Below are 64,806 nucleotides of genomic sequence, written 5' to 3'. Positions count from 1 at the left end.
CAGCCTTGAAATTGGTAGCAGCTGAGAATCTAAAAGCTAGTGTCTGTGTTGATGCAAATTACCTGGCTGGCAGGGAGAAAAAAGACTTGCTAATAGCTATTAGCACAGAGAGCCCACCCAATCAGCCAGTGAATTCTGTTAAGCAAGAAAAATCAGGGTTTGATCCTTCAGGACAAGGAGGAAAAAGAGTACTTGATTTTGCAAAGGAAAGCCACAGGTTAACCCTAAAATGCCAAAAACCCAATGGTTTTGGGCCAAAGGTGTGGCATGACAAAAATGATTGTAAATGGACACTTGCAATGGATTTGTTGTTATTGCTAATGGTAATTTTTGTAACTAATGTCTTGCTATTAGCAAGAACTGAAAAATGTACAATGTGCCTAATCTTTTGGAAAATCCCTTGAACACGTTAAGAGTAATACATAAGAACATACTTTATGTTCAAAGACCTTGTTATCCTAATGTTTCACAGTTAATGCCTGTAAACAGCATTGGAACTTTTCACAGGGGAAAAGACATTCCAGATCTGATGTGCTGTATGAAAAGGGAAACTAAGGCACACTACCATATTGCTTTCACGGCTAAATGCCAAGATTCCTATACTACGAACAACATTAATATCTACATTGGCTTGATGTTAATTGGGTTCCAAACATTTGCCAGAGCTTTTATGAATAAAGTAGCTATGTTCTTTAGCTCTTGGCAAGATCACATGAGACATACAGGAACCATGCTGCAAGAGCAGATTCAATCCACTATTGTTCTAACCAAGTTTTACCTTGAGTTTGTAAAGAGATTCAATCATGTTATTGAACATGACTTTGATAAACCATTTCTGTTATACACTGGTACGGCTTCTAACCCAAGACTAGCTGTAGTGAGACAGAACCCAGGATGGGGAGCTCTTGGGATGCAGTTAGGGATGTTTGTCATCCCTTCCTGCATCAACTTTGCATTTGGGGTGTGACGTTCTTGACATAATCTGTAACTGTATAGATCACTGTTGCAACCACTGTTCTATATCTGCAGCAAATATTGTATAAAGGTTGTCGTGTAAGGGGTCTATGGAGAGGTTATGGTTTGTTGGTTATGATTATGCTGTCTATATGTGTGTTTCATTTTTGTAGTTGAAGTTATGAATATTGGCTTTATATTGTCTGTATTTCAAACTTATGCTATGCTTCTGGGAGACACCCCAGACAAGTTGGTGTCAGCTCTGCCTAGCCTGCTTGATGGCCCATTAAGGACCATCAGCTATACAACTGACCCATTGAGAGAAGGCAGATACACCTTGTGACTCAGCAAAGTATGCAGGGACTTGCCCATGTGACTCCAAACTCCATTTTGCTGTAATTTTCCACAGTAAGGACAAAGAGGTGTCCTTGCACCTGGAAGAGACTATAAAAGGCAGATGCCTCATCTCTATCTTGTCTTCAATCCTGCTTCTTACCCGTGGAGGGACTTTGCTACAAATGGAAGCTCTACACAAAGGACTGATGACCCATCCCAGCTGGGGATGTTCCAGAGACTTGATTTGAACCTGCAGTTTATTCCATCATTGCTACAAGCCTGAACCAAGAACTTTCCCATTACTGTGTGTGTAATTGATTCCATTTAACCAATTCTAGCTCTCATCTATATCTTTTTCCTTTTATGAATAAACCTTTAGATTTTAGATTCTAAAGGATTGGCAACAGCGTGATTTGTGGGTAAGCTCTGATTTGGACGTTGAGCTGGGTCTGGGGCTTGGTCCTTTGGGATTGGGAGAACTTTTTTCTTTTATTGGGGTTGTCAAGGCTGGATCCCCACTTTGAACTTTAGGGTACAAATGTAGGGGCCTGCATGAAAACTTTTAAGCTTAACTACCAGCTTAGCTCTGGTTCCGCTGCCACCATTTTAATTTTTCCCTTTCTGAGAAGCCTTGAAAAACCTTCACCAATTCCCTGGTGAATACAGATCCAAACCCCTTGGATTTTAAAACAAGGAGAAATTAACCATCCCCCCTCCTTCCTCCCACCAACTCCTGGTGAACACAGATCCAATCCCCTTGGATTTAAAACAAGGAGAAATTAACCATTCCCCTCCTTCCTCCCACCAACTCCTGGTGAACACAGATCCAATCCCCTTGGATCTAAAACAAGGAGAAATTAACCATTCCCCTCCTTCCTCCCACCAACTCCTGGTGAATTAAGATCCAAACCCCTTGGATCTTAAAACAAGGAAAAATCAATCAGGTTCTTAAAAAGAAGGTTTTTAATTAAAGAAAAAGGTAAAAATTATCTTTGTAAAATTAGTATGGAAATTAACCTTACAGGGTAATTAAACTTAAAGAGCTTAGAGGATTCCCCTCTAGTCTTAGGTTCAAAGTACAGCAAACAAAGATAAACACTTTAGTAAAAGGTACATTTACAAGTTGAGAAAACAAAGGAAAACTAACACGCCTTGCCTGGCTATTTACTTACAAGTTTGAAATAGGAGAGACTTGTTTAGAAAGATGTGGAGAACCTGGATTGATGTCTGGTCCCTCTCAGTCCCGAGAACGAACACACTCCCAAACAAAGAACACAAACAACAACCTTCCCCGCCCCCCCCCCCCCAAGATTTGAAAGTATCTTGTCCCCTTATTGGTCCTTTAGGTCAGATGCCAGCCAGGTTACCTGAGCTTCTTAACCCTTTACAGGGAAAAGGATTTTGGAGTCTTTGGCCAGGAGGGATTTTATAGTACTGTACACAGGACAGCTGTTACCCTTCCCTTTATAGTTATGACACGCCCCCCAAATCACAGATAGTGTTGGACATTTGGTTTCACACTGGCTGTGATTTTTTTCTGGAGTTTTAGGAGAAAACAGAGTTAATAAGACACATGTACCTTTAGACATACTACTGATTATATAAAAACTAACAATATGTTTTATTTTAAGAACAATTGTTAATCAGTTAACTCTGGGAAACTTTTCCGGGAGAGTGCATTAGCCACTTTGTTAGAAGCTCCTGAAATGTGTTGTATTTTAAAATTAAAATTTTGGAGAGCTAAACTTCACCGAAGAAGTTTTTTGTTATTTCCCTTGGCGGTATGAAGCCACTGTAGCGCAGCATGGTCTGTTTGTAGTTGGAAACGCCGTTCCCAAACATATGGGCGTAGCTTTTCCAGCGCGTACACAATGGCATAGCATTTCTTTTTGCTGATTGACCAATGGCTTTCCCTCTCAGACAGTTTCTTACTGAGAAACACGACAGGATGGAATTTTTGATCCGGTCCTTCCTGCATTAAAACTGCTCCCACGCCTCGCTCGGACGCATTTGTGGTTACTAGGAACAGTTTGTTAAAGTTTGGGGCCCTTAGTACAGGGTCAGACATGAGTGTTGCCTTAAGCTGGTTAAAGGCCTTTTGACACTCATCAGTCCACTGAATTGCATTTGGCTGTTTCTTTTTGGTTAGGTCTGTCAGCGGGGCGGCGATTTGGCTGTAGTGGGGTACAAATTGCCTATAATATCCAGCCAAGCCTAAGAAGGATTGGACCTGTTTTTTAGACTTTGGAACTGGCCACTTTTGGATAGCATCCACTTTGGCCTGTAGGGGATTTATAGTTTCTTGACCCACCTGGTGCCCCAGGTAAGTTACTCTGTTTTGGCCTATTTGACACTTTTTAGCCTTAACAGTTAGTTCTGCCTGCTGGATGCGCTCGAAAACTTTTTTCAGGTGCTCCATGTGCTCTGCCCATGAATCAGAAAAAATGGCCACATTACTGAGGTAGGCAACTGCAGATTCTCCCAATCCCGCTAGGAGACCATCTACAAGTTTTTGGAAGGTGGCGGGTGCATTTCGCAACCCGAAAGGGAGTACATTGAATTCATACACCCCTGCCTGGGTGACGAAGGCTGACCTTTCCTTAGCGGGTTCATCTAGTGGTACTTGCCAGTACCTCTTGGTTAAGTTTAAAGTAGAGATGAATTGGGCATGTCCCAATTTCTTCAATAGCTCATCTGTGCGTGGCATTGGATAGTTGTCAGGACGAGTTACAGCATTTAGCTTACGGTAGTCCACGCAAAAGCGTATTTCCCCATCTGGTTTGGGAACTAGAACCACTGGAGATGCCCATGCACTCTTAGTGGGGCGACTTATACCCATCTGTAGCATGTCCTGGATCTCCTTTGTATAGCAGTTTTGGCATGAGGTGACTCCCGGTAGGGTGGGGTTCTAATAGGGTGAGCATTACCTGTGTCAATGGAGTGGTATGCCCGTTCTGTCCAGCCTGGAGTGGCTGAGAAAATTGGTGCAAAGCTTGTGCACAGCTCCTTGATCTGCTGTCGCTGCAGACGTCCAAGGGTCGTGGAGAGGTTCACCTCTTCTACGCCACCATCCTTTTTTTCTTCGTAGTAGACACCTTCAGGCCACTCCACGTCATCTGTTTCCTGGGCTGTAAACTGGCAAACGTTTAATTCTCTGGAATAAAAGGGCTTAAGGGAATTAACATGGTATACCTTAGGCTTTATGTTGGAGGTGGGGGAGGCTATGAGATTGTTAACAGCTTCTAGGCGCTCCTGGACCGTGAATGGTCCTTCCCACGATGCTTCCATTTTATGGGCCTGGAGCGCCTTTAAGACCATGACTTGGTCTCCTACTTTGAAGGACCGTTCTCTGGAATGTTTATCATACCAGGTCTTTTGCTCTTCCTGAGCATTCTTTAGGTTTTCTTTAGCAAGGGCTAAAGAGTGTCGGAGGGTGCTTTGTAGGTTGCTTACAAAGTCTAGAATGTTAGTTCCTGGAGAAGGCGTAAACCCCTCCCATTGCTGCTTTACCAACTGTAATGGCCCCTTAACCTCGCGGCCATACACAAGTTCAAATGGTGAAAACCCTAAACTGGGATGTGGTACAGCCCTGTAGGCAAAAAGCAACTGCTGCAACACTAGGTCCCAATCATTGGAGTGTTCATTTACGAATTTACGTATCATGTCCCCCAAAGTTCCATTAAACCTCTCCACCAGGCCATTGGTTTCATGGTGGTAAGGGGTGGCAACCAAGTGATTCACCCCATGAGCTTCCCACAGGTTTTCCATGGTCCCTGCCAGGAAATTAGTTCCCGAATCTGTAAGGATGTCGGAGGGCCAACCTACCCTGGCAAAAATGTCTGTTAATGCCTGGCACACACTTTTAGCCCTGGTGTTGCTTAAGGGTACTGCTTCCGGCCATCGGGTAGCAAAATCCATGAAAGTCAGTACGTACTGCTTTCCTCTGGGTGTCTTCTTTGGGAAAGGACCCAGAATATCCACAGCTACGCGCTGAAATGGGACCTCAATTATGCGTAGTGGCTGGAGAGGGGCTTTAACCTGGTCTTGGGGCTTTCCCACTCGTTGGCACACCTCACAAGACCGGACATATTTAGCAACGTCCTTGCCCATTCCCTCCCAGTGGAAGGACTTCCCCAACCGGTCTTTGGTTCTGTTCACCCCAGAATGACCACTGGGATGATCATGGGCTAAGCTCAAGAGCTTTACCCGATACTTAGTGGGAACTACCAACTGTCTTTGAGGATGCCAATCTTCCTGGTGCCCACCAGAAAGAGTCTCCTTGTATAAAAGTCCTTGTTCTACAACAAACCGGGATTGGTTCGAAGAGCTGAGAGGCGTTGGGGTGCTCCGTGCCGCCACCCAAGCTTTCTGAAGGCTGTCATCTGCTTCCTGCTCGGCCTGGAACTGTTCCCTTGATGCTGGAGACATCAGTTCCTCCTTGGACTGTGGACTGGGGCTTGGTCCCTCTGGAAGTGATGCAGGTGCTGGGGCTGTTTCCATTGACTGTGGTCCGCTGGTGCACTATGTGGTATCTCAGGCTCTGGCTGAGCCTCTTGGGTAGGGTTATCTGCTGCTTCCGCCAGGTCAGGCTCGCTGGTGCCCTCTGGCATTGGAGTTGTAGACGGGTTTGCAAGCGCTGGACTCAGTGCTGGCAATGGTCCTGGTGCTGGTTGCGTTGCCAGTTCCGGTTCTGGGACTGGCTTTGGCTGGGTCTCTGGGATTGGATCCACTACGGCTGTTGCAGTCGTTGGCAGGGGATCCTGTTCCACCACCTTTGTCTGGGTCTCTGGTAACCCAGACGGGGCCCTGGTGGACGGCTTAGGAACAGGGATGGGGGTGAAAGCTTGCTTAGCCTTGGCTAGTTCCAGTTCATGTTTCCTTTCTTTTTCTCTCTCCTCCATCTCTTTTTCTTTCAGCTCCATAGCTCTCTTGTGGGCCTCCTCTTTGGCTTTTTCTTCTTTTGTAGTCATTTTCCTGTTTTTTTGTGCTGGGTCACCCCCTCTGCAGTTGACTGAAACTGGGAAGCTCTCAGCTCTGGCTGCTGCTGAGTTAACAGAGACTTTCTAACTAGCTACTCCCGAGGATGTAAAAAGAAAAAAAAACAATTCAGCTTCTAAATTCCCTTTCCCTTTGTTTGCCCATTTGAACACTTCTCTTAACAAAGGACCTGTTAAAAAAACTTAACACCTCTGCCTTCAGGCAAGGAGAGATAAGATATGCATCTATCTACCTCCAGCTCGGCTTTCCAAGCAGCTAGAAGGAAAAAAAAATCTCACTGGCTTTTGGGTTTAAAATGATCCCACCACTCTACCACCATGTCAAGGCTGGATCCCCACTTTGAACTTTAGGGTACAAATGTAGGGGCCTGCATGAAAACTTCTAAGCTTAACTACCAGCTTAGCTCTAGTTCCGCTGCCACCATTTCAATTTTTCCCTTTCTGAGAAGCCTTGAAAAACCTTCACCAATTCCCTGGTGAATACAGATCCAAACCCCTTGGATTTTAAAACAAGGAGAAATTAACCATCCCCCCTCCTTCCTCCCACCAACTCCTGGTGAACACAGATCCAATCCCCTTGGATCTAAAAGAAGGAGAAATTAACCATTCCCCTCCTTCCTCCCACCAACTCCTGGTGAATCAAGATCCAAACCCCTTGGATCTTAAAACAAGGAAAAATCAATCAGGTTCTTAAAAAGAAGGTTTTTAATTAAAGAAAAAGGTAAAAATCATCTCTGTAAAATCAGTATGGAAATTAACCTTACAGGGTAATCAAACTTAAAGAGCTCAGAGGACTCCCCTCTAGTTTTAGGTTCAAAGTACAGCAAACAAAGATAACCACTCTAGTAAAAGGTACATTTACAAGTTGAGAAAACAAAGGAAAACTAACACGCCTTGCCTGGCTATTTACTTACAAGTTTGAAATAGGAGAGACTTGTTTAGAAAGATGTGGAGAACCTGGATTGATGTCTGGTCCCTCTCAGTCCCGAGAACGAACACACTCCCAAACAAAGAACACAAACAACAACCTTCCCCCCCCCCCCCAAGATTTGAAAGTATCTTGTCCCCTTATTGGTCCTTTAGGTCAGATGCCAGCCAGGTTACCTGAGCTTCTTAACCCTTTACAGGGAAAAGGATTTTGGAGTCTCTGGCCAGGAGGGATTTTATAGTACTGTACACAGGACAGCTGTTACCCTTCCCTTTATAGTTATGACAGGGGTATTGGTTTTCATAACCATTCATCCCCATAACGAGTGGCACTGGTAGTGATACTGGGAAACTGGAGTGTCTAAGGGAATTGCTGGTGTGACTTGTGGTTAGCCAGTGGAGAAAAACCAAAGTCCTCTCTGTCTGGCTGGTTTGGTTTGCCTTAGAGGTGGGAAGACCCCAGCCCTGGGCTGTAAGTGCCCTGCTTGAAGCGATTTGTCCTGAACTGGCACTCTCCGTTGGGTCCCGCCAGAATCGCCTCGTCACAGCCTGGCTGAGAATTCCCAGCAGCAACAACTGAAGGGCAACACAGTCAGACTCCCCAATAGGCAGCGTTGGTTCTAGGAGCCCTGGCCAGGGTGTTCTCCTGGGTTCGATGGTAACCCTGCCCCACCGTGCAGGCTGGGGCAAGTCACGGAGCTCTCTGGGCTTCAGTTTCCCCAGGTGTCCAATGGGTAGAATTCCTACCTCCCAGGAGGGCGGTGGAGCTTCATTAATCAGGGGGAGTAAATGATGCCAAGAGCCTCCTACCCAGGGGACGTAGAAATGAATTCTGCCAGAGATCTCCCTAGGCCAATCTAATTCACGGGGGAGGCACTCAGGTCTGTGGGGATGGGCAACAGGATCAGAGCTTGGGAGAGACAGAGAGAAAAGTGCAAAGCCAAATTCCCAGTTTGACTTTTTCTGTACTCTCCTGCAGCTTCACCTCCTCTGACTCCACCTGGGTCTCAGCTGCTTTCTTCTTCAGGGACAAGTGCGTCCACCTTCTTGGTGAGGAAACTGTTCTCTCCTCATCGCTATCTGCCATCGAGGTGTCAGATTGGCTACAGACACAGAGTCTTTTCATGCCTGATAGGATGGTCCATGAGAATTTGCTTCTCTGGGGCTTCTCTGGCAAGGCCTGTTCTTGCTGGCTGAGGACAGAGCATGCCTCAATTGCTGCAGGTTGGACGAACACTTTGTGCACGTAGATCTCTCTCTGCAACCTAGAGGCGAGTCTTTGGAAAAAGGAACGAAGCCTGGAGTAGAAAGAAGGAGGAAATGGGTTTTTCTGTCATTCTCTAAAGGAAGGGAATTAGTTTGCCCAGGATTCACAGATCCAAGAGACTGGTCTTTTGAATCCATCTGCGCCTCTAATAGCCAGCACTGGTTCATACAACCAAGAACATAAGCAACACAAGACCGCCCAGACTGGGTCAAACCAAAGGTCCATCTAGTCCAGTATCCTGTCTTCCGACAGTAGCCAGTGCCCCAGAGGGAATGAATGATTTAGTTGGGAATTGGTCCTGCTTTGAGCAGGGGGTTGGACTAGATGACCTCCTGAGGTCCCTTCCAACCCTGATATTCTATGATTCTATGAATGAACAGGGAATCGTCAAGTGATCCATTCCTGTTGCTCATTTCCGGCTCCTCGCAAACAGAGGTTAGGGACACCATCCCTATCCATCCAGGCTAATAGCCATTAATAGACCTCTCCTGCATAAATTTATCGAGGTCATTTTTGAAAGCTGTTATAGTCTTGGCCTTCACAACGTCCTCCAGCAAAGAGTTCCACTGGTTAACTGTGCGTCGTTTGAAAAAATACTTCCTTTTGTTTGTGTGAAACCTGCTGCTTATTAACAAAGACTTCAAAGGGGGCACTAGGATGTGAACCAAGGACCACTCGATCTGCAGTCAAACACTCTACCCCTGAACTCTACCCCAGCTGAAGGTGAAGACACATGGGACCATGGTGAAACAGGAATTCTTCTGGGGACGTTCTAGGGCCTGAGTTATGCAGGGGGTCAGACTAGATGATCAGGGCTGGCCTTAGAGCCGTTGAAACTATGAATTTATGAAGCTAAAGTTGGCTGTAACTGCTAGTGTGAAGGTTGCTGCTCCTCTCCAAGAGGAGATGCTTTGTCTGAGGTTTCCTTGGGGAGAGGCACCAGGATCCCTGTTCCCTCTTTCTCATAACCTTCCTTGGACAGAGCACATCACAGGTTCTCCCCTTTTGTTCTCTAACAGGAAACCTCCATCCACCAGATCTGTAATTCCTCCCATCCTAGCACAGTCGCTGGCTACATTTCCTAGCCTGACTCTCACCCCATGGATCTCACACCTCCTCTGCCATTGGGCAGACATTGAAACAACAAAGGTCAGTTTCTATTTTCTTTGGTCATTGCCTGAGTCTAGTTGCAAAACTGCTTCATTATTAACCCCACTCCTTTGTGCACAGAATGTTGGGACTCTGGGAACAGATAGGGCCAAGCTGAAAACCAATAAACCTCTGTTCCCAGAGAACCCAGGAAAAGGAACAAAAGATTGTCATCCAGAAGGTTTGAGGGTCTGGAAGGATGGATTAGCAGCTGCAAATATGTTGACTGATTTTAGTAGCGTGGGGAAAATAACCAGTAAACTTTAAATGTAGAACTTCCCATACTATTTATAACATCCAGTCAGAAGTTGGGCCACCAACACAATAACAAAGAAATCACACCGAGACCCATGACAAATGTAGGCTACAGTTTATTTAAACCCCCTTCCTGGAAAGGAATTGCAGGGGGGAATTTACACATCTATTGTATATAGCCCAATGGGGGCATAGTAGAATTTGTAGAGAGTTTTGAAGTCTATCTCCATGAGATTATTTCTGAGAGAACTGCCAAGATGACAGCCAGGGGATGGGAGTGGAGCCGTATCACTTTCAATAGCTTAAGATTTCTTTCTTCTGCATTATTTGATCTCATTTATGTGTGTTTCAGTCATGTAAATTCTGAGATAGATATTGTCTCAATACACATACATTAGCCAATCATTACATGAGACAAAAGGTTTAGATTCACAACTTGAAGGCAAGGAGTGTATTGAGGCAACTCCAAGGAAAATACTATTTATGGAGATATCAATCTAAATTCTACACGAGTTTTGTTATCTTCCCTTTAGGTTCTATCCATGGAAATTCACCCATACTCGTCTGCTGAAAGATCAAATAATGGAAATCTGCCTCCAGAGAACGTGGAAGGCTAACGCAGAAGGGGAACTGAAAGATGCCCACATTCAAATCAAAACGGGATGTTGAGAACTGACTGTTGCAACGCTGGCCCCCACCAGTCCCTAGGACAGGGGTGGCCAACCTGAGCCTGAGAAGGAGCCAGAATTTACCAATGCCAAAGAGCCACAGGAATATGTCAGCAGCCCCCCATCCACTAACCCCCTCCAGCCCCCAGCACCTCCCGCCCACCGCCAGCCCCGCCAATCACCCGCAACAATCAGCTGTTTTGCAGTGCACAGGAGGCTCTGGTGAGGAGGGGGGAGGAGCGAGGGCATGGCAGGCTCGGGGGAAGGGGCTGGGGCCTTGGGGGAAGGGGTGGGGTGGTGGCAGGACCTGGGGCAGAGCAGGGGGTTGAGCAGTGAGCACCCCGCAGCATATTGGAAAGTTAGCAGTTGTAGCTCCAGCCTCGGAGTCAGCGCCTATGCACGGAGCCACAAAGTAACCTCTGAAGAACCGCATGTGGCTCCGGAGGCACAGGTTGGTCACCCCTGCCCTAGGAAAAGGAGACACCAACCTGTCGTGTGCGATCTAATGAGCAGGAAAAGAATCTGGGAGCCTAGAGCACCCAGAAGGAAAAATTAGTGGGTGTTTAGCACCCACTGGCAGCGAAGCTCTGCCCTGCCCGCAGTGCATCTCGCCCGCCAGCGGCCCCACTGAGCAAGTCCTCCCGCCTCCCAGCACTTCCTGCCCACTGCAAAACAGCTCTTTCATGGAATTCAGGATGCTCCGGGAGGGTAGGGGAGGAGCGGGGACATGGCATACTTGGGGGAGGAGATGGGGAAGAGGCGGGGTGGGGGTTGGGGAAAGGGGTGGGATAGAAGCGGGACGGGGGTGGAGCAGGGGCAAGAAGAGAGGGGGCCGGGGGTTAGAGGAAGAGGTTGATTTGGGGGTGCGGCCGGGGCAGAGCAGGGGCGGGAAAAGGTGGGGCGGAGCTTTGGGGAAGGGGTGGAGTGGGGGCGGGGCCTGGGGCAGAGCGGGAGTTGAGCACCCACTGGCCAGAGGGGAAGTCGGTGCCTACTGAGGGGATGGACAAAGGACTGATAGAATCATAGAATATCCGGGTTGGAAGGGACCTCAGGAGGTATCTAGTCTAACCCCCTGCTCATGGCAGGACCAATCCCCAACTAAATCATCCCAGCCAGGGCTTTGTGAAGCCTGACCTTAAAAATCTCTAAGCATGGAGATTGCACCACCTCCCTAGAGAACCCAGTCCAGTGCTTCACCACCCTCCTATTAGGAAATTGTGTTTCCTAATATCCAACCTAGACCTCCCCCACTGCAACTTGAGACCATTGCTCCTTGTTCTGTCATCTGCCACCACTGAGAACAGCCGAGCTCCATCCTCTTTGGAACCCCCCTTTCAGGTAGTTGAAAGCAGCTATCAAATCCCCCCTCACTCTTCTCTTCTGTAGACTAAATAAGCCCAGTTCCCTCAGCCAATCCTCATATGTCATATGCCCCAGCCCCCTAATCATTTTCCTTCCCCTCCGCTGGACTCTCTCCAATTTGTCCACATCCTTTCTGTAGTGAGGGGCCCCAAACTGGACACAATACTCCAGGCGTGGCCTCACCAGTGCCGAATAGAGGGGAATGATCACCTCCCTCGATCTGCTGGCAATGCTCCTACTAATGCAGCCCAATATGCCGTTAGCCTTCTTGGCAACAAGGGCACACTGCTGACTCAAATCCAGCTGCTTGTGCATTGTAATCCTCAGGTCCCTTTCTGCAGAACTGCTGCTTAGCCAGTCAGTCCCCAGCCTGTAGCGGGGCATGGGATTCTTCCGTCCAAAATGCAGGACTCTGCACAACCTCATCAGATTTTTTTTGGCCCAATCCAGTTTGTGTAGGTCACTCTGGACCCTATCCCTACCCTCCAGGGTATCTACCTCTCCCCCAAGCTTAGTGTCATCTGCGAACTTGCTGAGGGTGCAATCCATGCCATCATCCAGATCATTAATGAAGATGTTGACTAAAACCATCCCCAGGACTGACCCATGGGAAAGCAGGGGAGGGAGTGGAGGAGAGGAGGCACAGGGTGAGCGGAAGGGACTCCACAGAGCGGCAGTGTAGTGCAGGAGAGGGGGAACTCAGCCTAGCAGCGATGGGGGCTGGGAGAAGGGGCTAAGCAGATACAGGAAGAGATGGAGCACAGGAGCTGCCCCCCCCCAGCCCTGTGCTCCTCGCCGCACCCCCGTGCCGCCCCAGCCCTGGGCTCTCCCCCCCCACACACCCTGCCACCCCAGCTCTGGGCTCCCCCCTACCCCTCCACCATTGCCCCCCACACACCTCCTGCCGCCCCAGCCCTGGGCTCTCCCCCTGCACCTGCATCTTCCTTCCGCCACAGCCCTGGGTCATTGGTAACTCGCTCCCAGGGCAGGTCATTCAGCAGGAATTTTGGATGTGCACAGAACACAGACAGGATTGGTTCCCATATGGTTACAGAACTGCAGTAAAGTGGAACAATTTTCAGCTTGTGTGATTGGAGGATATCTGGATGCATATTATAAGACTGTCCTACATAAATGAGGAAAAGTTGAGGTGCCTTTATTATTCTTTTGTTCCACTCTTTGATTCTATGGGGAATTTGCCAATGCAATATCACTGTCTTCCTTTTAAACAAACAAACAAACAAACAAAAGGCAATGGCTGTTGAAAATAGCAATTCCAGTCCTAATAACCACTGGGAAGCATTTCTTGCTCAATTTTATCCTACTTTCTCTACAGCAAGTTACAGTGGATCAGTATATTTGATTTGGGAGAAATAAAGTAACAGCTGCCCAAACTGAGCTTGAGCACTCCTGAATTTTGAGGTATTCAAATCTGGAAGGCAGGTGCTGGGGACAGGAGGGCTGTAGCTCCACAGGGGAGCACGGCAGCATGTATGCAGCAGCGTGTCTGGCGCTGCGCTAAGCCAGACATACTGGTCTGAGTGGCACAGTAAGGGGGCTGGGGGGGTTGGAGAAGGGGTAGGGGGCTCTGGGGGGGGGCAGTCAAGGGACAGGGAGCGGGGGGGTTGGATGGGTTGGAGGTTTGGGGGGGCAGTCAGGGGCAGGGAGAAGGGGGGGTTAGATGGGTCAGGGGTTTGGAGGGGCAGTCAGGGGGACAGGCAGCAGTTGGATAGGCATGGGAGTCCCAGGGGTTTGTCAGGGGACAGGTAGGGGGTGGGGTCCTAGAGGGGAAGTTGGGGGGGTCTCAGGAGGGGGCAGTTGGGGACAAGGAGAAGGGAGGCTTAGATAGGGGGTAGGGTCCCGGGAGGGGGCAATCAGGGGACAAGGACCAGTGGGGTTTAGATAGGGGGTGAGGTCCTGGGGGGCAGTTGGGGCAAGGGCCGGATGGGTTGGGGTTTCTGGGGGGGCAGTTGGAGGGAGTGGATGGTGGCAGGGTGGGGCTACCTTCCCTCCCCGTGGAGTGTCCTATTTTTTGAATGTTAAAATATGGTATCCCTACTCCCAGTGCAGCTCTCCATTCATAGCAGGCTGCAGTATGAGGTCTCAGCTTCCTCACTCCCTCCCCCTCTTTCCTGTTGGTAGTGGCCAAGGGAATGCTGGGAAATGTAGTTCTTTCCCTGCTCCTGGGCTGGCTCTATAGGCAGGGAGCTAACCAAGGAACTACAGCTCCCAGGGCCCCCTGCTGGTTCTCAGCTCCCAGGCTGGCTCCCTGCCGCCCCTGCAAATGGGCTGCCCCAAGCACCTGCTTGCTTTGCTGGTGCCTAGAGCCGCCCCGGCCCGGGAGCATGTAACAATGAGTAGATTTGTTTATGATTGGCATAGTCAGGAGGATTGAATTCCCCCTGTGATCCCTGAGGGCTGATGGAAGTCTTGGTTGTTGAAGGAAGGGTCTGTCCACCGAAGTGGGTGTATCGAAGGACCAAGCTGGTCACTGGATTTCCCACTTCAGTTCCAGGGACTGGTTAAGCAGCCAAAGCAGTTCTAGGGGGTTTTCCAGCAGCTCCTAGAAAAAGCAGAAGGAAGTGCATGCACAGCAGCAGCAATACCTGTGAGAGATCCTGCAAAGGGAAATCAACCCAGGGTCTGCTATGCCAATGGACAAAAAGAGCAGAGAAGGAGAGCGCGCCTGGGCTGTGCCGAGAAGGTTAGCCCAGGGAGAAGGGCATGAGAAAGTGTACAAGCATGGCCTAATACCAAGATGGGGACAAGAGTTCTTTGTTTTGGGTGCAGAGAAACAGGCCATATCAAAAGACAGGGCCCGCTTAGGAAATTGCTGAGTGGCAAAATGAGGGGCCAAAGCCCCAAGAAGGTAGAAAGAAAGGAGGTGTCCTCTGACACAAACCCACATGCGGCAGGCAAGGTGGAGGTGGCAGGGATGGCCGTGAACCTTGCAGATCCTCCACCAACACACCCTGTCGAGTGCTGCAAGGGGTGAAGGACGAAATGGTTGGCCCAGAGATGAAGCAGACTGAAGTAGGGACAAACACAAGGATGGAGCAGTCCATGGTGGGTTTTCAGACCCTGTGACAGGGTCTGCTTACCCCGCACTAGCCCAGACAGGGTTAAGCCCATATTATTGACAGCGGAAGTCCCGCCTCCCCGGCGAGACTGGGTGTGCTCCAAGTGCTCTAGCAGTAGAAAGGGAGGAAGCCCAGCTTATTCTGGGCTGGAGGCTGCAGGGGAATGACCTGTCTGGGAAGCTCCTGCGAAGGGCCAGCCACAGCCCCTGACTGCGCCAGGATTCAGAGCCTCCCTGGGCCCACCTGCACCCCGGCGACTGGAGGAGCCACCGGAGGTGACCAGACCCACTGACCACAGAGAACCCAGCATCTCATGGGAGATCCCAATACAGACTCTGGTAGGAAGTGACTCAGGGAGGGTGACGGAGTGGTACCTCCCACCCAGGAAACCTCAGCATGTTTCGGTAGGCTGAGTCAGTGGCAAGTCGCTATGCTACTGTTAGGGCCCTGGGTTGGTGTCTGGTGGAGTTGGGGGCCCAGGCCCCGCTTCCGGGGCCACCACAACCCTTGGTGGGTGCCCCACCATTATAGACTCTGGCCGTTAGGCCCCACTGCCCCGCACCGAAGGGCGGCTTTATAGACTCTGGCCACTAGGCCCCGCTACCCTGCACCGAAGGGTTTCTTTATAATCCCTGTGTGGGAGATTATGTTGCCCCTCTGTGGGGAATCCCTTCCTTGCAGATGGTGTGCTTTGGTTCCTGGACTCTGCCAGGAAGCCCAGCTCCCATCCCTAGCAGCTTGGCTGTTCCCTATCATGCTGTGCACCAGGCCCTCTGCAGAGAGCTGCTCTGGGCAAGGACTGCAGAGCCAGCTATCATCCTGGCCGGTGTAGCTCCAGGTTCCATAACCCTGACCCATGGTCTCCCTCCGCTGACAGGCTCTGAAGAAGGCCTGCCCAGAGACATGGATGACATGCTGAAGAGCTTGCTGACAGCAACCCCCAGCACAGACAAACTCCAGCACATCTTGGAGATGAGCAGAATGGGCAGGGGCAGCAGGACTTTTACCTTAGCCATGGGGAGGCCCGGAAATGAGCGACTGGATGATCCATGTTTCTATTGTGTCCTGCTGCCTGAGAGCCATTGGGCCACCGTGGTCAGGGCAGTCAGTGCAGAGCAGTGTTGGGGCCCTTCCTCCTTCAGGGACAGAGGGAAGGTGCTGGTGCTTGACAACAGGTCTCTGCCTGGTTCTGTTGAGCACTAACTCCAAGGCTCCAGGCAGGCTTGCAGAGTGAGAGCATCAGACCCCTGTGAGGTCCAGGAGAAGGTCCTCAGAGAAGAGCACTGGCTCCTTCCTAGGAAGCTGCTGAGATTCTCAAGGAGGGATTCATCTCTTCTCTCCCATGGACACAGAGGATTGTAAGGAGCAGGGCGTTGTCCTTTGTCCAACAGAGACCTGTCCTCGCTCTAGCCATTGATGGACCTATCCTCTATGAACTTACCTAATTCTTTGTTGAACCCTGTTATAGTCTTGGTCTTCACAACATCCTCTGGCAAGGAGTTCCACAGGTTGACTGTGCGTTGTGTAAACAAACAAATACTTCCTTTTTTTAGTTTTAAACCTGCTGCTTATTAATTTCATTTGGTGACCCCCAGTTCTTGAATGATGAGAAGGAGTAAATAACACTTCCTTATTTACTTTCTCCACACCAGTCATCATTTTATAGACCTCTATCATATCCCCCCTTAGTCGTCTCTTTTCTAAGCTGAAAAGTCCCTGTCTTCTTAATCTTTCCTCATTTGGCCGCTGTTCCATACCCCTAATAATTTTTGTTGCCCTTTTCTGAACCCAATTCCATTATATCTTTCAAAGACGGGGAGACCACATCTGCACACAGTGGGAGTACCATGAATTTATAGAGAGGCAATATGATATTTTCTGTCTTATCTATCCCTTTCTTAATGATTCCCAACATTTTGTTCAAATTTGTTGACTGCCACTGCACACTGAGTGGATGTTTTCAGAGAACTATCCACAATGACTCCAAGATCTCTTTCTTGAGTGATAACAGCTCACAGGAGCAGCCACACTCCAGCACTCCACCTGGCAGCCTGCTGAAAATTGCTTAGCGAGGACCCATGAAGTTCAGCCCCAGTTTAAGGCTCCACTCCTGAGGTCCTATTGGAGGAGTCCCAGAGAAGCTAATTGGCCCCTGGCCCTGCTTAAGGCAGCAGCAGGAACAGGAAGCTGACTGAACACCAGGACTGCTCCCTGTTCTGGACCGTGCGCTGCCCCTTTCTGCTGCCGCTCCCCTGGCTTGATTTCCTGGCATCTGATTTGTGGTTGTGTGTATTATCCACCAGGCAAAGTATTAACAACTTCAACAGAACTTTATTTACAGTGCAAGTCTCTTCTCCAAGCTGTAGCTGCACACTCTGTAACTCTCCCAGCCTCCTCAACTCCTCCCCCCTGTTGCGGATTGTGGGGGAGTTAGGGCCCTGCACCCCCGGCTTCCTGCGATTCACCATGACTCTCAGCCAGCCAGTAAAGCAGAAGGTTTATTTGGATGACAGGAATACAGTCCAAGACAGGTCTTGCAGGCACAGACAACAGGGCCCCCCTCAGTTAGGTCCAGCTTGGGGTCCCAGGGCATGCCGGCCCACCCCCCTTGGGGGGTCAGAGCCATCTCTGCCTCCCAGCCATCTCTCCAGCCTCCTTCCAGCCTGCTTCCAGCACTCTGCCCTCAGCGACCCCTCCCACAGCCTTTGTTCAGTTTCCGGGCCCCGGAGTCATCTGACCTCCAACCCCCTCCTGGGTTCTCATGTTACAAGCTCAGGTATGTTCCCTTGGGCCGGCTCCCATCCCCCGATGCAGACCATCCTAGTCACACTCCCCTGTCAGCATTCCCACACCCCAGCAAGAACAGTCCCAGTTCGTCACACCCCCTCCTTCCTGATTCCTGTCCTTTCAGACTCCCAACAGCCAGTGCTCCCAGTTCTAATAATTACAAGCAGCATCTAAACACCACATTCCCTCCTCTCTTAAGAAACTTTCCAAATTAAAATAAACATTGTTGTTCTAACCAGAGGAACAAATATGAAACAAGACACTATACTGTTGGCAGGAATATTACACTGAAAACACTGTAGATACTACATAACATAGTCTTTAGTCCAGGCAGGTGGTCGTCTGGGTCTGACAGGCCGTCTCTCAAGCCCCGGTTCCAGTGCAATGTCTTGTTGTGTTGGTTCTACAGTGAAGTCATCCAATGCAGACTGGGTATTGGCATAATCTCCTCTTGGTGCATGGGCAGGTGCAAGATAAGAAGCATTCCATACCTGCCCATCAGAAAGTCGATAGGTGTAAGGTCCCTTCTTCTTTATGATTTTAAGAGGAGCTGTGAATTTATGGTTCCCTTTGCGTAAGATTCCAGGTTTTCGTATTCTAACGAAGGAACCACACTCAAACTTTGGTTCCTTAGCACCCCGCCGTTTGTCTGTGAAAGCCTTAGACTTTGCTTGGTTTTGTTCAATTGTCTTTCTCACATCACCCCTGTTTGGGGCATCAGGTCCAGCCTGTGAAATTGTATGCCCCAGAAAGGAGAGTTCAGTTTGTCTAAATTTGCATTTGGACCTATTGAGCTTGAGGCCTGCTTTGCTGATGCAGTTTAGTACAGACTGCAGTTTATTGTCATGCTCCTCAGTAGTATTTCCAAACACAATAATATCATCCAAATAGCACTGAACTCCATGTTGATTCTTCAGAATCAATGACATCATTTTTTGAAAGGCACTTGGGGCTCATGCGAGACCGTATGGAACACGTTTAAAACGAAATAGTCCCTCATGTGTAATAATTGCTGTGAGGTCTCTGCTACCTTCATGCAACATAACCTGGTGGTATGTTCTACTCTGCAAATCAAGAGTAGAAAACATCTTTGCTCCGCGGAGTTCTGCAAATACTTCCTCTATGTGAGGAAGAGGATGACTGTCAATCACAATAGCTTTATTTGGCTCCCTTAAGTCCACACAAAGGCGAATGTCTCCACCCTTCTTCTGCATCATTACTATAGGTGAAACCCATTCCGAGGAGTTAATCTCTTCAATAATGTCCTTTTGAACAAGTTTTCTACGTTCCTCTGAAACAGCTTCCCTGACTGAAAATGGTAAGCGCCGTAATTTCTGTCGTACAGGCAACACATTATTCCGCATTTTAACTTTATGCAGAAACCCATAAGCACAGCTGAGTTTCTCCTCAACCTGGAGTTGGGTCCCAGCTGAAACTGGTGTGTGTACCGCAAGAGTGCTTTGCTGAGGAAGATCAATTCGTCCATTAACTACCCTGAGATTTAAAGCAGCTAATAAATCTCTGCCAAGGATAGCAGTGCCTTTGTGGACAATGTAGAACTCCACAGTTACACAGCGATCACCAAAAGTACCTATTGCTGGCAGGCAGCCATGTACTGGAATATGGTTTTTCAAATAGCATACCAAGTGAAGTTTGGGTTCAGTAAGAGGCACATCTTTAACGTAATGCAAATAGATGGAATCAGGTAGTATAGATACTGCTGAGCCAGTGTCCAACATTAGCTGAATAGAGTGTGATTTGCCTGAAGGTATGGCAGAAACATTTACAGTGCACTTGATCTGTTCTGGAATATGTGCAGTAGTGATTTTGTCTACACTCAGCACAGTAACATCTGGCATTGTAACTGCATGCACCTGTTGATTGAACTGGCTACTGCAACATACTTTAGCAAAATGCCCAATCTTTTTGCAATGATTGCACCGAGCTACTTTTGCTGGACATCCTGTGTAGCTTGCAAGATGTCATGGGGATCCACAGCGAAAGCATGCTTTTACTGTATTTTGCATTCGCTGATTCAGTGGCTTTTCATTAGTTTTCCTTTTGCAATTGTTTGTCTGCAGTGATAGTGAACTTTTCTGCAAAAGAGTCACAGCCTGGACTGGGCCTCTTGTACCCTGACTCATTATTTTGGCTTCAGCTGTAGCTGACTCAATCTGAGTAGCAATGGTTATTGCTTTTTCTAGTGTAAGTTGTGGTTCTAGAAGTAAGCGTTCTCTTACATGAAGCACTGTTGTTTTCTCAATGAGCTGGTCTCTAATCATCTCATCTGCCATATTCCCAAAGTCACAAGTTACAATCAGACTCCTCAGGGAAGCCATATACTGCATTATAGTCTCCCCTGGTTTCTGCTCACGCTGGCGAAATCTATAGCGATTAGCTACTACATTCACTTTTGGCACAAAAAAGTTCTTTAATGCAGTGAGTGCAGTCTCATATTTATCATCTGCAAGGGGAAAAGTGTAAAATATACACTACCCTTCTGCTCCAAGGCAGTGGATTAGCAGAGCACGCTTTCTTACTTCAGAAATCTCTGTAGCACTGATTGTAAGCAGATAAGTCTCAAACATACGGATCCAGGCAGTAAAAGCAGTTGGAGGCTCACCTGGGCTTTGCAGAAAGGGTGCAGGTGGGTTCAGAGGCAGAAGATCCATCCTCATCGCCAAAATGTTGTATCCACCAGGCAAAGTATTAAGAACTTCAACAGAACTTTATTTACAGTGCAAGTCTCTTCTCCAAGCTGAAGCTGCACCCTCTGTAACTCTCCCAGCCTCCTCAACTCCGCCCCCTCCTTCCTGTTTCCTGTCCTTTCAGACCCCCCAACAGCCAGTGCTCCCAGTTCTAATAATTACAAGCAGCATCTAAACACCACATTGTGATCACAAGTTTCTTTTGCTTCTGATCTTCCAGTATCCTGACCGAGCTGACTCTCGACTCCTGTCATGTGAGTGTGGACTCTGGCTCTGACCAGTAGGTCTGGCTGCCCTTGACCCAGATGTGACATTGACTTTTGTACAATTTCTCCAATGCCCTTTTCTGCTCTCCAGCAAGATACACCAGTACCTTGCCTCCCAAAGTCCTAGTTGCTGGCTATTCAAGGGTGAGAGGGGTAGTGCTTGTATTTCCCCCACCCCCAGCCCAGCGGCTTTTCCTATGGGAATCTCCCTAGAGCAGAGGAGAAACGTGCTCTTCTCTTAGGATCAGTCCCAGCAGTAATTCCACCCACCCTGGCCTCAGCTCAGTTACTGTGTTTACCCTGGGATCAGGGACCAATTTTGAAGCCCTTACTGTTAGAGGTGGGAGCAGAGCCTGAAGCTCCAGCAGTTTTCACCAAAGCACACCATCCAGTCTTTCTGTGGTCTGACTAGGGCTCCCCATCCATCTTGGAGCTGAACACCAGATGGGAGCTGATCAGGGCCAGCTCCAGGCACCAGCCGAGCAAGCTCGTGCTTGGGGCAGCAGATTCTAAGGGGCGGCATTCCGTCCGCCTTTTTTTTTTTTCTTTTTCGTTTTGGTTTGCTGCTCCAGCCGCCCTGTAGGGGGCGGCGGCGTGGAGGAGGGGAGTGCCCTGCAGCAAACTCGGCAGGGCAGCCCGCGTCCTTCCCTCCCAGCCGACTGGAGTGGCGCAGAGCCCTCCCGGCAGGTGGCGCGGCAGGAAGGGCCGCGTGGTGAGTGCCCCGCTGAAGCCCTGGCCGCCCCACTTCTGTCTCTCCCCCCCACTCCCTCTCCTTCCCCTCCCCGCTAGACCAAGCGTGCACTCTGCTGCACGTCTGCAGCACAGGGAATCCTCCTGCACCCTGGCTCCGGCTGCCCTGCCGTTTTGGGTTTTTTTTTTTCTGCTTTGCTGCTCCGGCCACCCCACAGGTGGTTTTTGTGTGTGTGTGTGTGCTTTGCCGCTCTGGCCACCCTGCAGGGGTGTGTGTGGGGGCGTGCGCGCTTGGCCGGTCCGCAGGTGTGGTTTTTTTTTTTTTTTTTGCTTCGCTACTCCGCCCACACACCCCCGCAGGTTTTTTTGTTTTTTGCTTGGGGTTGCAAAAAAGCCAGAGCCGGCCCTGGAGCTGATAGATTGTCCTTGGTGGGCCATGTTCTTGTGTGTGATGGTGCTGTGTGCCAGAGAGGGCCAGGAGCAGATGCACCACGCATGGCCAGGACCGGGCTAAACAGCCTGTAATGCTAGGTGAGTCAACCATGGCCACATATAGACACCTTGGGCATCCATGGGGACTGAATCTGGGTGCTTCACTGCTAAGAGCACAACTCACCCCAGTTTGAGTCATTACGGTAGTGACCCCTGCCAGCCCCTCTGAGGGGGGTCCGTATTGTCTCTCTAAGCTGGCGCACTGGGATGGAAAGCAATTGGCTGCAAGGTCACACACAAGGTCATGCCAGAGGCAGGAACGAAGCATGGTACTGATACCAGTCCAGCTCCAACCACTAGATACCACCCACTTCCAAAGCCAGAGAACCCAGGAGCCCTGACTCGGACAGCTAGGCCTTAAATGACAAGACCAACCCCCCTCCCACTCAGGAAGCCATAGAAGGGACCATCTGCTGAGCTCCCCTTTGCAATGCTGCTGTCAGAGACCATTGCTAGTGGATGCCAAGTGACTGAGCAGGGAACTCCTTGAGAGACTCCTAGAGACTTGCAGGTGTTTCACTGTGACCCTCTGGGAGCCATGGAAAGAGCGCTGCATTGAAGAGACTCTCCTGCTCTAACAAAGGGTTTCTGTTCTCCTAACTAGTCAGCCAGTGAGGCCAGTTTGCAGAATGTGGAAGAGCTGTTTGGCGATGGGTTGAAGGATTCACTGTGTAGATGGCAGCAGCTGCAGTGCCTGGGGTGTCCATGGGCCAAGCCTCCACTCCTGACACTCCAAGCTAATTTCCCACTGCTCTCAGTGGGGCTTTGGCTTTAGCTGCTGGGCCTGCGTGCCTAGACAGAAGACTCAGGTATTTCCACAGGTTGCTCAATGGCAAATGCAGCCACCCAAAGAAGTGAAGAAGAATGGAAATGAAAGAGCAAAGCTGGACCATCCGCTGAGCTGCTGCAATCAAGTGAGCAGAGCCGGGGAGAGAAGAGGGAGAACTCGAAGGTAGCTGGCAGCAGTAGGGAGGAAAAGCCAGGAGAGTAGAAATAAAGAGTTAATGATGCGGGCTTTGTCTTGTGTGGTGAAGGGTTGAAAACGGGTCTCTACTATCACACTAAACTTTGAAATAGCCGTGTGTGATGAAAGGGCAGGACTATAAAGGGAAGAGGTAACTCTAGGGGCTTGAATTCCCAGATCCTGTCGCTATTGCGTGCTTCTACCAGCCGATCTCAACCCAACAAATCCCTGAGGTGGTAGCAGTAGTGAGCTCTTGTCCTCTTTTTCTGGACTAGCCACCAGAAAAAGAACACGATACATGTGGCCAAGGAAATAGAGAGGCATGGGGGTCACTTGCAGTGTTGCCTGTTAACATGGCTCTTGTGGGGGAGCACCGCAGGTTATATTAGACTAGGTAGGAGCCACATGTCTCCAAACCTGCACATCCCGAGACTCCAGAGACCTCTCTCCAGATCCCAGAGTTTCCTCAGAGTCCTAAGGAGCCAGATGGAATCTGGCCTCTCCCCTCTCCCCCCCACCCCCCAGCTCAGCAGTCCAGAAAAAGCTATTTGTAGACATGTTGTGTGTCCTCTGCCACACTCACCTGTTGCTGACTAATGCAGTCACAGAGTCCAGGCTCAGTGTCATGCATTCCTCTGGGCTGTGACAAGCAGGAGGACGTGAGCTGCAATGGATCCCCCTGTGCATTGGCTGAGTGGGTAACCTCTCTACTGCCATATCTGGTTTCCAGCCCACACGCACTAAGGAGGAGGGTGAGGGACTTACCCCAAAAGTGGGTGTGGGAAGAAGCAGAGTGAAGAGGTGATCAGAGCACCATCCCATAGCATTCCTCCTAGAGTCACTCCAACAACCCCCTGGCTCCTTCCTGCCGTAGGCCACAGCCCCTAGGTTCCATAGGGAATTTCTGAATTAACCCTCTAGAAAGCTGCCTCTGGCTCTACAAGCTCTCACACAGCCCTGTCACCAGAGGTAAGGAATAAGGTCCTGCCCCCCGCAACTGCTTGGGGGAATCCGCTCAGAGAAATCAGTGCAGGGCTTTATGCATCTCTACAAACAGATCACTTTGTGTGGTGTTGTCAAGAAGCTGCACACTCCTTGGCAGCTCTTTTTAGAGCAACATTAACTCCCACAGGGATTTCTGCTCTAAATGCTCTGGGCCTGAGGGAAAGATTCTGTGGAAAACAGGCCTTTCCCTTGCTCCAATCCAGGCTCTGCTGTTCTGATGCTGCAGAGCCGATAGGGAAGGTGTGAGGGTTCCTGGGCAGCATGGTTCTCTTTCTTTCCCGGTACTTTCCAATGGAGGGAAGAAAGGGAGACATGAGATGGAGTCTCTCCCTGGCTTACAGATAACCCATTCTGCAGTAACACAAGTGTGGACTCAGGGGAATGCTGTGCTGCGGAGCATGTGCCCTGCAAGATATCACTCATGAAGGGAAGCAACACTGCTCTTGGCACTGGAATCTGGGCAATAAGGAAGAGAAGTTGGAAATTCTCCCTGGGGAGGGGAAATGGGGAAACCCAGTGGGATGATGTGTATGACTGGAATGTTAGTGTCGCTGTGACGTTCCCTTCTGGTGTTATCTGGACCAGTGATATACTAGGCCACTCCAATCCTTGACTCTGGGAGCCAGCCTTACCCTGCTCTGCTGTGAAAACCCCACTCCTGGGCTTTTCACCCACAGCCTCTCGCATGTAAGCTGCTCCCAGCTACTCGCAAGCGAATGACACCAGCCAATATCTCCGGTCCCAGACGCAACCCTAGAAACCTCCATCTTGCAGTGTCCAGTTATGCCCACTGGATGCTGCAAGGTTATATAAGTTCGTCAATTTAACAAAGAAATTGATATGCACCAGGCTTGCTATCACAAGGGGAGCCTCCGACACACTTCAAACCAAACACACTGCTTCACGTAGAATAAACAAACAGATTTATTAACTATAAGTGATTATAAGTCAAAGCATAACAAGTCAGATTTGGTCAAATGAAATAAAAGCAAAACGCTGATCTTAACACTTTCAATGTCCTTAAAAATGCTTCTCACCACAGGCTGGCTGATTACTTTTCAGTCAGGCTCTCCCCTTTGATCAACATTTCAGTTGCTTGATGGTAGTGGTGTCTGTAGATGTAGGTGGAAGAGAGAGAGCATGGCCTTTCTTTCCTTCTGACTTTGCTCCCCGTCCCCTTCAGAGTCAGGTGAGCATTACCTCATCGCAGTCCCAACCTGCCTAAAGGAACAGGGTGACTCCCTTGAGGGTCTAATAACAGATTATTTTGTTGCTGCCTGCCTAAGCCAGTTTCCATTGTTCCTGTGAGGCTGGGCTGGAGCTATCTCTAGACCAGATCCTGCATTCCCTGGGCACTCTAATTCCCTTTGGCTTTGGGAGGTGCACAAGGAAAGTAGGTGCAGGTCTGAAAAGCAAATTCATATTCCCCCAGCAACACCAAAACCACAGCAGTACTCAGAAATTCGAAAGCCACTAACAGTGGGGAAACCTCGGGAAAAGTTCCCCAAAGCCCTAGCTACAAAATAAAATATTGATCATTATTAATGCAGTTTGTTAAAGAACAAAGGCCCAGTGAGGAATCAACTGCAGGAGACATAAGCCATTCAAAACTACATAAAGTACAGTGAATATGATCCAGGCGTAAATCAACATCTCTTCATTTCCATGGCATTAGCATGATTTACACCCGCTGAGAATCTGGCCCATTATGTGTTTGCACATGTTTGATGGGAGGTTGGATTGGTAAACAAAAGCACAATGTTGTCAAGGGGGTAATAATTACTAGGAAATTACTAGTTCTAAAATACATGGCTGGCAATGTGCTCCCTTGCCTCTCTTAACAGCTGTATGGAACTAACAAATCTTAAAAAAAGGCAACATATCAGTGAAATCAGTCGGGGGGAGGGTCAAAAGTTATCCAAAAAAACTGTTTTTTGAAGGAAACAGGTTTTCAACTAATAAACATTTTTCACAAAAAGGATCTGCTTTCTGTGGAAAAACTCAAATACTGCAAACTCAAAAGATTTTGGCCCAAAAACAGATGATTTTGGGCGTGGATCAAATTTTGGGAGGGGTTTCAGCTGAAAATTATCAGGTTTTGAATTTTTGCAGGAAAAAATATCAAAATTTTCTGCAAGAAGAAAACCAGCCCATTTTTCTTTCAGACAGGGCTGGCTCTGCCCAAGTGCTGGCAAAGTCCACAGTTCCCACTGACTTCAATACGACAGTGGGCACTCAACTCTGGAAAAATCAAGCCCTTAGAGCTGCTCCTAGAGCGGGGAACTGTATCTAAACCCGCTACGGTTTTCTAGCCATGTATTTTTTTAATGAGAAAATAAAAAAAATTTGCAAGGAAGGGAGCTTGCAGGGACCGCCCCACGAGCCCTGAGCTCAGCGTTACGCGGGGGCTCGCTGTCTGCCAGGGAACTGAGTCTTTGAGTTCACTTGGCTGCTGCCAGGGGGACGGGACAGCTCCTCTGCACTGGGCATCTCTGGAGCTGCAGGCGCCTGGCGTGGCCTTGGGGCTCTGGCTGCCCCTGGCTCCCGGCTCTGCCTGGCCCTGGGGCTCTGGCTGCCCCTGTGTTCTCCACACGTTGGGTGGCCCCCGCTCACCTTGAAGCCTGGCGGCTCCCGCAGGTCCCACCGGCAGGCACAGCAGCAGGATGCCCATGATGCCGGTCACCTTCCTGGCCATGGTGTTCAGTCCCCGCAGGACTGGAACCCGCCGGGCTGGGGCTGGGGCTGGGCCTGGGGCTGCTGCATTAGCAGGCGGGGCTTCCTCCTCCTTCCTGGTGCGCTGCCCGGGGCCTGAGATGGGCCAGGAGCCCGGATGCTGCGGCAGGGGGCACAGGTGATCGGCCCATGGCTCCTCCTCCCGGGACTGCTGCAGCGTCGGTGTTTGACACAGGCCATTGGAAATTGGAAAGGTGCAGGAAAGAGCCACAAATACGATCCAAGGGGCTGGAGAAAATGTCTGATGGGGAGAGATTTACAGAGCTGAATCTATTGAATATCACAAAAAGAAGATCAGAAGTGACTTGATTACAGAGCATAAATACCATCCCAGGGAGAGACTCCCGGGTACTAAAAGGCTCTTTAGCCCAGCAGAGACCACCAGAACAAAAACCAATGGCTGGAAGTTAGAGCCAGACTAATTCAAATGAGAAATAAGCATATACGCTGACTTTTATTTTTCCTGGTGGGTGCTCCATCCTCACTGCACCCCAAGGCCCCCCCACTCCACCTCCTCCCTCGAGGCCCCGCCCTCACTCTGCCTCTTCCTGCCTCTGCTCTGCCCTCTCCTCCGAGGCCCCATGCCAGCTGCCAAACAGCTGAATGGCAGCCCAGCTGTGACTGGTGGGTGTTGACCACCCCTGCTATTTTTTTCCATGGGTGCTTGAGCCCTGGAGCACCAATGGAGTCAGTGCCTATGCCTGATTCTCTTCTCACTTGTAGCCGTGTAAATCAGGAGCAACCCTAAGGAAATCAGTTAATGAACCCCAGCGGTTCACCAGCCTGGGAAGAGCCTAATGAGTGGCTGTGGTTCAATAACAGATATAAACCCAATCTGACAAGCCAGAGAAGGCACGTCAGACTGGCAGTGCCAGCAGGAATCTGAAACACACTTCTTGAGTTGAAGAGGGTACTCAGCAGGGGTAAGGCTGACTGGCATAGCTATACTGGCAAAGACGCTATAGTGTAAACAAGACCTGCATTAACCACGTTTTCAGGCAGTTAATTTCCCTTGTTTCCTGAGGAAGTGGTGTTAGTGAGGGGGCATGATTGGAGGGCACCTGTGGGAGGGGAATGATCTGCCACTTTAGCTACCAGCTCTGAGCAGAGCAGCTTGGCACGCACAGAATTGGGGAAAGGCAGTGGCAGTGAGTCTGCATGCCCCCCACCCCCAAACTGCACCCATGGTGGAACTCCCCATCCCCCCCCAACACTGCAGCATCACCACCCCCGCCAGGCTCCCTCTGCCTGAAACAGGACTCACCTAGTGGTGCCTGCAGTTGGCACTGGCTGGGAGCTGGAGCTTGCCCAGGAGATCTAGGTAGCAGGCGGGGCGACCCAGGGGAGCAGGGTCTCACCACTGCTGATCAGACTGGGTTTTTGCAGAGCAGAGGGAGCCTGGTGCTCCCCCCTTACCCACCTCTAACCCTAGCTGGAGCAGTGGAGCAGCTCCCTGAGGCTGCTGGAGGAGGAGCCCCACCCTCCACCGAAGTCTGACTCAGGCCTGGGTCAGCCTTTGCTGCAGCAAGCCCAGGGGGGCTACAAAAGTTGAACAGCTAATAGGTGATTAATGCAGCCATCTACCAGCTGATCGGTGGGGGTGGGGCTACTTATCCCTGGCTGGGGCTGCAGCTCTATTGCTGGTGGGTGTTAAGCACCCGCTAATTTTTTTCACTGAGTTCTCCAGCTCTGGAGCACCCATGCAGTTGGCACCTATGGAAATAAGGCCCAACATTATGACAGTGGGGGGTGATTAACCACTAGAACAACCGGCCAATGGAAGCATTTGATTACCCAGATTCTGATTCCTCCAGATCCAACCTGGAAGCCCTGCTGGAAGGTGCTTTCGCCAAACATAAGTCATTGGGTCAATATAGGGGTAACTGGGAGAAATTCTCTGACCTGTGCTATACAGGGGGTCAAAGTCAATGTTCTAATGTTCCCCTCTGGCCTTCAAATCTCTGGACCTATGAAGCTGCTGCCAGGCAGCACTAGGTATGACGGCTTGAGTGTGTGCCAGGCGCTGGGAACAGGCCTGCTCAGTGCATGGCACAGGCCCACATTGCAGAGACTGGGGTGTGGAGCTGAGAACAGAGAGAACTGTCATTGTAGGCTGTGTTCAGGATGGGATTGGAAGGGACAACAGGTGTCTGGAGTTGCCCGTGTCTGGGGTCTTGGACAGACAGCAGAGGGGAAGCTGTGTGTGGTGTACATTGCCCTGGTACAGTTTCCAGTAGCAGGGAAGGGAGAGAGATGAGGAGCCAGAGAGGGTTTCTGGAGGCAGGTTGGGTGGGGACTGTGAACCTGGGACAACAGGGGGTGTTTTCATCAGAAGGATGTGAGTTGTGTCAGGTCCTTCCAGAAAGATCCAGACTGCTGACCCCAGCTTTGTGACCTGGGATCTTTCTGTGTGGGACACAATTCCTCATTTCTCAGTCTAGTCATCTAGACATCTGAATTCCCATCACAATTAAAAACAGACTGTGTCTCCTGTTCATAGAATCATAGAAGATTGGGGTTGGAAGAGACCTCAGTAGGTCATCTAGTCCAACCCCCTGCTCAAAGCAGGACCAACACCAACTAAATCATCGGAGCCAGGGCTTTGTCAAGCCGGGCCTTAAAAACTTCTAAGGATGGAGATTCCACCACGTCCCTAGGTAACCCATTCCAGTGCTTCACCAACTTCCTAGTGAAATAGTGTTTCCTAATATCCAACCTAGACAGGCAGGAGTATAAAAAATATTGCTCGAGCATGCAGGGATGTAATCAGAAAGGCCAAAACACAACTGGAGTTGCAGCTATCATGAGATGTGAAGGGTAACAAGAAGGATTTCTACAGGTATATTAGCAACATGAAAAAGGTCAGGGAAAGTGTGGGACCCTTAATGAATGGTGGAGGCAACCTAGTGACAGATGATGTGAAAAAAGCTGAAGAACTCAATGTTTTTTTTGACTTGGTCTTAGCAGACAAGGTCAGCTCCCAGACAGCTATCCTGGGCAAAACAGTATGAGGAGGAGGTGAGCAGCCCTCAGTGGTGAAAGAACAGGTTAAGGACTATTTAGTCGATTTAGTTGGTGTTGGTCCTGCTTTGAGCAGGGGGTTGGACTAGATGACCTCCTGAGGTCTCTTCTAACCCTAATCGTCTCTGATTCTATGATTGTTTTTCTATTTTTTCCAGTCATCCTCCACCCCTTTCTAGTCAATGTCATTTTACTGGTGCCAGGGGCAGTGTCTTCATGTGACCAGACCAGGCTCCACACTGAGATTTCTGGGATTACACTCGGCTGTTTGCAGACTATGAATAGTGTCATGATACAAATCACTCACCTATATTACCATCATAACTGGAACTGGTATCACAGATCCTAGTGAGTGCTCCTTCCTGGCTACCCGCTAAGGCTGCTGTCAGGGCCGGCTCCAGGTTTTTTGCTGCCCCAAGCAAAAAAAAAAAACAAAACAACCGGAGAGCCACCGCCGAAGCAAAAAAAAAAAAAAAAAAAAAAATCTACACAAAACCCCCCGGAATGCCGCCCCTTGAAAAGTGCCGCCCCAAGCACATGCTTGGAATGCTGGTGCCTAGAGCCGGCCCTGGCTCTGTATTCCCAGGGGTGTTTCAAGCTCATGGAGCATGAGCAGAGTCCAATCACACCCCCAGTTTTGGGGTCCTTGGCGCAGTCTCTTGCCACTTAGGACTTGGTCAGATAAAAGAAAGACTTTGAAGCTTCTCCATTCTGATTCTCCTTCCATATGTTTGTGTCCTTCCAGCATCCAGCGAGTCTCCTTTTGAGCCTCCAAGGAGAGGCATGTGTGTAGTAAAGGTTGGCTTTTCAGCCTGGATTATCACACACACATCGCCAGAGGAGCAGAGGGGAGTGAAAAAGTCAACAGACAGATTGGAAACATTGTTTGTTGATGTTTTTTAACTCTCATGGTTTGTGGGGCCAATCTGATGGTTTTTTAGGATCTGACTCATGATTTTTGATCTCTGAGGCTGACAGTCCTGCCCCAGTGTGTCAGAAGTGAGTGAAATCTGCTCTCCAAAGCAGGAGTAAAGGAAGAAAATGGGCAGAGTGGTGAGTGAGTGGGGACAGTGGCGACTCAGGGTGGAGAGCTGTGGGAGCTGCGGCAGGAGGAGGCAGAGTCGTGTCTCAGCGCAGCACTGCAGTCCCTAGTGCAAACGGCTCTGCGACAGAAATGTGATTGTGGCAAATCAGGCAGCTGGCCTTGCTGGAAGAAGAGATTTGAGCAATTCCAGACGACTGCTGGTTTAATAGAGGAAGCCCAAGAATACCAGGTAAATGCCTGGCCATTTGCCATGGGTGATGCTGCTGATGACATCCTGTGTGCCAGACTCCTCACTCTGAGGAGAGGAAAGACTACGCCAAAGGGAAAGAGGTGTTTAAGGCCCATTTCCTGGGCACATAGAATGTTATCTAGGAAAAGGCCAGTTTGAATAGCAGGTGCCAGGAACCAGAGGAAACAGCTGAGATTTTCATTACTGCAGTTCATAGTCTGGCTGAACGTTGGAAATATGGAACATTTAAAGATGAACTAATAGGAGATGGGCTAGTTATAAGAGACACTGACTGATCAACACAGCTTCAGTGAGACCCAGACTGCACACCAGCAAGTGTGATAGCAAAAGTGAGAATGGTGATGTAAGCAGAGTCTGAATGAATGAGCTCTTCTCTGATTTCTAGTGATGAGCTGGAACAGGAGTAGTCAATTATTTTTTGTCAAGGGCCAAATTTCTTGGTCAAGGTATAGTCAAGGTCCAGACTCCGGAGAAAATAATAAAGACATTATAACAACAATGATAATTATAAGATTTTGGGTCTGTTCAAAAACATCTGGTGGTCCGGATTTGGCCCGCCATCATCTGCCCATTGACTGCTCCTGGGGGGAAAAGACTTCAGGAGCAGATTGTATTTGCACAGACACACCTACACTGCCTAGGCATGCAGCAGAGGGAGCTGCTCTGCCAAAATGATCAGTTTTGGCTGGTTTTGGGTTACAAATCACTCTAGTATTTGAGTGGAAGGGCAATGAAATGTTGTTATCCTGAGTGTGTGAGCAAAGGGCATCAGAACTGTGATTTGCAGGCCCCTGACTGAGTGGGTCACGCAGGGATTCTCACTTGCTAAGCAGGGGGTAGAGTTGCCAAATCCCAGTGAAAGAGAGACAAGGGTGGAGGCGGGAATTCTTTTCTGGTGGTGTGGGCTCTGGCTAAGAGTGGTCTCTCCCTTGTTTAAAGACAGAGCTGGTTAGTCTCAGTGGTGAGCCCTTGTTTTGTTCCGTGGTCACTACCCCTGCAATCACTGCTAACCAGCTGTAGGTGCTGAGCCTTAGACCTGGTGTGGGGCCATGTTACAGTGAAAGGGACTGTCCAGCCTGCACCAGCAGGGAGGTTCCCCACTACTGGCTGAAATCCCTGAGAGCTGGGTAAGTGACAGAACCTCCGAATGTGGCAGCGGAGAAAGTGGTGGCAGCAGCGGGCCATGACAAAAATGGGTGGAGCAGCAGAGTGAACAACAGCAGTGGTGGGTGACAGCAGCGAGTGAATGCTAGCAACTGTGAGCCAATTGCAGAGGCAGCAGCTGAAGCATTGCTCAATGCCTCCCCCCACACCCATGGTGGGAGGTTGTAACGGGGTCCCTGAGGTGTAACGTGGACTGTGGGACTGCTGAGCCCTCCAACCCCACCTGCCTGGGCCGTCCCTCACACTGCGGTGCTAATGTCAAGCTACAAGCCTCGGACAGGCCCTGCACTCACACAGCCATCCACAGGCAGGGACACACCTGTTACCCGAAATTGGGTCAGCTAGTGAGCTTAGGGAGGACTAATGACCCACCAGAGTTTGGCAGAAAGCAGTACGTTTATTATATTGATGGCTAAGCTCAAAATAGAGGGTGGTGTCACATTCACACTTGCATACTCATGCTCCCAGGACAGGCATGGCACTGGAGATGTCAGGATCCTTCAACGTAAGTGTCCCACAGCATAGCGATGGATTGTGTGATGAAGGTAAGTCTTCCCGAGGCATGATGGAATGCAATGCGGTGAACCACTGGCCAGGCAGTCCGGGCGAAGGGCCTTCACGGGAGGTACAAGCTTGTGAGTGCACTGCTGAGCACATGGCCCCTTCCCCTTTTAAGGACCTGCTCCTCATGGCCTGTGACTAGAGATGACTTGGCTGCATCTGGTTGGTCACACTCCACCTCAGCCAGTGTCCATGCAGTGTCCATGCATTGGGTGTGTGAACGCTGCCTAATTAGAGTCCCAGACACCTTGTGGAGCTTGGGGGCGGAGGCTCGACTGATTAGGGGGCCTATAAAAGCGGCCGCCAGCCAGGCAGCGGCACAGCTGTGAGCAGCGGCACAGGAGGCAGCAAACAGGGAGTTTGAGTGGGAGTCTCATTGGAGGAGAAGGTATCTGTACTTGTGTCTGTCTTTGTAGTGCTTGTGTGTGTAGAGGCCTGTAGGGGCACTGTGCTGGGAGGGCAGCCGAGCCCTGAGTAGGGGGCGGAGCTTGGCTGATTAGGGGGCCTATAAAAGCAGCCGCCCAGCCAGGCAGCGGCACAGGAGGCAGTGAACAGGGCTGCTAACTGGGGAGTTTGAGTGGGAGTTTGCAGGGGGAGGTGGAAGGGGAGGCAGGAGGGCGCGGTGTCCCGTGTGCTCTGTTTCCCCAGGTGCACTGGGCAGAGACTACAGCGGCCATGAGCCAAGCAGCAGGGGACACAATGCAGATGATTGCATGTGGAAGCTGCGGTATGTACATGGTACTAGAAGGGGAAGCCTAAACAGAGGTATGTCTGTATGAAGTGCCGTCTAATAGAGCTGCTGGAAGAAAAGATCCGAGGGTTGGAGATGCAGGTAGATACCCGGGTAGAGTTTAGAAGGGGGTTCGAGCAGCTGATGGAGGAAAGGCAAGGAGGGGCTGAAGGGGAATGCTCAGGGGTTCAGGTGGAAGCAGGGGCTAAGGTCTGTGAGGGGGGAATATCTGAGGGAGAACAAGGGCAGTGGAAGCATGTGACCATGAGAAGCAGGCCAAGGAAAAGGAGGGCTAGTGAAGGGGAAATAGAACTCAGGAACAGGTTTGGGTGTTTGGATAGCGAGGAGGGGGGGCAGCAGGTGGTAACTGAAGGTGGGAGGGTGAGGAAGAAGAGAAGAGCAGCTAGCCCAATAGAGAGAGGGGAGGAGTTGATGGAGACAGCACCAAATCTGGGCCCCGGGAGGATACAGGATGGCACAAGGGGGAGTATAAAGGAAAATAGGAACGGACACGGGTTACGACTAGAGGGAACAGAGGATAGATTAGTAGATCGCACTGTCGCCAGGCAAAGGCAGGTTTACGTGATTGGGGACTCCTTACTGAGGAGGCTAGACAGGCCTGTGACCAGGGCGGACCCAGAGAACAGAAGGGTGTGCTGTCTACCGGGTGCTAAGATACGGGATGTGGACCTGCGGTTGAAAAGGATCCTAAAAGGAGCAGGTAAGAACCCCTTGATAATCCTTCACGTAGGAACAAATGACACAGCTAGGTTCTCGTTAGAGAGAATCAAGGGAGATTATGCCAGACTGGGAAGACGCTCAAGGAAATCGAGGCTCAGATCATCTTCAGTGGGATTCTGCCTGTTCCTAGAGAAGGGCAGCAAAGGGCTGACAGGATTGTGAGGATAAATAGCTGGCTAAGGGAGTAGTGCTATAAGGAGGGCTTTGGGATGTATGGTCACTGGGAGGCTTTCGGGGACAGACAACTGTTCTCACGGGATGCACTTCACCTGAGTAGGGAAGGAAATAGACTTCTGGGAGGGACGCTGGCTCATCTCATCAAAAGAGCTTTAAACTAGGAATCTGGGGGAGACGGTTGGGAGATGTCCAGTTAATCTCCACGCCAGATTCCAACATTGAAAAGGAGGGTGATGAGATAAGAACAGATATGTCCAAACCCTTCCCCCCGGCTATAAGAAGGAGAGGGGGGATGAACAGCAAGGGGTCCGTACCAAATTGCATAACTGATGGGAGACAGGCTAAACGGCATACATTAAGATGTTTATACACCAATGTGAGAAGCCTAGGTAACAAAATGGAGGAATTGGAGCTCCTGGTCCGAGAAATGAAACCGGATATCGTAGGAATAACCGAAACCTGGTGGAACAGTAGTCATGACTGGAGTACAGATATGGAAGGGTATGTGCTGTTTAGGAACGATAGGAACAAAGGTAAAGGTGTGGGGGGGTAGCATTGTATGAGGTAAACTGTAAAGAAATAATAACTGATGGAATGGATAAGACGGAGTCTGTCTGGGCAATACTCACACTGGGTAAAAGAACTACTAGAGCCTCCCCGGGATAGTGCTTGGGGTGTGCTATAGACCGCCGGGACTACCCTGGATATGGACAGAGAACTATTTAATGTTTTTAGGGAAGTAAATACTAATAGGAACTGTGTAATCATGGGAGACTTTAACTTCCCGGATATAGATTGGGGGACAAATGCTAGCAACAATAATAGGGCTCAGATGTTGCTAGACGTGCTAGCTGATGAATTCCTTCATCAAGTAGTAGCTGAACCGACGAGGGGGGAGGCCATTTTAGATTTGGTTTTGGTGAGTAGTGAGGACCTCGCTGAGGAAATGGTTGTAGGGGACAACCTTGGCTTGAGTGATCATGAGCTAATTCGATTTAAACTAAATGGAAAGATTAACAGAATTATATCAGAGACTAGGGTTTACAATTTCAAAAAGGCTAATTTTAATAAATTAAGGGGACTGGTAAGGGAAGTGGATTGGGCTAACATATTTATGGATCTAAAGGCGGATGGCGCCTGGGATTATTTTAAGTTGAAGTTGCAGGAGCTGTCGGAGGCCTGTATCCCGAGAAAGGGAAAACGGTTAGTAGGAAAGAGATTTAGACCAAACTCGGGGGTGGTACCGTTGGACTGGAGAATAGCTAATGTGGTTCCTATTTTCAAGAAAGGGAAAAAAAGTGACCTGGGTAACTACAGGCCTGTTAGTTTAACATCTGTAGTATGTAAGGTCCTGGAAAAAATTTTGAAGGAGAAAGTAGTTAAGGACCTTGAGGTCAATGGCAATTGCGACAAATTACAACATGGTTTTACGAAAGGCAGATCGTGCCAAACCAGCCTGATCTCCTTCTTTGAGAAAGTAACAGACTTTTTAGATAAGGAAAATGCAGTGGACCTAATATACCTCGATTTCAGTAAAGCGTTTGATACGGTACCGCACGAGGAATTATTGGTTAAATTGGAAAAGATGGAGATCGATATGAAAATCCAGAGGTGGATAAGGAACTGGTTAAAGGGGAGACTGCAGTGGGTCATACTGAAAGGTGAACTGTCAGGTTGGAGGGAGGTCACCAGTGGAGTTCCTCAAGGTTCGGTTTTGGGTCCCATTTTATTTAATCTATTTATTACTGACCTCGGAACCAAATGTAGGAGTGGGCTGATAAAGTTTGCGGATGACACAAAGTTGGGAGGTATTGCCAATTCGGAGAAGGATTGGGATATTCTGCAGGGAGACTTGGATGACCTTGTAAATTGGAGTAATAGAAATAGGATGAAATTTAATAGTGAAAAGTGTAAGGTGATGCATTTAGGGATGACTAACAAGAATTTTAGTTATAAGCTGGGGACGCATCGGTTGGAAGTAACGGAGGAGGAGAAAGACCTCGGAGTCCTGGTTGACCGCAGGATGACTATGAGTCGGCAATGTGACGTGGCCGTGAAAAAAGCTAATGCAGTCTTGAGATGCATTAGGCGAGGTATATCTGGTAGGGATAAGGAGGTGCTGCTTCCGTTATACAAGGCACTGGTGAGACCTCATTTGGAGTACTGTGTGCAAGTTCTTGTCTCCCATGTTTAAAAGGGAACTCAAACTGGAATGGGTACAGAGAAGGGCCACTAGGATGATCAGAGGAATGGAAACCTGTCGTATGAAAGGAGACTCGAGGAGCTCGGTTTGTTTACCCTAACCAAAAGAAGGCTGAGGGGGGATATGATTGCTCTCTTTAAATATATCAGAGGGATAAATTCCAGGGAGGGAGAGGAATTATTTCAGCTCAGTACTAATGTGGACACGAGAAGGAATGGATATAAACTGGTGGTGGGGAAGTTTAGGCTTGAAATTAGACAAAGGTTTCTAACCATCAGAGGGGTGAAATTTTGGAACAGCCTTCCGAGGGAAACAGTGGGGGAGAAAGACCTCTTTGGCTTTAAGATTAAGCTTGATAAGTTTATGGAGGGGATGGTTTGATGGGATAACATGATTTTAGTCAATTAATCAACAGCGTGCCATCACTGGTAAATAGTATCAATGGTCAATGAGGGTCTGGCTAGAGAATCTTGCCTGCATGCTTGGGGTTCTACTGATTGCCATATTTGGGGTCGGGAAGGAATTTTCCTCCAGGGTAGATTGGCAGAGGCCCTGGAGGTTTTTCGCCTTCCTCCGCAGCATGGGGCGGGGGTCGCTAGCTGGAGGATTCTCTGCGACTTGAAGTCCTTAAATCACAGGATTCGGGGACTTCAACAGCTGAGTCAAGGGAAAGGGGGTGGGTCAGCTTTTGTGGCCTGCATCATGCGGGAGGTCAGACTAGATGATCATACTGGTCCCTTCTGACCTTAAAGTCTATGAGTCTACCTGGGAGCTCTCCTGATCTTCCAGCTGTTCAACCAATCCATTCATCCCACAAGCATTCCAGGAGGGAGGGGTGGGGGAAAGTGTAACAGACCTTTTGAGCATACAGGTTATACATAGCATACAGATCACTGCTGCTCCTACAACAACACCCAACTGCATTACATGAATACTCTCCCAGCCACTCATGAGCCATAGTAGGGAGGCTCCAGTCAATTCCCCCCAGCTCCCCAGCCTTGCACCCCAGGATTGTACCATTGTGCACTTGTCAGCAGCCTAGCCAGTGTAAGCTCATTACCTAGTTCACCACACCCTCAGTGTGGAATGGACAAACATCAGCCTTTGTAGTCTGAGCTGCAATTCCCCAAGCACGTCAAACAAAACACACTGTTTGAGGTAACATATCAAACAGGTTTATTAACTACAGAACAGTTGATTTAAGTGATTATAAGTAGCAGATGCAGAGGTCTTAATTCTAACTTAAAGAGGCTAAGCAAGATTTGAATCAAGCAGTGTCTCACCCTAAGAGCTGGTACAAGCAGCTTCCAGTTCTCCAATACACAGACTGAACCCCTTTCCAGCTTGGGACCAAACTCCCTCCTTCAAAGTCTTCGGCTACACTACGGACCTTACAGCGGCACAGCTGTACCGCTACAGATGTGCCGCTGTAAGGTCTCCCATGTAGCCACGCTTTGCCGATAGGAGAGAGTTCTCCTGCTGGCATGATTAAACCACCCCCAATGAGCGGCGTTAGCTATTTCTGCAGGAGAGCCTCTACTGCCAACATAGCGCTGTCCATATCAGCACTTCTGTCTGTGACAGTTGTTTGTCAGGGCTTTATTTTTTCGCACTCCCTGACCGACAGAAATTTTACCAACAGAAGTGGTGTTGACAAAGCCTTTGTCTTTCAGACAATCTTCCAGGTGTTGAGCTGAGCGGGGAGAGAGGCCAAGTAATGATGTCACTCTTCCTCTTTTATACTTTTTTCCGGCTGCTCGAAAGATTCTTGCTGTGACGTGGGTTAGCGTATCCCCATGGCATACGAGCCTTCTCCGAAAAGGTCTCTGGGATAGTGGATTGAGTGTTGATGAGCCCTTAACTCCTGTCTGGCCACTGATGGCTGCTCCTTTGTCCCTACTGAAAGGCTGGCTTTGGGCATCTCCCAACCCCATGACATATTTCAGTAACACAAAAGGCAATACCTCATAACTTCACACACAATGATAGGCAGAGACAATCCAACAGGATATTACGGTTCAACAGATCATAAAGTAATCGTTCTAGATTACTACATTTTTAATTGACTGAAACAAAGACATTATTTTAAATTAATCAGTCACAGAGGTTTAGTATGTTCATAACAATGTTCATTGCTTTTAGAAAAAGGGAACACTAATTTATTTTGTGTTATCTCCATAACCAGACATGTTTATGAAATTTCACCAACTTTATGTTTCCAAAGATTTTAGGCATAACAAAGGATTTTAAATATTACTAAGGTACTGATTGTGCTGGAGGGTTCTCTTAAAACTAGTTCATCAAATAGTTCAGAGGGTAAAGAAAGGGAAACTTGTTTTGTCCAGCTATCTGGAAGGAAAGCGTTGTCCTTTGTGACAATGCGGTTCTGGCGTAACCCAACTGAGAGTGCCAACTCAGGACAAATTGCTCAAATAGGGCAGTTACAGCCCAAGGCTGGGGTTTTTTCCACCTCTAAGGCAAACCAAACCAGCCAGGACTAAGAGGACTTCAGTCTCACCCCACTGGCTAACTGCAAGTCTCACAAGCAATCTCCTTAGACACTCCAGTTTCCCAGTATTACCACCAGTACCACTCGTTATGGGGACAAATGGTTATGAAAACCAATACCCCAGTAAAAGAAAAAGGTTCTCCTGATCCCAAAGGACCAAGCCCCAGACCCAGGTCAATATACAAATCAGATCTTACCCACAAATCACGCTGTTGCCAATCCTTTAGAATCTAAAATCTAAAGGTTTATTCATAAAGGAAAAAGATAGAGATGAGAGTTAGAATTGGTTAAATGGAATCAATTACATACAGTAATGGCAAAGTTCTTGGTTCAGGCTTGCAGCAGCGATGGAATAAACTGCAGGTTCAAATCAAGTCTCTGGAATACATCCCCCGCTGGGATGGGTCCTCAGTCCTTTGTTCAAAGTTTCAGCTTGTAGCAAAGTTCCTCCAGAGGTATGAAGCAGGATTGAAGACAAGATGGAGATGAGGCATCAGCCTTATATAGTCTTTTCCAGGTGTAAGAACACCTCTTTGTTCTTACTGTGGAAAATTACAACAAAATGGAGTCTGGAGTCACATGGGCCAGTCCCTGCATACTTTGCTGAGTTACAAGGCGTATCTGCCTTCTCTCAATGGGTCCATTGTATAGCTGATGGTCCTTAATGGGCCATCAAGCAGGCTAGGCAGAGCTAACACCAGTTTGTCTGGGATGTCACCCAGCAGCATAGCATAAGTTTGAAATACAGACAGTATAGAGCCAATATTCATAACTTCAACTACAAAAGTGATACACACATATAGACAGCATAATCATAACCAGTAAACAGAACCTTGTCTTAGACACCCCATTTGATCCCCTTTATACAAGATTTGCGTGCCACTACAGGACCTTGGTTGCAACAATGATCTATATGGTCCCAGATTATATCAATAACGTCACACCCTTTAAGGGCTAGCCTCTCTTCAACAGGGGGGTGAAGGGAGAAAGGGATGGACAGAAAGGACAGGGAGACTTTGGAAGCAAGTTTTTTGTACTATAGTAACTAAAATTAAAATATGTATTTTAGATAAGAGTGGTCTTTTGAAGGATTTTATTTTAAAAACTATATGTCTGAAGAGCCAAGCATGTGAGGCTAAAGGTGAATACTCAGATCGTGGATCTAAAACTCTATGCAAGGATTTTTTAGAGATGTGATTTCATAATCTTCAGCAATCTTCTAATGAAATAGTTTAAAATTTGCTTTAAAAATAAGGTCCCGTAGACTAACATATTCTGAGTAAATATTACAGTAATGCACAACTGTTTTTGTCAGTAAATTCAGAAACTGAGACCTGGTCCACACTAACCCCCCCCACTTCGGACTAAGGTACGCTAATAACGTAGCTGAATTCGAAGTACCTTAGTCCGAACTTACCACGGGTCCAGACGCGGCAGGCAGGCTCCCCTGTCGATGCCACGTACTCCTCTCGCCGAGCTGGAGTACCGGCGTCCGACGGCAAGCACTTCCGGGATCGATCCCAGAAGATCGATCGCTTACATCCGGACCAGGAAGTAAGTATAGACGTACCCTGACAGTATATACCTAGGGGTTGGCAATGCCTGTTAAATGGCTTCATTACCACTCGAATGGCTCTTTAACAGTTTCAATGTTGTGCTAATAGGATTGGCAGGCTGGAGGCTTTTTCACTTTTAAGTTACTAGCTCCCTTCCGGAGTAAGAGACACCACGCTGCAGCAGCCAGCTGTGGGAGCCTGCAGGAAGGGTCAGAACAGGGATAGGAAGGTGGGGGGGTGGACACTAAGACCCAGGAGGTGCCCCGAATTTTCCGGTGCCCTACACAGCTGTGTATGCTGAGTATGCCTAAGGACGGCCCTGGGTGAATGTCACCCCCGTCCCTCCATCTCAGGGACCCAGTCTGAGCTGGGAGTTCATCTGAAAGAAAGGACGGATTCTCTCCCCAGCGAAGGAGGCCTCAGTGAAAGTGAAGATCGAGGCCTCATTATCAGCACTGAAAAATGCCACCTGCCCCTGTTCATAGTCCAGACAGACCCGAACCTGCCGGTGCCAGCTGCTCTGGGGCAGGGTGCTCTGAGGGGCAGGTTGAACCTTAGACACCCATCCCCACCAATTCATGGCCCAGATCCCCTCCTCAGGGGAAATGCCGATCCAGCCTTTCCTCCACACAGACTCCCTGGCCACCCCGATGGCCCAGAATTCCTCATCCCCCACCTCCACCTCCCAGTACCAACTCCCCGTGGTGAACCCTGGAGAGCCCAGCACACAGTGCCAACGATCAAATCGCTCAGGATTGTTGGGCAGGTCCTGCCGTGTGTCTCCCCATCTCACACCCCGCCGATCCTCAGACAGGATGAGTTCAGGATGAGCTGTGTCTGGATCCAGAGTCACATGCACTGTGGGGAATTCAAGGGAATGGGTTAAAAAACCTCGGGACAGGAAGGGGGACAGCAGCTGAAGGGGGGGGTAGGGAGTGGGGGGAAGGGGAAGGGGAAGGACTGCAGTAGAGGACAGTAGGAGCTGAAATAGGGGGCAGAGAATGGGGAGGGGATAGGTAATTTTAAGTTGAAAAGATCGTAAATGTGTTATAAGACTGAAAACTATTATAACTGTACTTGTCATGAACCCCCCTTTCAGTGACAGGTGGGTCCCCCTTGCCGTCCCTTCATTCCCCATATTCGTCTCCTCACCAAGGGGTGAAGGCAGAAACCCCCCCTCCCTTCAACCCCCGTTGTGATAACTGTCCCTACAGGCTGACCCTGACTGTGAGCGCCGCTGGCAGACGTGAGTGAGAGCTCATCAAAAGTCACAGTAACCCATGGTAATAATTTTGAAAGTAGGGTGACTAGAGAGCAAATGTGAAAAACGGGACCAGGGGTGGGGGGTAATAGGAGCCTATATAAGAAAATGTCCCAAAAATCAGGACTGTCCCTATAAAATCGGGACATCTGGTCACCCTAGTTGAGAGGAAAGAGGTTGAAAGGGGAGTGAAACAGACTGAAATAGCTCAGACAAAGAGACCTCCTGCTATAACTCAAGGATTGAGTTAAGCTCATGCCTGGTGAACAAGCGACGTGTGGGACTGGTACTAAGGAGACCAAAATTGGTGTGTCAGAAACTGGGTGTAATTGGTGGACAATATAATGAGTGAACAGAGCTATTCCACCTCTCCCTTCCCTGTGGGGTTCTTGAAAGAAAAGCCTGTGGCAGGAGAGTCTGAGACTCACTGCTGATGGGGGGAGGGGTGACTGAATGGAGTGAGCTGCATCATCATGGCTGCCACCCCCACTGTCCCCTGGAACCCCGGGATCCCCCATGACACCGTTGGATCTTTGTCATCCTGAGCCTTAAAGGCACCTGACCAGACCAGGCCAGAATGTGGGACCCAGATGACATCACTACCTCCATTGGGTCTGGCTAAAACCCACCACCACCTGGGATGTGAGACTTTGCCCCTCACTTCCTGTGTCCTCTTCCTCCCTCACGTCTTCTCTTTCCTATAGCCAGGGCTGCCTGGGGGGGCAAGTGGGGCAATTTGCCCCAGGCCCCGCAGGGGCCCCCACGAGAACATCATAGGCTCCCCCCCGCCTCTGCCTTTCCCCATCCCCCAGCGCCACGGCGCGCCGCATCCAGGAGCAGCCCTGGACAGCGCTGCAGCGGCATGGCTCGGGCGGGGCCTGAGCTCCTCCCGCTCAGAGCCGCGAGGTAAGGGGCGGGATTGCGAGTTGCGGCCGAGCGGCGGGAGCTCAGGCCCTGCTGGAGCCACGCCGCTGCAGCACTGTCCAGGGCTGGGCTGTGTTTCTCCAGCAAGGGTCACACTCCACTTCTGAGCATCTCTCATTGCCTAGTTTGTGTGAATCACATTCATAGGCCTCACGTCTCCCCACACATGGTATCAGGGGCCTAGGTGCCTGACTGAGGCTTTGTAGATGCCACGGGGGGGGGAGGGGAGGGGCTAGCTGAAAGTTAGGCATAGTGCCCAAGTTCCTTTGTGGATCCGGGCCTGAGTGCAGAAGGCTCTGGGTGTGTTATATTTCACCCAAACCCACAGGGCTGCACTAATGATAATTCTTTAAACTTATCCCAGACCTTTTTCCCACCATCCTGTTTGTTTCCTACAGCAGTCTGAGGTGCACTCAGAGTTTGCTTCTGAGCTTCAAAGTGAACTTAGTGCCAGAGATAAAAGGAGGATTCAAACTCCTTTGAAATCCCTGGGTATAATAATAAATAATCTCAGAACAACAGTTTCTTCCACCAACAAAGCAGATCTCTGGAAGGGCAATGTCTAGAGAAAGGTTTCTCTCCCTAGCTGATTTAGCCAATATTCTGCAAATCAGTCAGATACACCTCTACCTCGATATAATGCTGTCCTCGGGAGCGAAAAAAATCTTACCGCGTTATAGGTGAAACCGCGTTATATCGAACTTGCTTTGATCTGCCGGAGTGTGCAGCCCCCTTTCCCCCCGGAGCACAAGGGGGAATGATGTTAGCTAAGGTGATGGAAGCACTCGTCCACTGGCCTGGAAGACTTTCATACCCCTGACCAATGTAGCTACACTGATAGAATTTTCATGTGTAGACCAAGCCTTAGCTAGACTCTTATTTTAAGCTCTTAAGTGGTGCTATATATATAGCTATACTTTTTCCAGTTCATTGTAGAAAAAGTGGAACTATGCTTTTCATTCATCTCTTCAATCTCTCACACATTTAAAAAACATAACAATGAATACATTTCAAATATTGCTATATTTGAAAACAAGACAGCTTGTGGAGGTGTCAGCAAGAAGAGGTGTCAGCAAACATTTCTAACAAGACCTTTTAACTTATTTATTTCTAGTTTTTTAATCAGATTCTTAAATGTGTAGAAATAAAATGTTAAGGTTCCACATTAAAAACAATTTTCAAAAGATCATACAACTCCCATCCCTTAGTGGGAGGTGTTTCTCTGTACTCCAGGTAGAAGGAAGAGGGAAAATGGAACTTACCAGATTTAGCAAGAATTTCCTCTAAAAGACAAATAAAGAAAAATAAATAATGTATGAAAATGATGATAGTTGTTAAGATGTTTCATAATAGAGGTATTTTTTCTCCCCTGTCCTTTTTTGTATTTTTGCAAAGTCAAATGGTCAAATATGGATCAGTAATAGAAACCTGTGTTCCCAGGAGCCACATCATATGTCAGGGCAATCCAAGGAACCACGCTGATTTTAGAGCAGTTAGGAAAGACCAGCTTCAAACACAGGCCTGATCTAAACCTTAACTCTGGCAGGGCTGTCACCTTTATATGTTTAATACTTCATATACCTTAGAGAATATTTATGAAAATACTTATGTACCTTATTTTAATACTCATTGGCCCAGAAAGCAAGTGTAGGCTCTGTAGGGTAGGGATTAGGATGGTCACTGGGGAGGGGTGAGCTCCTGGGTTTCAGTCTCTGTGCCTAAGACTATTTAATGATTTATACCACCTAGAACAGCTTCGACAGAGAGATTGAGAGAGACCCACTTAGAATAGCCAGCAGCCCTGCAGTTAGGGCACTCGCCTAGGAAAGGGGAGAGCAGGGATTCAAAGCTGGGCCGCCGCAGTTCGTCTGAGTGACTTAATAACTGGGCTATCGGTGATCAGAAGGACATCATCTCTGCAGTGCTGTACATGTAGACAAGCCATGACGCATCATTCGAAAAACTAAGGAGGTGCTCCTTAGTTTTTAGAATGACGCGTCATGGCTTGTCTACATGTACAGCACTGCAGAGATGAAGAAGCTCTCTCGTCAACAAAGCGCTGTCTACACCAGGGTTAGGTCGGTATAATTTTTCACATCCCTGAGTGACGTAGTTATACCGAGATGTTTGTGGTGTAGATCTGGCCTAAGGCACCTTGTGAAACCTAACAACATAGGACTGGAAGGAACCACCTGAATCATTGAGCCAGTCCCCTGCTATCACTGACCACCTCTTTAAATCTAGCCCTTCATTTCCAAACTGACTTAGCTTTTAATTTAAACAATGTTTTCAAAAGCCCCAAATCACAATGAAATATTTTTGAAGTTTTTATAACTACCAGACAAACAAAAAAATCAATTATTTCAACAGCTCTTTCTCTGACTCTGTCATTCACCAACCAGTCTGCCTGCACAGACCAGGGAGCAGAGGCGTTAAGTTGGAGAGGTTGTAGCTGATAGACTTTTTGACCTTTGTTACATCTGAATACCTCAGCTCTTTGACTAAGCAATGGCACTGTTATAAAATAACTGTGCTCTCTGATGCTCAACCATTGCTATTCTCCTGAATTTCAAAAGGTGTGAAGTAAACTTTCTTGTCTGAAATTACAGCACGTTGCTTTGAATATACAGCAGGGAAACAGATTTCCTCCATTCGATGGAAAATTTTATCTCTTCCACTGTCTGACTGAAAACGACAACATGTACTCAGTAAATCCATTGTACCCTGCTTTGCTGCTATTTGAAATGACAGCTGTGTCAGAGATGATGGTGCACACCTTGGGCTGGACTGTACACTGCGCTAACACCTCTGAAATCCAGGAAATACAAAGTTAAGTTACATGCCACCTGTTCAAAGCATCCTTAGTTCTGCCCCTTTTAAGCTGTGTCCCACCATGTCCACAACATACCATTCCCATCAGGCAGAGCAGTTTTCAATCAGTTTTAGCTCAGTGAGAAAAGTTATCTTTTAAACTGCGAGTCTCAATCCTAACTACAGCAGAGTTGCTGCTCCATTATCAGACTTCACTGTTAGCTACATCCATGCAGCCTAGCTTGATATACACCTGGACCTTTTCCCTAGTGAAGCCTGCACTTACTCCAGTCCCCTGCTCTCACAGACAGCTCCTGTGGCACTTTGTACCTCAAAGCAGCCCCCTGAAATCCCTATATTCACCCCATCATATAATTATGAGATGTTTCCTACAAAGTATCCATTGTAAAGTATCATTTTAAAATTCTTGATCTGTTTAACATTAATATCCTGTTGGGTTTGTATGTGCTATGATTGTATGTGAAGTTATGAAGTTTTGCTAGGTGTGTGTTACTGAAATATGTTCTGAGGTTGGAAACATCCACAACCAGCCTTTCAGGTGCAACAATGGAGTAGCCAGATGTGCTGATGGGCCATTAAAGGGAATTCACTTTCCCAGCAGCCATCCCAGAAGATTTCTCAGAGAGGTCACGTAGACAATGGAGATTACTTGACCAATGGAGGCAGACCCCCACCTCGCAAGCATAGATCTTTGCAGCAAACTGGAAGAAACTATAAAAGAAGGGATGTGACATCGTGATTGGCTTCACTCCTGCCACAACTCAACACCTGGAAGAAACATCTAGCGGACAAAGACTTTGAACTGTGGAGGGTGGTCCGGTGCTGGAGGAGAGACCCAGCCACTGTATTGAAGATCTGTGACCTGTTTGTACCATCTGTCAGGGTGAGACACTGCTTGATTCAAATCCTGTTTAGTTTATAGAACTCAGATTGCAAATTTACTTTTCTTTCTTAGGTAACCAACTTTGATCTCTATGTCTGCTACTTATAATAACTTAAAATCTATCTTTCTGTAGTTATTAAATCTGTTTTATATTTTACATAAAATAGTTGAAGTGCTTGGAAAATCTCAGCTCAGGATACAAAGGTTAGTGTGTGTCCTCTCCACATTGAGGGAGGGGCAGACTGGGTAATGAACTTACATTGCTCAGGCTTCTGACCAGCGCAAGACACTTCAGCTCTGGGGTCCTAGGCTGGGGAGCTGTGAGGATTGGCTGGAGCCTCTCTGCTGACGATTCATGAGTGGCTGGGAGAAGCATTCATGTAACTCAGCTAGGTGTGTCCCTTCCTGTGGATATCCGTGTAAATGCAGAACCTGCCAGAGGTCTGTAGCTTGCCAACAACCACCCAGTGGTGGGACAGAGGGCTCAGCAGTCCCCCAGTCCAGGTGACATCCTGGGATCCCCATCACAGCCCCTTCATAAAATCCTATTAAAAAACTTAGCAAGTTCCATTTTAACATTAGTTCTGTTTCATAGATTCATAGATTCTAGGACTGGAAGGGACCTCGAGAGGTCATCGAGTCCAGTCCCCTGCCCGCATGGCAGGACCAAATACTGTCTAGACCATCCCTGATAGACATTTATCTAACCTACTCTTAAATATCTCCAGAGATGGAGATTCCACAACCTCCCTCGGCAATTTATTCCAGTGTTTAACCACCCTGACCGTTAGGAACTTTTTCCTCGTGTCCAACCTAGACCTCCCTTGCTGCAGTTTAAACCCATTGCTTCTTGTTCTATCCTTAGAGTCTAAGGTGAACAAGTTTTCTCCCTCCTCCTTATGACACCCTTTTAAATACCTGAAAATACCTTTAAATACCTGTTGTTTTCTCTCACAACACTTCCTGGCAGTCTGCTCCAGAACCTCACTCCTCTGATGGGTAGAAACCTTTAGTTCCCAGCCTGAATTGAATTCAAGGCCAGATAATCCCCATTTCTTCTTGGTCGATTTGATTGTTAGCTTCAACAGTTCATCTCTCTCCATGTTGTTTACTCCCCTGATGCATTCGCAAAGAGCAATCACATCCCCTCTCAGCCTTCCCTTTGCTACCCAAAACAAGCTCAGTTTTTTTAGTCTCCTCTCTTACGGCAGGCCCTCCATGACCCTGATCATCCTGGGAGCCCATCTCTGAACCTGAAATTCATCCACCTCTGGCTGAGGTTGTGGGACACCCCACAGATGCCAGGACAGGAGAGCAGCCCCTCTTACAAAATATCCAGCTCCTGGGTGCTGATCCTTGGCATTGAGGAGAAGCTACAATTTGCTGCAGAAGTAGAAGAGGAGCCAGGGGAGGGATTTGAGTAGGGAGCGGACGACATGGTTGGAGAACAATTGAGGCAGCTGATTTTGCTGGCACAATGTTCGATCAGGCTCTTCATTTCTCTGGTGGGAGAGAAGAGCTTGAGAAGCAACAAAAGCACCTGGTGCCAGGGCTGAGACCCAACCAGAGTCCCCCTGACCACAGGGGAACCAGCCCCATGTAACCTCCTTGCCCAGCCACATGGCGATGGGGGAAATGACAGCAGGAAAACTTAGAGGTGTTCCAAGCCCCTGCAGCCAGGATTCCTCCAGCAGTAGCCGGCAAAGCAGCAATAGCCTGCTGCCCAGACAGCCTCTGGCCTTTTCAGTTTGCTGGTTTCCTCTTTGCTCTGCTCCGTTCCCTGCCTCCCTCTGCCCTCCATGGTCCTAGGCAGGACCTGAATTGCTAATATATTGAACAATCACATTCTAAAAAACAGTGTTTCAGCCCTTCTTCTTTCATCTTAAAGGAAGAGCAGAAGCTGTGTTTATTTCCCCTTTGCTAGTCTTTTGAATACACCCCACTGGTCCCAGAAATTACCTTTGTCTTTCTTCATTTCAGATCGCAAGGTTGCTAGAAGGAGAAAAAGGCAAATTATGAGCTTTCGTTCTGCCATGGTTATGGTGATATTCCAACGGTTGAACACAATGTGTTGTGCTTGTGAAAGAGAGGGACAGATTTACAGTCAGTGGTTTAAAACACACCTGTCTCAAATGCACCGTGTGATCAAGTGGGGTCAAGTGAAGGCAGGGAGGAGTCGGCTATGTGGGATGAGGATAGAACTTGGGGGCAGAGAGGTGTGATGATCTGGCAGAGTTGGGAGGGGAAAGATGAGGAAAGGAAGGAGATGTAGGACTGTTGTTTTTTGGGGGGATGCACAGGTCAGGAAAGCCTCATCCCTTAGTGGGAGAGGTTTCAGGGGACTCCAGAAACAAGGAATAGGAAAAATTGAACTTACCAAGTTCAGCAAGAATTTCTTCTAAAAGACAAAAAAGAGGAATTAATAATGTGTAATAGCTGTTAAAAATTTTAGTACAGTGGTTCTCTCCCCACCCCTGCTACCTTCATCCATTTTGTTATGTTTGCAAAGTCAAACACAGGCAGTTTTTGTTTGTTTGTTTCCTGTTTTGGGCATGCTCTCTTGTGACGTTTTTTATCACTAGAGTTGGGCAACATTTTTCAGCTGAAATCATCATCATCGGCAGTTCCTTGGTTCGCGGATGATCTCTACCACAGATTTACTTATGGGTCCTGAGATATCTCAGGAGTCCAATCCTGGAACCACAGATCTGCCCGCAGTAGGTACAGACATTTCCTAGCGGGTCAGCTCCCCATTGTGAGAAAGTTCTTTTTCCTTCCTTCAGCTTTGAGGGAAAGGCGCTTCTCCTCGAAGCGGGCCACTACCTGATGGAGGCTGACCACTGAGGTCAGTTGGTGGCTTGCTCCTCCCAGCTTGTGATGTCCACATCAGTTTTCTTGAGATACATTTTCAGTGTCTATTTGTAGCGTTTCCTCTGACCACCACGGGATCTCTGACCATGGGTGATCTGAGAGTAGATGGCTTGTTTTGGGAGGCGAGAGTATGGCATCCGCACACAATGTTCAGCGCAATGAAGCTGGTTCATGAGAATCATTGCTTAGTGCTGGTGACATTGGCTTCAGTGAGGATGCTGGCGTTAGCGTAGCAATCTTCCCATTTGATGCGAAGGATCTTCCAGAAGCATTGTCGGTGGTACCTCTCCAGACAGTTGGGTTTGCATCCCTAAAGGAGTGTAGGAGTCATATTTGTCTTATGGGTTATGTAAAAGGCCTGAGGCAGGCTGATGGAGCACTTTAGTCTTCCGAATATTGAGTCAGAGTCCTAGGCTTCGATGAGCTTGTGCAAAAAAATCCAGTGTGGACTGAAGGTCAGTCTTAGTGTGCACGAGGATGTCATCAGCATCTGGCCCTGCTGCCTTGCTGTTCTTCATTTGCATGATGGATCATGTTACTTCTTCGAGGGCAGGAGGATCAGCAAGAGATTCTCTTTCATGTCACTGAGGTATAGATTCGATGGTGGCATTAAAGACTGTTGACTCACGATTCAGGAGTGACTCAAAATGCTCCTTCCATCTGGCTTTGATGGCTTCATTGTCCTTAAAATATGTCAACCCGTCTTAGGCTTGGAGTGGTGTAGGACCATGGGATCATGGATTGTAGACTTGTTCATTTAAATTGCACAGATTACAGCTAATAGCCTTTTTGACTATTGGTACATCTGAATCAGGGCCGGCTCCAGGCACCAGCTTCTCAAGCAGGTGCTTGGGGCGGCCGTTCCGGACAGGGGCGGCAGTTCCAGGTATTCGGCGGCAATTCGGTGGAGGGTCCGTCACTCCGCCTGGGAGTGAAGGACCTCCCGCCGAATTGCTGCCGCAGATCGCGATTGCGGCTTTTTTCTTTTTTTTTTTTTTGGTACAAAGGCCCATGGTTCAGAAATCCCTTTCCTAGGCCAGTGTTCTCGACTCGGCTGACACATTGTCCCTGAAAGGGTCAGTTGAGAACTCAGCGTGCGCACAGCAAGCTGGAAATCTGCACAGTGTGTGGAGCGTGTGTATGTGACTTGGAGCTTGGCAGGGCAGCAGCACTGGTTCGTGGGGTTAAGGCAGCTGGGCTGTGCAGGAGCACTCCACAAAGCAGGGTGGCAGACATGGGGTCTGCAGCTGGGAGTGTGTCTGAGAGGCCCAGAAGCACATGGGATCCTGGGGTTAGGCCCACCCACAGCAGACTGGCGTCAGTCCAGAGAGGGGGTGACACAGGGCCTTGAAGTGATTTAATTAGCTAGCAAAACACCCCTACCTTGGACCCATGAGCAGCCTTTGCCATGGGAATCACAGCGTGAGAGCGGTGAGTCGGGGATCCTTTGCAATCTTCACAAAGAGCTTTGGCAATCTCCTTACAGAACCATGTGAGCTCCTTGCCATGTTCCCCACAGACATTCCCTTCCCTCCCCCTTTTTCCTGGTTTTAACCCCAGTTGTTTGATGAACTCTGCTATGCTGTCCAGCTGAGTGTTGGAAAGGTCTTTTCCAGAATGTGCATTTGGATGTTTAAAAGCGCGCTGGCGCAGCTTACTGACTCGCTCAGACCTCAGCGAAAAGAATATCCCCATTGTTATTGCTGCTTGCTGTGCACGCCACAATATCTGTGAGTGTAAGGGGGAGACATTTATGTCGGAGTGAGAGATTGAGGCAAATCGCCTGGCTGCTGATTACGTGCAGCCAGACACCAGGATGGTTAGAAGAGCACAGCAGGGCGCGGTGCGCATCAGAGAAGCTTTGAAAATGAGTTTTGTGACTGGCCAGGCTACGGAGTGAAACTTCTGTTTGTTTCTCCTTGATGAACCGTCCGCCCCCACCCCACCCGGTTCACTCTACTTCCCTGTAAACCAACCACCCCACCCTCCCCTCCCACCCTCGAGCAGCACATGCAGAGGCAATAAAGTCATGGTTACTTCACATTCATGCATTCTTTATGAATTCATCACACAACTAGGGGGATAATTGCCAAGGTAGCCCGGGATGGGTGGGGGAGTAGGGAAGGAAAAGGACACACTACAGTTTAAAACTTTAACTCTTATTGAAGGCCAACCTTCTGATGCTCGGGCAATCATCTGGGGTGGAGTGACTGGGTGGCCGGAGGCCCCCCCCCCACCGTGTTCTTGGGCGTCTGGTTGAGGAGGCTATGGAACTTGGGGAGGTGGGCTGTTGGTTACACAGGGGCTGTAGCGGCGGTCTCTGCTCCTGCTGCCTTTCCTGCAGCTCAACCATACGCTGGAGCACATCAGTTTGATGCTCCAGTAGACGGAGCATTGACTCTTGCCTTCTGTCTGCAAGCTGACGCCACCTATCATCTTCAGCCCGCCACTTGCTCTGTTCATCCCGCGATTCAGCCCGCCACCTCTCCTCTCGTTCATATTGTGCTTTTCTGTAGTCTGACATTGACTGCCTCCATGCGTTCTGCTGTGCTCTGTCAGCGTGGGAGGACATCTGGAGCTCCGAGAACATATCATCCCGAGTCTGCCGTTTTCTCCTTCTAATCTTCACTAGCCTCTGTGAAGGAGAAACATTTGCAGCTGGTGGAGGAGAAGGGAGAGGTGGTTAAAAAAGACACATTTTAGAGAACAATGGGTACACTCTTTCACGTTAAATTTTGCTGTTCACATTACACAGCACATGTACTTTCGTTACAAGGTCACATTTTTCCTCTTATATTGAGGGCCTGCCGGTTTGGTGTGAGAGATCACTCACGCAGTGCCAGGCAACAGATTTCGGCTTGCAGGCAGCCATGGTAAGCCACAGTCTTTTGGCTTTTTTAACCTTCTTAACATGTGGGAATGGTTTCAAACAGTAGCACCCTCCTTTCCCATACCAAGCACCCGTTGGGTTGGCCATTTAAAAGGGGCTGCGGTTTCCGGGTTAACATGCAGCACAAACCGAACTAACACCCCCCCCCCCCCAAATCTCTGGGATGATCACTTCACCCCTCCCCCCCACGGCGTGGCTAACAGTGGGGAACATTTCTGTTCAGCAGAGCAAGAACGGGCACCTCTGAATGTCCCCTTAATAAAATCGCCCCATTTCAACCAGGTGACCGTGAATGATATCACTCTCCTGAGGATAACAAAGAGCGATAAGGAATGGATGTTCTCTGCATGCCAGCAAACACCGAGAACATATGCTGCCATGCTTTGTTATGCAATGATTCCAGACTATGTGCTACTGGCCTGGCGTGGTAAAGTGTCCTACCATGGCGGACGGGATAAGGCAGCCCTCCCCAAAAAACCTTTTGCAAAGGCTTTGGGAGTACATGAAGGAGAGCTTTCTGGAGATGTCCCTGGAGGATTTCCGCTCCATCCTCATACACGTTAACAGACTTTTCCAGTAGCTGTACTGGCCGCGATTGCCAGGGCAAATTAATCATTAATCATTAAACACGCTTGCTTTTAAACCATGTGTAATATTTACAAAGGTACACTCACCAGAGGTCCCCTGTGTGCCCTCAGGGTCTGGGACCACGCCTTGGGTGAGTTCGGGGGTTACTGGTTCCAGGTCCAGGGTGATAAACATATCCTGGCTGTTGGGGAAACCGGTTTCTCCGCTTCCTTGCTGCTGTGAGCTATCTACATTATCTTCATCCTCATCTTCCTCATAGCCCGAACCTGCTTACCTGTGTGTTTCTCCATTGAAGGAGTCAAAGCACATGGTTGGGGTAGTGGTGGCTGCACCCCCTAGCATGGCATGCAGCTCTGCGTAGAAGCGGCATGTTTGCGGCTCTGCCCCGGACCTTCTGTTTGCCTCTCTGGCTTTGTGGTAGGCTTGTCTTAGCTCCTTAATTTTCACGCGGCACTGCTGTGCATCCCTGTTATGGCCTCTGTCCTTCATGGCCTTGGAGACCTTTTCTAATATTTTGCCATTTCGTTTACTGCTACGGAGTTCAGCTAGCACTGATTCATCTCCCCATATGGCGAGCAGATCCCGTACCTCCCGTTCGGTCCATGATGGAGCTCTTTTGCGATCCTAGGACTCCATCCATGGTTACCTGTGCTGATGAGCTCTGCGTGGTCACCTGTGCTCTCCACACTGGGCAAACAGGAAATGAAATTCAAACATTCGCGGGGCTTTTCCTATCTACCTGGTCAGTGCATCTGAGTTGAGAGTGCTGTCCAGAGCAGTCACAATGAAGCACTGTGGGATAGCTCCTGGAGGCCAATAACGTCGAATTCCGTTCACACTACCCCAATTCCGACCTGCTAAGGCCGATTTTATTGCTAATCCCCTCGTTGGAGGTGGAGTAAAGAAATCGGTTTAAAGGGCCCTTTAAGTCGAAAAAAGGGACTTAGCCGTGTGAACGTGTCCAGGCTTAATTCAATTTAACGCTACTAAATTCGACCTAAACTCGTAGTGTAGACCAGGCCTCACTCCTGTTGTGTCTGTTGTGTAGATTGTGAGCTCTCTGGGCCAGGGAGTCTCTTGTTACACATCTGTGACTGGGGTTCCTAGGCACTAACACACCATCACAGATACTGATAACCATTAACAGCGAACAGGGGAATAAACAAATGTGCTGACTATACTGTGGCCTTCATCGCTCCTTCATCACTAACCCACCTCAGAGTAATACAGCACCACCCACCCCTCCTGAACTTCCCAGAGAGGGGCCACCAGTACAGATGTGGACAAGGGAGCGGGGTTGGGCAGAGGGAAGGTATTAGAGGGAATTACTGGAGACAGGCCCATCCAGCTCAGCATATCGGGGGGACCAGTAAAGGGCAGGGAGCCATTAGCTCAGCTGTAAATAGGGCCAGAGATCTCCTGCTGTTACCACTGGGCCTGCTGCCTCTGCCTAATCCTTTCTAGCAAAGTTACACAGACAACACACATGGTGACAGCCCAGCCTGGCACACCCACTCTGGCTGCCACCCCTTCCCCCACACACTGCTCGGCCTCGCTCCTATTGAATGTGGCAGTTGCGTTATAGACACACGTTACAGCTTAGCAATATCGCCTGTGTGCCCAGCACCACGTGTCCCTGCTGGGCTCCCCACTCAGCCCCTCTCCCTTCCCTTCCACTGTTCTCTGCTGCCCTTGGCTTGCCCAGCATCGCCTCGGGTTAGAAGCAAAACGAGGTCTGCATGAAGCATGGTCTGAGTATGCCTCTGCCCCACCCAGAGACCAGGGTGAAGCCCTGCCAGTCAGGTTTACTGGACCCTGCTTTAGCGCAGGGGGCTGGACTTGGTGACTTCTCCAGGGCCTATCCAGCCTGACATTTCTATCCATGAGCTCTGCTCTGTTTGAGACGCTCTGGGACTTGGAGCCTGACCAATTGCAATCAATGGTGAGATTCCCATTGGCTGCTGGGTTTGTCCCTAGGGCACATCTCATCACCCTGTGTATTGCAGTGTGTGTTGTTAGGGTCCTAGAGACCCCTGGGTTATTGTTATGGGGGCCACTGAGCTGAGCTCACAGAGTTCTGTCTCCTCTGTGACATCTCCTCTGGGTTTTGCTATCCTGCCCCTGAAAATGAAATTGTCAGAAAGTAACAACATAGATCAATGTATTTGACAAACGTATTTAGCAACTATTTATGATCAGTTCTTGGGCAGCTGACAAACCAGAATGGAGGTTGAGCTCACTGGACACATCACATGCTGCACATTATTCCCCCAGCTCTGCTTTTCAGCCCTTCTGTCCCTCCCCCACAATCCCCCCTGCCCCCCCCCCCACACACACATACACTCTCTGGGTCTTGGTCTCCTGACTTGTATTTACCCCTTAGCTCTGCCTGAGGAATTACTAGGGTTACTCCCATGTTATTTCTGTAGCCCCCTCAGTGCCCTGGGCATGTTCTATGGTTCCTGCCCTGGGAGCTTCCAGGCTGGGCTGGGTTTAGGGGCTCACTAATGGGTGTAAGCAGGGAGGAGGAGGAGACGTCTGCAGGCCCAGGGCAGTAGGTCAGGGTGGGTGTTCCAGGCATGGAGGAAGATGCAAAGATAGAAGGACATTGGGCAGGGGCAGGCAAGAGGCTGGCATGGACTAACACATAGGGTGAGGGGCAAAAAGCTTCCTGGGTTCTTTCCTCTATCCCCTTCCCCTGGCCCAGCTACCAGATTCCCTTCCCCAGCTCTCCCCATTCCCCATCCCCTCTCTATTGTGCTGGGACCAACTCCCCTCACACGGCTGAGTCTGCAGCACAGAGCAGACCATCTATTTGACACTGGTGACGCCGCACCTGGAGTATTGTGTTCAGTTTTGGTCCCTCCACTACAGAAGAGATGTGGATAAATTGGAGACAGTCCAGCGGAGGGCAATGAAAATGATTAGGGTGCTAGTGCACATGACTTATGAGGAGAGGCTGAGGGAACTGGGCTTGTTTAGTCTGCAGAAGAGAAGAGTGAGGGGGGGATTTGATAGCAGCCTTCAACTATCTGAAGGGGGGTTCCATAGAGAATGGAGCTAGGCTGTTCTCAATGGTGGCAGATGACAGAACAAGAAGCAATGGTCTCAAGTTGCAGTGGGGGAGGTCTGGGTTGGATATTAGGAAACACTATTTCACTAGGAGGGTGGTGAAGCACTGGACTGGGTTATCTAGGGAGATGGTGGAATCTCCATCTGTCAGGGTTCCCTCCCCACGCTGAACTCTAGGGGACAGACATGGGGACCCGCATGAAGACCCCCTAAGCTTATTTCTACCAGCTTAGGTTAAAAACTCCCCAAGGCACAAATCCTTCCTTGTACCTTGGATTAGGTAACGCTGCCACCACCAAGTGATTTAAACAAAGATTTAGGGAGGGCCACTTGGAGACCTACCTTCCCCAAATATCTCCCCAAGCCCCTACACCCCTTTTCCTGGGCAGGCTTGAGAATATATCCTCACCAATTGGTACAGGTGAACACAGACCCAAACCCTAGGATCTTAAAACAATGAAAAATCAATCAGGTTCTTAAAAGAAGGATTTTAATTAAAGAAAAGGTAAAAGAATTACCTCTGTAAAATCAGGATGGTAAGTACTTTACAGAATAACAAAAGACTCAAGAATACAGAGGATCTCCCCTCTAAGCAAAACCTTAAAGTTACAAAACCAGGCATAGTATCAGAGGGGTAGCCGTGTTAGTCTGAATCTGTAAAAAGCAACAGAGGGTCCTGTGGCACCTTTGAGACTAACAGAAGTATTGGGAGCATAAGCTTTCGTGGGTTAGAACCTCACTTCTTCAGATGCAAAACCAGGCATAAACCTCCTCTTACACAAAGGAAAACACAAGCCAAAATAAAAGTAAACTAACACATTTCCTTGCTAAATACTTACTAACTCTATAGGAGTTGGATTGCTTGCTTCCTTGATCTGACTCCAGCAAGCACACAGAACAGACAGACAAAGCCTTCCCCCCCACCCAGATTTGAAAGTATCTTGTCCCTTTATTGATCCTTTTGGTCAGGTGCCAGCTTGAGCTTCTTAACCCTTTACAGGTAAGAGGATTTTGTGCCTCTGGCCAGGAGGGACCCCATAGCACTGTATACAGAAAGGTGGTCACCCTTCCCTTTATATTCATGACACCATCCTTTTAAGGCCCAGCTTGACAAAGCCTTGGCTGGGATGATTTATTTGGTGTTGGTCCTATTTTGAGCAGGGGGTTGGACTAGATGACTTCCTGAGGTCTCTTCCAACCCTGATATTCTATGATTCCATGATGGGTACAGCAACGCTTTGGTGGTCTCAGTCCTGCTCCCTGTGGCTGTTTCACTCCTCCTCATGAGCAAAGAGTCCCTAGGGCAGTAAATGGCAGGACGTTCCCTAACACTCACTGGCCACGTCGCACTCACTGGGCCCCCGGGACTGGCTTCCTTTGGGAGTGGCCCTGAGGGAATCTGGGAATCCCCCTGACTTGGAGCTGATGCCACTGGGATGCTCTTGGAGATTGTGTGGGAGGTGCTAAAATGAGGGGCCCTAGGCCCCAGGACATTCTGAAATCCTGCTGCAATTCTCTGAATTTTATACGATTTAAAAAAAAATTGAGGACAAAAATTGCAAGTGCCCATGTGGGACTCTGTGAGTGTGTGTGTGGGGGGGCAGCCTGCGTTGAGCTGGCCTAGTCGTTCTTGTTCTGAAAGGGCCTCACCACTGTACCGAGTCCCTTACAATGGACAGTGTCAGTGTTATGGAGGCCCCGAGAGATTGTGGCTTGGTCTACAGATAAATGTTGTGTTGGCAAAGCTAGCTTGCTTAGGAGTTTGAACCCGCCTCACCCCCAGCCCACATAGGTATGCCAGAAAAAGCCGCCCTGTGGCCCTTTTGTTGGTACAATTTGTTCCCGTCAGGGAGCTGGTGTCATCTCTCCTGGGGAAAGCATTCTCTGCTACTATCCGCTGCATCTCCACTTGGCAGGAGGGGCTGTTGCTCATCTTGCTGCATAGACGAGGCTGAACCATCTCCTCAGCCCACAGCCTCCCAGCCTACCCATTGCAGCAGCTGCCCCCCACAGGCGCTCCCTTGCATACAGGTACATGGGGCTCCCTGCGCAGCTCCAATCCACAGCCAGGCCGTGTCAGCAACTAGCACACGATGTTCTCACGGTGATGTGATTCTGGACAGTCTGGAACCTGTCCCTTGATAATACAGGAAGCTCCATCCCTCCACCACGCTGCTCTTCCCACATCCTGGGGCTGAACAGTTGATCAGGGCTGCCACAGGAAGAGCTCCCCTTCCCCTCCCCCAGCATCCCGAAGCCGTTCTCACGGGAGGGGAGCTGCCGCCTCTGACATTACAAGAGGGTGACACAAGAGGCGATACAAGAGGCTGCTGATCTGGGCCAGGGTTACTGACCAGTGTGTGCTCTAGGGGGCCCAGAGACATTGGGGTCCCATACAGCCCCGCGGTACCAGTACAACCCTTGCCCTCCTCACATGACATACACACACCACACACACACACTGCATTTGGGGCCAGCAAATGAGTGAGGGCCAACACCTGAATGAGAAGCAGGAGGCAGTGGGATTTCGGGGAGGGGAGAGATATAATACCTTTGTGTCACATGTGGATTCTTCAGCCACCCCCTCTCCTGCCTGCAGCCACTGCCCCCTCTCCTCCCCACCCAGAGAAGGGCCGTAGGCCTGGCTGCTTCCCCCCAGCCTGGCTGGCCAAACTCGGCAGTACAGCCAGTGTAGACATGCCCCAGAGCCAGGCAGGCCTGGAGTTATTGCCTGGGCAGATTCCTGGCACATGGCTCTGCTGGCTTCTGCCTTCAGCCACCCCCACGCCCCCACAGATTCCCTGCAGCAGTGGATCCTTCCCAGAGATCTCCTGCTCTAACTACTGGGCCTGCTGCCTCTGCCTAATCCCTTTCTAGCAAGGTCTCACCGAAAATGCACATGGTGACAGCCCAGCCTGGCACACCAACTCTGGCTGCCCCCTCCCCCCCACCACACACACACATACCCCTCTTCCCCTGTGCTATACTCTGCCTTGCTCCTATTGAATGTGGCAGCTGCATTATAGACAAACACGTTACATCTCAGCAATAGTACCTGTGTGCCCAGCACCCCATGGCCCTGCTGGGCTCCCTGCTGAGTCCCTCTCCCTTCCCTCCTGCTGTTCTCTGCTGCCCTCGGCTTACCCAGCATTGCCTCCTGTGAGCAGCAAAATGAGGTCTGCACAAAGCCTTGTCTGAGGATGCCCCTCCCCCACTGCACCCAGAGACAAGGGTGAACCCCTGTCAGTTTATTGGACCTTGCCTCAGTGCAGGGGGCTGGACTTGGCAGGGCCACCCGGGGTGGGGGAGAAGTGGGGCAATTTGCCCCAGGCCCTGCAAGGGCCCCGCGAGCCCTGGCCCGGTGGTGGTCCAGGTCTTTGGTGGCATTTCGGCGGTGGGGGGTCCTTCAGTGCTGCCGAAGACGCGGAGCGACTGAAGGGCCCCCCGCCGCCGAAATGCCACTGAAGACCCGGACCGCCGCCGGGTGAGTACAAGTGCTGCAGCTCCCCCGCTTTGCCCAAGGCTCCCTGAATCCTCTGGGCGGCCCTGGGACTTGTTGACATCTCCAGGGCCCTTCCAATCCCACATTTGGAACTAGTGGTCACCAAATGAAATTAATAGGCAGCAGGTTTAAAACTAATATAAGGAAGTATTTCTTCACACAATGCACAATCAACCTGTGGAACTCCTTGCCAGAGGATATTGTAAAGGCCAAGACTATAACAGGGTTCAGAAAAGAACTAGATAAGTTAATGGAGGATAGATCTATCAATGGCTATTAGCCAGGGTGGGCAGGGATACAAAACCATGCTCTTGAAGTGTCCCTAGCCTCTGTTTGCCAGAGGCTGGGAATGGGCAACAGGGGATGGATCACTTGATGATTACCTGTTCTGTTCATTCGCTCTGGGACACCTGGCATTGGCCACTGTTGGAAGACAGGATACTGGGCTAGATGGACCACCGGTCTGACCCAAAGTGGCCAGTTTTATGTTCTTATGACATTTCTTATCAGTGGGCTCTGACGTATCTGAGACTCTCTGGGCCTTGGAACTGACCCTAGCGCACAGCTCATCACCTGTGTATTGCTATGTGCATTGTTAGGGTCCTAGCAACCCCTGGGCTATTGTTACAGGGGGGCACTGAGCTGAGCTCACAAAGTTCTGTCTCCTCTGTGAAATCTCCTCTGGGTTTCCGCCACCCTGTCCCTGAAAATGAAAATGTCAGAAAGTAACAACAGCCCTTGCGCTGACCCGAGTGATTCTGCAGGGACACGGTGGTCCAGAGTCTGACGTTCACAGCCCAGCCCAATCCAGGCTCAGATAAGACTCAGGTGCAGCTTTCACTTTGAATGTGGCAAACCCCAAGTTCCTGAAGAGGAAGGAGCAAAGAGAAACTAACAATGTGATTTTATCAGCTGTTCTTTTATGTGGCCATATTATTGTTTCCAAGGAAAGAGGTGAGAATGGGAGAGAAAAATCCTATTTAAAAATTAAGGGGAAAAGCTATCAAGACACCCTAGTTACTGTCCAACTGTTCCCGATCATTACTCAGGGCATTCTCCCCTCCCCCATCATTTACAATCCAGCTGAGATGATGACCTTGGGTAACAGCAGCAGAAAGGGGCAAGTGACGAGCATCAGGGACAAAGGGTAACAATAAGCATCAGTTGATTGAGCTGCAGAGGGGAGCGATGTCCAGTGGGAGCCTCTGGGGGTCAGAGTCTCCTTTTTTATTGCACATCATTGAACTCTTATCTGACAGAGAGGCCCTGAGTTGGGGTAATAGCAAGGCTGAGCCCATGTGCTCCAGAAAACACTGATAGGAAATGATAATTAAACACTCCACTGCCTGTGCTGACAGAGCTCAGGGGCTCTGAGATGCTTCAGGTGCAGCTCTGAAAGAAGTTCCAGTGTCAGGCTGCACAATTCCTTGCCCTGCTACAGACGCCCTGGGTGGCCTTAGGCAAGTCACTTGGGCCCAAAGTTTCAAAGGTGTTTTGATGTCTAAAGATGCAGATAGGTATCTAGTGGGATTTTCAAAGGTGTCTGGGCACTGAGCTTCCAATGGGAGTTAGGCACCTCGATGCTGTTGAAAATCCCACTAGACACCCAACTGCATCTTTAGGTGCCCACAGACCTTCCAAACTCTGCCCTTAGTCTCTGTCCCAGGTTTGTAAAGCTATTTAGGCACTTAAAGATTCAGACAGAAGCCGAGTGGTATTTTCAAGAGTGCCTGTGTGAGTGAGGTGCCTGGCTCCCATGAACTCCCTTCAGCTGTGATCCTGCCCCTTCTCTATTCGCCCCAGGTATAATCAGTCGAAGGCGCTTCCTGGTAGGAATGGCCATGCAAACCAGGGATTTCTGCTGAATGTTATAAAATATTCATGGGAAGCAATGTTTGAAAATTAAGGCCCTAATCTAACAAGCATATGCATAACTCTCACAATGCAAGGAAACCCACCAAAGCCTGAATCACAAATATTTGCACCAAAATCCTGTTTATAAGAATTAAATTCATCCATTCAGGACTCAGAAACAATCCCATGTGACCTGTGTGTCCAATCAGAACTAACCCATGCAGATCAATGTATTTGACAAACGTATTTAGCAAATATTTTTGAATAACAAATAAATCTGAAAAAATTGTGGTCAGTTTGTGGGCAGCTGAGAAACTGGAACAGAAGCTGAGCTCACTGGATACAACACATGCAGTACATTATTTCCCCCAGCTCCGCTTTCAGCCCTTCTGTCTCTCCCCCACCCCCACACTCTCTGGGTCTTGGTTTATTTACCCCTTTGCTCTGTCTGAAGAATTACTGGGGTTACTCCCATGTTATTTCTGTAGCCCCCTCAGTGCCCTGGGCATGTCGTATGGTCCCTGTCCTGGGAGCTTCCAGGCTGGGCTGGGTTTAGGGGCTCACTAATGGGTGTAAGCAGGGAGGAGGAGGAGAAGTCTGCAGGCCTGGGGCAGTAGGTCAGGGTGGGCGTTCCAGGCATGGAGGAAGGTGCAAAGATAGAAGGGGTAGGCAAGAGGCTGGGGTGGAGCTAACATGGAGAGGGGCAAAAAGCTGCATGGCTCCTTCCTGTGAGTGGGTTTCCTTCACCCAGCCAGGGCCTATTGCTCACACAGTCCTGGGGCAGGGGTCTCACTCCCCTTCCCCTGGCCCAGCTAACAGATCCCCTTCCCCAGCTCTCCCCATTCCCCCTCCATAGGGTTACCATATTTCAGCAAGCAAAAAAGAGGACGGGAGGAGCCCCGCCCTAGCCCCGCCCCTGCCCCTCCCACTTCCCACCCCCCCAGAACCCTCAACCCTCCCCCCGTTCCTTGTCCCCTGACTGCCCCCTCCTGGGACCTCTGCCCCTAACTGCACCCCAGGACTCCACCCCCTATCTAAGCCTCCCTGCCTCTTGTCCCCTGACTGCCCCAACCCTTATCCACACTCCCACCCCCAGACAGACCCCTGGGACTCCCACGCCCCATCCAACCACTCCCCACCCCCTGACAGCCCCCCCAGAACTCCCAACCCATCTAAACCCCTCTGCTCCCTGTCCCCTGACTGCTCCGATCCCTCTCCCCACTCCTGCTCCCTGACAGCTCCCCCGCAGAACTCCCAACCCCCCACCCCTCCCGCTCCTTGTCCCCTGACTGCCCCCTCCTGGGACCCCTGCTCCTAACTGCCCTCCAGAACCCCACCTCCTACCTAAGCCTCCCTGTTCCTTATCCCCTAACTGCTCCTTCCTAAGACCCCCCCCAACTGCCCCCCAGGACCCTACCCCCTACCTGTACCCTGACTGCCCAAAACTTTCTCCACTCCCCCCAAAAAGCCCCCCCCGAACTCCCGACCCCCCCCGTTTCTTGACTGCCCCCTCCAGAACCTCCCTGTCCCTTCTCCTGCCCCCTGGCCCCCTTACCCTGCTGCTCAGAACAGGGTGTTGGGCTCTGTGCGAGCCGGACATGTGGCTGCGCTCCCCAGCACAACACACAACACGGTCCCTGGCCCTGCACAGTGCTGCTGGAGCCGGGCGCGGGGCTGCCGGGGAGGAGCTGCCGGCTCAGAATGCAGGGAGGGAGGGAGGAGGAGGAGCTCCTCTACAGCTGCTCCGGAGTCCAGCCCGTGACTTTCCTGCAGCCCTCCCAGCCGCTCGCTCTGCTCTGCCGGGGGGGGGGGGGGAAATCCCGGACATTTTGAGTGATTTACAAATTCCCCCCCGGACGCTATTTTTAGCACAAAAAGGAGGACATGTCCGGGTAAATCCGGACGAATGGTAACCCTAGCCGACCCAGGCTGGAGACGCGCCTCCTCCCCCCACACCCTCCTTACCTGCTTCAGGCTTTCCGTGAATCAAATATTCGTGGGAAGCAGGGGAGGGGGCGGAGACTTTGGAGAAGGGGCGGAGTTGGGGCGGGGGGGCATGGGCGGGGCCCCGTGGAGTGTCCTCCTTTTGGAGGCTCAAAATATGGTAACCCTAGACCAGGTCGGCCCGCCCAGCACTGCCACCGCCGGCCCCCGAGCCCCCGGCCCGGCACCGCCGACCGCCGGCCCCCCGGCCCGGCACCGCCGGCCCCCGAGCCCCCGGCCCGGCCCGGCCGACCTCCGTCCCCCGAGCCGCCGGCCCCCGAGTCCCCGGCCCGGCACCGCTGGCTCCCGAGCCCCCGGCCCGGCACCGCTGACCGCCGGCCCGCATGTCCCGATTTTCCCATACATGTCCGGCTTTTGGGGATTTCCCCCCGGACGGGAATTTGGAGCCCAAAAAGCCGGATGTGTCCGGGAAAATCCGGACGTATGATAACCCTACCCCTCCATCACACTGAGACCAGCTCCTCTCACAAGGCTGAGTCTGCAGCACAGAGCAGCCCTTGCAGCAGAGCCTGGTGCTCTCACACCTGCCTCCTGTGCCGTTTCACTCCTTGCCATGGGCACAGAGTCCCTAGGACAGTAAATGCCGAGGCGTTGGGACTGGCTTCTTTTGGGCGTCAGATCAGGCAGTTAATGGCCCTGAGGTGACCTGGGAATCTCTTCAAACCTAGCGTACAGCTGACCCTGCTGGGAGGCTCTGGGAGGCTGTGGGGGAGACGCTTAAATGAGGGCACCTAGGTCTGCTCCACTAGGACAGTCTGAAATTTTGCTGCCATTTTATACAATTAAAAACAAAGTTGAAGCCATAAATTGTACGTGCCCATGCGGGATGCTCTGTGTGGCAAGCAGCCTGTGGTGAGTTGGTCTAGTCATTCTAGCTATTGTAATGAAACGGCTTCACTGCCATACTGCGCCCCTTGCAATCACTAACAAGACAGACAGGCAGAAATCAGCAATTTCTCAAAAGGACAATTTCCCTCTGCTTTGCACAGTCTCCTCCCCTCCACTCCCCTCCCCTCTGTCCGGCTGACAGCCCCAAATCCTCCTACCACCCTGCCTACCCCCATAGGAAGATACTCAGCAGCATTCTGGTTGTAGAAGAGGGATTTGAAATACCAGTATAGCCAACCACAAGCATAGGAGCACAGAAAATCATGAGCCTGGCCCCCAAAAGATAAAAAATAAATCATGCCTTCTGGTCTGCTTGGGGATTTTTGAACTCCTACTCCTCCACTCTGTCCCCTATCCAGCCCCTGATGTTCCCAGCCACATCCATCCCCTGAGGAGACCCCTTGCATTTGCCCCCTGGCAGGAGAAACCAGGCAAGCCAGCTGGTAAATAGATGATATGGTGGACTGGCTATTTGGACCAGGATCAGTTATGGTTGGCATCATGTTACCAGGATTGCTGACCCCAAATGTTAGAAAGTCATGAACCTGGCCCCCAAAACACCATGAAATTTATTTAAAAAAACCGAAACAAAACACATTTTCTCCCAAGACTTCTGGCCGCACTCACTTTCAAGCTTCTG

General features: G+C 49.7%; 1 long non-coding RNA gene across 1 annotated transcript; it reads right to left on the bottom strand.

Annotated features, from left to right (window-relative positions):
* Positions 1–24,818: 24,818 nt before the first annotated feature.
* On the bottom strand, positions 24,819–52,368 carry LOC135978648 (uncharacterized). Its single transcript, XR_010596028.1, has 4 exons — positions 51,543–52,368; positions 48,875–48,895; positions 48,457–48,489; positions 24,819–26,910 (listed from the first exon to the last, which is right to left on the bottom strand). It is a non-coding gene; the product is annotated as an uncharacterized LOC135978648 (long non-coding RNA).
* Positions 52,369–64,806: the final 12,438 nt, after the last annotated feature.

Source organism: Chrysemys picta, unplaced genomic scaffold (genome assembly GCF_011386835.1).
Source record: "Chrysemys picta bellii isolate R12L10 unplaced genomic scaffold, ASM1138683v2 scaf357, whole genome shotgun sequence".
NCBI lineage: Eukaryota > Metazoa > Chordata > Testudines > Emydidae > Chrysemys > Chrysemys picta.
This window is presented reverse-complemented; position numbering and strand designations above follow the sequence as displayed.